Genomic DNA, 72089 nt, shown 5'->3' with positions numbered 1-72089 from the left:
AATAAAGGAAAAGAAATCAGCAATGTCTCCAATCCTAATCAATTGGATCCCAGAAACAATAATATACAAAGACCTCAAAAGATTCAGAGAATTGAGATACCATACTTCACCTTTGGAAACAAGCAAGAACCTGGTTCAACCTCCAATGGAGAACAAGCCAACAATCAAGGATTCTATACTCCATCTGCTAAGGGTTTTCAAAGAAACAATCAGGAAATCAGCAACCAAGGATCTGGGGAAAATACAATGGCTTCTAAAGGGCCATTTTTTATGTATGATGAAGAAGTTCTGGGGGAAGACATAAAACAATGTACAAACAGCATAATAGGTAAACTCCTTACAACTAAACAGATCTCTAAGCAAGTTCTTTACAACTCTCTAATGGGAATCTGGTGTAACCCTAATGGATTCAAGATCACAGAACTTGAGAATAATTTGTATCAATTATCTTTTGAAAGAGAGTCTGACATTAAAAGGATACTTAAAGGGGAGCCATGGATTATTATAAATGTCTGGCTAAAGTTACATCTATGGAATAGAAGCACTAATATTCAAAAGCTAGATTTCATACATGTCCCACTTTGGATACAAATTTGGGGTCTACCACTACATTGCAAAACTGTAGCTATGGGTTAGCAATTGGGTGCTCAGATTGGACAGGTAGAGGAATCAGCAATACATGAATACCCCAATAATGCTAAGATCATTAAAGTCAAAGTGCAGTTCAACATCTCTAATCCAATACTAGCAAGAATGTATATTGAAAATGTCAATGATGATATTAATTGAGTGGATTTTAGATTTGAAAATCTACCACTATTCTGTTTTCAATGTAGGCTGATTGGACATAGTTTTGAAAATTGTGAGGATGAATATAAAAAATTACCAGAGGGTGCTGTGAATCCCAGGGGACCTTAGCTTAGGTCTAGTATCTATGGTAAACGTGTGCATGAAAAAAGGGAGCATCAATTTCATAGTAACCCTATGAAATCTGTCATACAGTCCAATACCTAAGGCTATGATGGACATGATGGCAAACCTCAAAATTAAAAAGGACCAAGCTAATCAAGGGAAAAAAGATGGAACACCAACTTACTCAGCTTCCATGCAAGGAAAGAATGTTCAAATCATGCAGCCTCAAAACCCTTTGAAAAGAAAGTCTATACCAGAGTCTCAAACCATTCAAACTCAAAGTACATAATCACAAGATACCAAAATGGCAAGCCTTGAAAACAAGGCTAGCCAGGCACCATGAAAATCCTAGCTTGGAACTGCAGAGAGTTGGGCAAACCCTCTGCAGGTAGAGCTCTTAGGCAGCTCCTAAATGTCCACAAACCTGATATGGTGTTCCTCAGTGAGACGGGTGTATTGGTTTAGGATTTTAAAAGACAATTTTTGTTTAAAAAAGTCTTGAAGATTTTAAAAGACTTTGCAAGATTTTGATGACTTTGATGATTTTAAAAGACTATTAAGGATTTCAATGGATTTAATTCATAAGATTTTAAAGGATTTGAAATGATTTTATGGATTTCAAGAGATTTCAACAGATTTTATGAATTTTAAGAAATAATTGAAAAAAATATCACAACACACTCTCTTTCACAAAATCTCAATAAAGACTCTTTTATTTATTTTATTTTATTTTTTACGGGAGAGTTAGAGCTAGAGAGAGAGAGTGAAGGAATCAGAGAGAGAGAGAGGTTTTTTACGGGAGAGCTAGAGAGAGAGAGAGAGAGAGAGAGAGAGAGAGATAGAGAGAGAGAGAGAAAAGAAGGGGAGAGAGAGAGAAGGAAGGGGAGAGAGAGAAGAGGAAAAGAGAGAGTAAGAGAGAAGGTGTAACGCCCTCTCTAATTATTTGATTATTTTAAATGAGTTTAGAATATACTTATATGATTTGTGTGATTTATATGATTTATTTTGATAAGTGATATTTTGTTATGATATATGTTATATATTTATTAATATAATATATATGTTATTTGATTTAAGAAATATATATATATATATGTTATTTGATTTAGAAATATATATATATATATATGCTATTTGATTTAGAAATATAATATATGTTATTTGGTTCAGAAATATACATGATTTGTTATAGAAATAAATGTTATTTATCATAGAAATATGTATGATTTGTTGTAGAAATATATGCCATTTGTTATAAAAATATATACATGATTTGTTGTAGAAATATATGTCATTTGCTATGGAAATATATGTCATTTGCTATGGAAATATAAATGATTTGTTATGGAAATATATATATGTTATAGAGATATATTTGTTATTTATTATTGTTATAGAAATATTTTATATATATGTATATATTAGAATAGAATATTAATATTTGAATTTAAGAGAAAAATAAGTAGGTTAAAGATTTATATAAATAGGAGAGACCTAGTTTAGAAAAACATAACGTACGTACGACCAGTTTTGGAAAAAGGGAGAAAAAGTCAAGAGAAGAGGGAGAAGACCTAGAGGCTGCGATTTTCTTCACTTTAAGGTAAGGGTGAGACTAACTGTGCAATTCTATTAAGTATGTGAATCAATGGTTAGGTTTAACAAGATGTAGGATGAGTTTTTGAGGAATTGAAAAGTAGGTTAAAATTGCAGAATTAATGAATAAACGGTGGAAACTTGTTAAAAAGATGTAGAAATTGTCCTTAGACCTTAGATAATGATTATGGTGAATTCTGGAATTGAAATTAGGCTTAGAACCTTGTTAGTTGATGGATTTTTGAGAAAACCCGTATTCTACCCGAGCCTATATTCATCGCTTGCCACGGCGAGCTATGATCTTCGCCTCGCGAGCCCTTTCCTTTTGCCTCGCGAGTGTTTCTGGTATCGCTCGCCACGGCGAACAACCCTTCCTCGCCTCGCGAGCTTAGGCAGAGAGCATGTTAGATTTTGTAATTTCGACTTTTTAGTTGGATCTTGAGTGCCTGAACATACCTAGTAATGATTAGGGATGAATGTAGGGCAAGATTGAACCTAGAAAAACCTTAGTTGGGAATCTGGCTTGTACTCGCCATGGCGAGCAGATGCTCTCGCCTCGCGAGCACTTCCAGAATTGAGTGTTTTAGTGCATTGTGAGACTTGAGTTGCTTGGATTGGTTAGAAATGAACTTTAGGTACATAGTGTGACCTATTAAAGATAATGATTGTGAATTGTGAAGCTATATTGAAATGCTAAGTGTTTATAATGTGATTTATTGATTGATTGCATTACTTGAATTATTATTGAATGATCAGGAAGTTGTTGAAAATGAATTGGTATTAAGCTGTTGATATAATCTGATTATGCTGCTATTGTTATTTAACTAAGTTACATGAGTTGTTGTTGATTATCATTTGATATTGTTATATCCTGAGATGTTTATGTGTCGCCTATGTTGCTGTTGTTGGTTATGTGAAATATTTATATGTTTTATGTGGAAGATGTTTGATGTTTTAGTTGTTGATGCTTCACATTAATATTGTTATGTTGTGAATTGCAATTGATATATTGATATCTCTCTATTGTTGTGTGATTTGACTGTGCTACTGCTGTTATTTAACTAAGTGCATGATGTCTATATATATATATATATATATTGAAATGATGACGTTTAGCTCCAAATTATTGGATGCATGATGATATGTTGATTACGATGATTACGGTGTTTTGTTGTTAAGAGTCCATGCATAGCATTTCATTGAGCTTTGTCCTCACCACGATTAGGAGCTTTGTCCTCCGCACGTTTTAGGAGCTTTGTCCTCCGCACGATAAAAGTATATTAATACTTATGATGACGATTGGTACCACATGCATATAAGTGTCTAAGTTGCATTGTCGCATATGTCGAGTCAAGGTCGTTGTGGATGAATTATCATCCATGAGTTGTTAAGTTGTCGATGAATTATCATCTATGAGTTGTCGAGTCTTCTTCTACCTATGTGTTGTTAAAGAAGTACCTACGAAGATTATACGATGTTTATGATGTGAATTATATGATGTTGACTAAGATGATGCTATGTTGTTTAACATATTGATTATGATATTGTTATGTTGCTAGGTTGTTTAACATATTGATTATGATATTGTTATATTGCTATGTTGTTTAAGATATTGATTATGATATTGTTATATTGCTATGTTGTGTAAGATATTGATTATGATATTGTTAAGTTGTTATGATGTTGTATATAATTGTTACTATTAAGTGATGATTATGTTGTTCTATATATAATTAATTATTATTAAGTGAATATTATATTATGTTATTGATGATGATCGAATGTTGTGATTACTTGGTAATTGTTTATCAAAGATTTATGATGTTGACTATGGTGTTAGTATGTGTTGATTATATTTATATAAGATGATGAATACGTTGTTGCTATATTTTATAAGATGATGAATACGTTGTTGGTATATCTTATAAGATGATGAATACATTGTTGTTATATTAATATAAGAAGATGAATATGTTGTTGTTATATTATTATATTATGACGAGATGATGTATATATAATTATTATTATTGTTAAGTGAATATTATGTTATGTTGTTGTTATATTATTATAAAATGATGACTATGTTGTTGTTATACTACTATAAGAAGATGTTTATGTTAAGATATATATAATTATTATTATTATTAAGTGATGATTATATTGTGTAGTTTAAGTTATTAGTGATGATGATTATATGAAGATATTTATGAGTTGTTAGGTGTACTTGATGATGGTTATGTTAAAGTTGATAAGTTGTCTTTTATTCATGAATTAATAATGAGATGTTTGACGAATAATTATTATTATGAATTAATGATTTTGTTATGTCTTATATGAATTAGGATTAAGATTTTGTTATGTCTTATATGAATTAGGATTAAGATGTTGTTATGTTGTATATGAATTATGATTAAGATGTTGTTATGTTGTATATGAATTATGATTTAAGATGTTGTTATGTTTATGAATTATGATTAAGATGTTATGTTGAATATGAACTATGAGTATGATGTGATGATCTATGTTGTTATGATTTGGTTAATACGTGTTATATGATTATGTTATAATGTGGTGAATATGAAGTAAATGATATTTAGAAGTTGGTTGGACTATTAAGGATTATACATGAAGAATTATTATTATTAATAGATGAAGTTACTTGTGTTGTTAAATATAATTATTGAATTATATGCTTGATATTATTGTTTTGTGAAATCTCACCCCTTCTGCTTGAAAATGTTGCTATTCGTATGAGTAACTTGCAGGTATTAATGATTAGTAGGAGTGGTGGCTCAAGTGTCTTTAGGTGCTCTGATACGTAACGGGATGGAAATTTGTTATTGCTTTCTATTCCTTACGTATTGTTTCTGAAGAGTTATGACTATGTTTTTAGAATGGATTTTTATGACATAATTGTAAAGAGACTTTAGTGCCAAAGACTGTTTTGATTATTGAATAATTTCCGCTGCGAAGTATTAAAGACTTTTTAGTTATTGAATTTTAAATGATAAATAGTTATTTATACAGTTTATGATTTTAAGAAAAGAATGTGACATTCCGTTTAGGTGGATTACTCTGATTAAATAAATGAAATTTTCACGTTGGGAAAACGGGGTGTTACAGAAGGCAGGAGAGAGAACGAGAGATAGTAAAATCTTAAAAGAAAAAAACAATCCTAAGAAATCTCATGTTTCCATGAAAGACTTTTTCTTGCTAAAATTTCACTAGAAAATCCCACAAAATCCATCAAAATCTGATTTATTAAACAATCCTTCGAAATTTGAATGATTTTGAATACCACTAAATTTTTTTTAAGTGATTAAGAGTCTTGATTGAATACCACAAGACTTTTTTTAAATGACAAAGAATCTTGATTGAATAACACAAAACTTTTTTTAAATTGGAAAGAGTCTTGATTGAATACCACAAGACTTTTTCATGATAAAAAAAATCTTTTAAAATCCCTTAGAATCATGATCCAATACACCCTCCTAAACTCCGTGAGTTAGATTTGAATTTTAAATCTAAATTGTGTCTTGATATTTTTCCAAATTACTTTCTTGTGAATTGCACAAAATACAAAGGTAAAAAAGTCAGGTGGTCTTGTAATGCTCTGGAATAATGATGTAATTCTAAATATTCATAATCATAATACAAGATACATTGATTGTTATATTGTCTGTCCTTTTACTCATTTTGAATGGTATGCTACTGGTTTCTATGGCTTTTCAATTCATAGTGAAAAACATAAGTCATGTGATCTTATTAATACTATTAAGAATAGGCACCATAATGATAATTGGCTCATTTTTGGTGATTTTAACATGATCCTAAATGATACAGAGAAAATTGGTGGTAATCCTATTGATTTAAGGATATCTGATATGTTTCACAATACTATAAACACTTGCAATCTTAATGATATGGGCTACATAGGGGATCATTTCACCTGGGCTAATAATCAGGCTGAGTCATCACATCCAAGAGAGACTTGATAGATTTTTTAGCCACCAGTAGTTGGATTACAAATTACCAAAATCATTTTCATAATCAGTTGCTTAGATATGCTTCAGATCATATTCCTATGCTTTTAGACTTCTGGGCTAATACTGAATGCAGGGAGAGCAAAAAGAAGCATATTCCTATATTTGAGCAGTTATGGTTACAACATGAAGACAACTCACAAATTGTCAAAACTACCTGAAAATGTAGCAAGGGATAGCTTACTAATAAACTTAAGGAAACTCTTAATTATCTACATATATGGGGAACAGAAAAATTTGGAGAGGTTCCTAGGAGAATTAACAAAATTCAACAAGAGCTCAAAGTACTCAAGAAGTCTATCCCTGATGTATATACTCTCCAAAAGATTAAAGAAAAAGAGAAGCTTCTTGATGATACTACGAAAGAGGATGAACTTTGGTGGGCTCAGAGAGCAAAATCTCACTGGCTTCAAGCACGAGATAAAAATTCCAGATACTTTCACAAAAAAGCTACTCAGAGAAATAAGAGAAATACTATCAAGAGTATTCAGGATGTTGATGGGAGATGTTGGAGTGACATCAATCATATTAACAGTATTTTTATAGATTATTTCACTAATATTTTTGCTACTTCAAACCCCACTAACATGCAGGATACTATTGAAGTTGTTAAAAATATAATCAAGCCTGATATGCATGAGTACCTCTAGCAAGATTTCACTGCTACTGAGGTTTTTGAGGCTATTAGACAGATGAAAAGTTCAGCTGCCCCTGGACCAGATGGTTTACCTGCCCTGTTCTATCAATCCTATTGGGCAGAAATTGGTACTGAGATTATTGAGTATGCCCTTAATGTTCTTAATAACAATGGAGATCCTGGTAATATCAATCACACTTTTCTTTGTCTTATTCCTAAGGTTAAAAAATCTACTTTACCTTCTGACTTCAGACCAATTGCCCTTTGTAATGTAATTCTTATAATCATTATAAAGACAATTGCAAATAGAATCAAAAAGGTCATACCCTTTATTATTAGTCCACAACAGAGTGCATTTTTACCAAACATGCTTATTTCTGATAACACCATTCTAGCTTATGAAGTCTTTCATTTTTAAAAAAAACATAAAAACAAAAAATCTGGTGTGGTTGGAATTAAGCTTGATATGGAAAAAGCATATCATAGAGTGGAATGGGATTTCCTAGAAAGCACTCTTCTCACTATGGGCTTCCCTATTAAAATTGTTAAAACTATAATGCTGTGTGTCAGAAGTGTGTCTTTTTCCATTCTTATAAATGGATCCCCATCTACTATGTTTAAACCTAAAAGGGGAATTAGACAAGGAGATCCTCTCTCCCCTTATCTTTTCATAATTTGTGCTGAAGTCCTCTCTGGCCTTATCACTAAGTACCATGAACAAGATAAAACTCATGGCATCTTTATAGCCAGAAACACCCCTGTTATTTCACATCTTTTTTTTACTGATGATAGCATGATGTTCTGCAGAACTCATAAAAATGAAGCTAAACACTTAATGGAGATTTTTGCTGAATACCAAAGGATATCATGCCAAAAGATCAATCTCAACAAATCTGAAATGATGTTCACCCCATGCATTGTAACTGAAGTCCATTGTGACATGTTTAATCAATAAAAAGTGCTAGGCTTTATTCAAAAAAAAAAAAAAAAAAAAGTACATTACACGCTATGTATATTACATAATACATACATCCATTATATATTATAATGGTCAATTTAGTAAAATTGTATTAATTTATTTAGATAAAATAGTATATAAGACAACTAGTTGTTTGGAACTAAAACATTTATCCAGTGTTATCTTACACTAGTCCTGTCAAAGAAAATAAAATGTCATAGAAATATAACTTAAATAACATTAATATTTACCATGACATGCCAAAAAAATAATAGGTTTAAAAGAAATATAATATTTTCAACTTACTATTAAAGGCATATACATTTATCTTCCAGGCACCATGGTGTTGCAGGGAAAATACATCGATTAATTGCACACTCAATGATAGTAGTACAATTAGTGCCTACGATGTAAAAAAGAATAAAATAATTTCATTGAAAGATGATAAATCATTGTGTATAAGATAAAAAATAAATTAAATTCATAAATGATGACAAAGTGGGATCACCGTAGGCTTCAATTAAACTGAGAAATAGAGAATGGACAAAAATAAAAAAATAAACTAAGTTGAAAATTTTAATCATATTTTTTTAATTTGCATGTAACAAACAAATAGATGTTTTATCAATCTATATAATATACAAAACTCCTTGCTCTATATATTTATTTCATTCATTTAAATACCTTTTAGCACTTATGAAATTCCAATAAACACTTTATAAAATTAAAATCATGATTAAGCAACTCTTAAGTACATTAACAAGTTGTGTTTGTCCTTTACCTCATTCTATTGATCACTTGATCTTATAAAGGATGTCATATAAAAATATTACTGGTGGTTCAATGTCATTCATTTTTTTCATTAATATTTTATATTATTTCTCTATTTTTTTGTCAAGTTTATTATTATTTCTCTTTTATCCTTTCAAAACAGATAAAGACAATCTCAAAAGTAATAATTAGGTTGAAAATATAAAAGTTAGTTTTAGGAAAAATATACCATGGGGTGACACTGCAAAGATCGGGCACGTGGAAAAAAATACATAAAATCAGTGGGCTAACCAATTCAAAATACTTTGATTGGAATATTTTTTTACTAAACTTGGATTATTATTAGGTTTGATAGTCAATGATGTTTTTTTGGCTTAACATAATTTCAACAGATTCATAAAATTTTTGCAAGTTGATTGAAGTTCGTTTTCTCTTTCACTCATCAAAGAATGGTGGATTTAGATCAATTTTTGATTTAGAATCATCCATATGCATTTTTTTTTCCTTCCATTTCTTTAGATTTAAATAAGTGATTTTCACATATAATAAGTTTTTTCTTGTGTTTTTTTTCTTCGTGATTTCATCGTTTGAATGTGGCGTTGTGTTGTTCGTCGTCTTTTGCGGCGTTGTTTGATTTTGCGTCTTATTGCGGTGTTTGTTTGGTTCATATTGAAAAATCATCTTTAGTCAATTAATGATTTGGACGTCAATATTGCAGATTCATAAGCATGAGTATTCTAGTGATTTAGATTTTATCATATTTATTTTACCGTTGTATGTTATTAACATGGGTGTATGAGTTTGTTTGCATATTTACCTTTTATGTTTTTAGTGACGTTGATCATGTTATTGTATATGTATTATATCAAATTTGAATAAATGAAGATATTGTGTTTTGTAAAAAAAAAAATGCAAGTGGATCATTTCCTTTAGTTTGAATCAGCTACCTATATGACATGGTTCATTATTCATGATTCTTTCCACGCGATAAGGGAGCCTTAGGTAAGAAATAACAAGGTTTTTTTTTTTTTTTGAAGGAAGGTAAGAAATAACAATGTATAGTTACTATATGGGAGCAAATAATACAAGCAACATAAATGAATGTGATGGGTATTTAGATTTGTTTTTTTTTTTTTGGTATCTGTATTTATGTATATTTTCATTGATGAAAGGAGTATAATTAAATAAAGATAGAATTTGTTTTATATGCTAATATATATTATTACAAAAAATAGGAAAATCAGAAGGCAATTTCTATGGTACACTCGATAATTTTGAATGTACCGATACACCCGTGTATTTAAATGAATAGTTTAATGATTTATTTTTTTTAGAAAAAAAATATTTTCTATCATTTATAATTATAATAATTATATTTTATTTTTCAAAAGTGTCGGCAAAGCAAAATTCAAATTTTTTTAATTTTTATTACTCATAATAGTGAATATTGATTATTTTTTTCAATAAAATGTTAAAAAATTTGGTATAATTCTTATAAAAAATGAAATGATGTTTTTTCTTATGGGATAATATTTTCTAAAATATAAAAGTCGATAAATATCTGTTTATCACATAAAAATTATCGTTAACTTGTAGATTTATGAAATATGTGTACTGGTACACCTTAATTGAAGGGTGTACCGTAGAAACTCCCAAATCAGAAACCTAAGAGGCATAAACCGAACTCATTGAAAATGAAAATTACATACTATTATAAAGATCTCCCTTGGATTAGATATTATGAACAATTGTGTTCTCTGATTTTTCTTGGAAATATTTTTTGAACTTGAAGAGAACTTGAATAAAACCTTGGCTATGATGCTATATTTGTTGTTATGAGATAGTTGATTCAAATGAGTTGAACCCAAAAAACTAGTTAATAGAATTTTTAAAACCTTGGCTCCTCTGTGTTTGGGTTGTGTGGAATGAGCGCAATAGTCGCTTGTTTAAAAATGTAATCACTCCCATTCCTTATTTGTTTGATAAGGTGTTGTCTTTAGGATGACTGAAAGCTAAAAAAACCATTTTTACTTATGGAACTCAACAATGGTGGTCAAACCCTTTAACTTGTTTGGGCATAGGCCAATGTTGTTTTGTTTAGTTCCTTGTGTCACTGTTAATTCAGTGTATTTCTGGTAGTCTCTAAGACACACCTTGTGTTGTGTTGACTGCTTTGTTGGTTTGATAATATATCATTTTAGCTTATTAAAAAAAAAAAAAAATTTAAAGCTCTCTGCAAAAGAGAAACTCAAATTATAATTTCAATCACGATTTGCTGCACCGTCGAAGTTTGTGACTTCATCTCATCTATTTCAACATCAATGTCTTCATATTGCAAGATATCAACATTTAAAATCTCCTCATAAACAATGGTTTTTAATTTAGTATAGGACACAAATTTCAAATGAGGATTATTATTAGGTTTAATAACAGTTTTGGTCTTTTAGGTATCAGAAAGTTGTGATTTTAGTCCTCTAACAAAATAAAATACAATTCAGCCCCTTAAGTATTGTTCTTAGGTCAATTTTGATCAATTCAAAGTTGATGTGGATGCCACTTGTGTAATTAATTTTTTTAATTTATTTTTTAATTAAAACATTTCACACGTGGCATTTTAAATATTTTTTTTAAAACTACACACGTCAACGTTAAATTGGTCAAAATTAGTCATAGAGGTCAAAACCGCAAAATGGACAATTTTTAAGAGGCTGAATTATATTTTATTTTATTTTATCAGGGGATCAAAATCGAAACGTCCTAATATTTAGGGGGTCATACCCGCTGTTAAGCCTTATTATTATCAACACACATTTTAGGATAATATTAACCAACAACAACTGCTCTCACACAAACAAAATTCTCCTATATCTAAGCTCTCAAAAGCTTCAAAAGTGTGCTAAGTAAGGAATGTACTAAGTATGAATTTGGCACTGGGAATAGAAAAATTGTGCTTAGAATAAACTTGGACTAAGAAATTTTTCCAATATTCAGTAGGTCCCACTTAGAAGATTTATTCAACATCGTTCAACATCGTGGTGGTGCATGATCCATTCAATTGTCCTCTAAAAAAAATGATCCATTAAATTCTTTTTTCCAATCTCTACACTAGATTATAAAGTGGAAATTAAAATGAACAATATGGATCGTATTACTTGTCAAAAAAAAATATGGATCGTATTAACTTTACATAATTAGTTTCATATCGTGACAATGGTCAATTATTGCTTTGCTAATTTTTCAGAGGCAGGTTTGGTTAGCTTTTTGATGTATTTTTGTAGGATGTAATGGTTTCTTCTATTTTTTTAATGCACGTCTTGTGTGTTGATTGTTATTATTATATATTAATCAATTTTTGGTTTAAAAAAACATACTTTTGGTGTTTAGAATGAATATTTCTTGTATTTCATTCAACATCCCTAATTCATATGAATAAAACTGTTTGATGAATTAAAAAAAAAAAATTAGTATACTACTTTTTCTTGATAGAAAATATAATACTACTATATTGCTAATAGCACCTTAAATTAAAAGAAGCAATCTAAAGAGGTATATGGATATGAAACATGGAAATTAAATAAAGTTAATTTTTATGTTTAGCTAATATCTTGGTAAAAGAAAATGTTTAACCATTTTTTTTATTAGGGAATGTTTAACCATTATGTTAGGCTTTCTTTGACATAAAGTTAGGCTAAATATCATTTAAGGTACAAGTAAGTTTAGAGAAGTTAAGGTTAAATAATCTAAAGAGGATGAATTGACGTGATGATTGAATCTGTAAATATTTAATCGTTAATAAGATTTAACGATGACCGTTTCTGTAAGTATAGTGCAAAGACAATGCATTATTATATAACTTTGAATTTTTTATTTTTTATTTATTTATAGGTATAGTTGGTCTTGTCATTGAAGTCAAGTCAACTTCCATGTTGCCAATGATGTCCACAATGCTCCCATCACATGCCAATGCCATCCTTATTGTCAAGCATCTTTCCTTTTAAAGAAGTCCTTTGACAGTTGACTTATATTCTCTCTCAAAATAGCCCTATTCCAAACGACCCACTTTCTGTTAAAGGAATATCTAAAAAATATATAAACTCTAAAACAAGGACCACCCTTACTATTTCTGTGTACATTCTTCTTCTTCTTTTTATTTTTTATTTTTTTATTTCTATCTGCATTCAATTCAATTGCACTATTTTCTTGCTTAATTGCTTTGCATATATTTTCTCTATAAAGGTAATCATTGATCGAGTTAAATATGGTTGGTGTTCTTTCAATCGAAATTTAAATTTTGATTTGTCAAATTATAAAAAAAAAATAGTCAATTTTGTTAGATTAACTTTATGTTATATGTAACAAAATTATTTATTTATGAAAAGTATTTACCTAAGTAGTATATTTTTGTGTTACTCACAAACTTCATTAGTTTTAGTATATATTTTTTTTCCATTACATAAAAATTGCATGTGATTGTAGCTTAGAGTGATATTATACTCCTTCCTGATCCTTTTCATAAGAAATAAAATGATTTTTTTTTCTTTTTTATAAGAAATGTTTGATCGATTTTCAAATGTATAAGACCATCCACAAGAGAGCACCCAAATTGGATGCTTAAATGGATCTCATGTGTCCACATCATTAATTTTACGCTAATACTTAATAAACACCCATTTTCTCCAACCCAACACCTCAAAAGAAATAATTATTAAATAGGTTCCACAAATAATTTTATATCATTACATTTCAACAAAATTTATTTAATTTATTAAGATTTATTAAATAGGACCCACGAAAAATGAAGACAGAGGGGGTGCTTCCATAGTCACTATTCTCCATAGACACCCATATATTTTACTCCACAATGGGGGTGCCTATTTAATGTGGTGCTAAATATGTTAAACACTCATCATTGTGAATGGTCTTAGATGTTAAATTTCGTTTGTGTTCTTATTTATTATGAGAAAGAATATTAAAAGTAAGTAAGTTAGAAGAATTCAATTAAGCGTAATTAGTTTAGGGGTATTCATGAAATATATTTAAATTTATAGAAGTAATAAAAAGGAGGGGAGTATATTAGAGTATAGTGAGAAGGTAATTTGGAGTAACTAACTCCCTAACTAACTTTCTACTATATTACTTGCTCTCCAAGTTATCTAGATTGCTTGCACTCCAAGTTACCTTCTCACTATACTCTAATAGAGTATGTGTTAAAAAGGAGGGGAGTATTTTGCTACGGATAATGGAATACAATAAACTATGATATCCTCAGTTAAGATTATCTCAATTTTTTAAAATCAATTGAAAGCTTCGGAACTATATTTTGGCATATAAAGTCACATAAATGTCCTCGTGAGCTTAACTCAGTCGATAGAAACAATGCATAATATATATAAGATCCGAGATTCAAATCCTGATAAAAAAAATAGTCACATAAATACCTAAAGTATGTCATGACTAATGTTATAGAAATATGAGTTTTTTTTACACATGAAACTATATTAATTAACCTCTTCATTTCCTTTAAGTATTTAAGATCATAATCTCTCCTTGATAAAAAGACCATATATATGTTTGAATTCATAATGATAATACGATCAAATAGCTTCTACGCATTTGTCAAACCTTTAGTCACTTTGAGGAACCAAACTGAAAAAAATTCTTAATGTTACACACATACATGATACATGCTAGCATTTCTTGTCACGAAGTCAATTATAATTTATCTACAATAAAAATTAGTGTTATGAGTCCCATAAGTCCTAGCTCAATTGGTAAAAATGCCGAAATTATTAGGCCGGACATCATAATCGGGATTCAAACTCCGATACCTTCATTTTATGTTTGTGAGTTTACGATGACTTTGTCATTTCATTTATGTAAAAAAAACTAGTGTTATGATGATTGCCTAACGCAACCCAACCCAAAGTTTTAATTGCACTCTTTTTTTTTTTTTTTTTAATAAAGTTGATGTGACCTCAATTGTAACCGAATAGAAAAAAAAAAATCTCCATGTAACAGTCCAAATTTTCAAATTTGAGTTCTACAAAAGAAATCCTTGGTTGCTCACAATCCTAAATGAGAAGTAATATATTTAGGCACACGTATAAAATTACTTATAATTGAGTAATTGTAAAAATAAAATAAAAAAACACAATATTTAATTTATTATTCTTCTACCTTTTCACTTTTTTGAGTAGATTAAAACTACTTATAATTGACTATATGTTGTGTCCAAATCTTGTGACCACATATTAAAACTATCATATATAACAATTAGTCAAGTACATCAATCATGTACTCCATAACTATATATAAAATAAAACTATATGTAGAGAGGATATTCTAAATAGTGAACAACATATCATATAAGCAAAGCCCTTAAGAAAAACATATCATATTAGCAATACACACATGATTTATTGATTCAAGAAGTTCTTGATATGAGACACCATTTCTTGTGTTCTAGCATGAGAAAGTTGATAGTTATGCAACACTTGAAACGCATGTCCAACACCTTTATACACATAAGTTTCAACTTTTTTACCTGCTTTAACCAAACAATTTGAAAACTCCAAGTTTCTATCTCTAAGTATATCCAATTCCGAAACACACATCATAATAGAAGGAACCCTCAAATCTCTTAGCTTAGCAATTCCATTTGCAAGAGGATTACAATAAGGATGATTGCGCGTAACGGAAACTCCAATGGGAAGAGATAATCGCCAATAAGTATCGGACACCGATAAACTTAGCGCGGAATTTTGTTGTTGACGAAAAAGTTTTTCGGAATTTGTTCTTTCTTCTCCTCCAAAAAAAGGTTGAATCAATATAACACCTTTTAAAGATAACGGATTCAAATTCAAACACGATGAAGCGTTTGAATTTGATCCTAAGCGCGTAGCGACAATATTGTAAGCTATATTAGCTCCGGCGCTATCACCACATAGAAAAAGAGAAGAAATGTTGCAATGCTTCAACCACCAACTTTGGTTTTTATTATATAAAGCTTCATGTTTGATCCACATGAGAGCATTGAAAGCATCGTCGTAAGCAGAAGGAAGACGATTTTCGGGTGCTAAACGGTAATTAAACGAGACAACGACACAATTTGCTTTCAAAGAAAGGTTGTTTAAGAATTCATGGTAACAAATCCATGAAACTGAACCAACACAAAATCCACCACCATGGAAATAAACAAGCAAAGGAAGCTTGTTAAGGTTATTATGAGAGGTTAATGTTGATGTTGGGAGATAGACACGTGCCCATAAATTTGTTTCTTTGTTGATAGTAATGTCTCTTGAAGTTACACCATTTTCTGATTGAAGTTTGCATGAGACATTGGGAACAATTTGTGGTCTTTCTACATGTCCATCTTTGTGAACTTTTATAAGTCCTTCAATTTCTTCAATGATGATGAATCCCTTTTGGTGATGAATGTTGTTTGGTTGGTGGTTGAATGAAATTGTAGTCATGATGAAACTTGTGGAAAAGGAGTGAAAATGATCAAAATGAAAATTGAAATGAAAGTGTTGTTTGTGATGGCATAATGGTGTAATGGTTTTGGTCCTTTTTATAGAGGTTGGAGAAAGAGAAGCTTATGTAAAACTAGTGGCAATGTGCTCAATATCTCATAAAGATTCTTGTTTGAATTTTGGAAATCTTTATATTTTGACTATTATTTGGATAACAACCATTTTATTTTCCTATTATGTCTAATCTTTTTGTTACCGTCCAAGGCCACACAAGAATAAATCCAGTATTAAATTGAACAAGGAATCTAAATTGAATAAGGGGAATGTTTATTTGGATAAACTAACATTATTCTTATCTGATCATGGAGGTGAAAGGAGAATTTCTTGTGTGTTACTTTTTGTGTTAGGAGATTAAGCATGCATGCGCAACAACTTGCACATGCTATTATGACATTTAAATTCCATGGCTTTAATTTGGTTCTTTACGCATACAAAAGAGGAAAATATACACATGACCTAGCTATCTGATCAATGGACTATACATAAGAATGTACTATATTTGAAATTTGAAATGTAAGGATAAATCCTTCTAATTCCAGGTACATGCAAATTGAGAGTAAAGTTAATGCATGCATGCATGCACATAGATAATTCAGAATTTGATAATAATATAATATAAGTATATTTTAGAAGACTGGTTTAATAATACTTCTTTCGTTTCATATTAATAGTTAAATTACATTTTTGTTCCTTTAAGTATGTTTTCTTTCATTTCGGTCAGTTAAGTTACAAGTATCATACAACTTGGTCCTAAGTTTTTTTTGTTTAATTTTGGTTTCTTGAGTTATGAACACTTTGATCCCTTAAATTATAAATATTAAGACATTTTCATCTCTAATAGATATGATTAGAATGTCTAAATTTCATAACTTAAATGATAAGTTAAGTGATCAAAATAAAATGAAAAAAACTTTTTTTTTTTACAATAATAAAATGAAAAAAACTTAAGAAACCAAGTTATGTAGCATTTGTAATTTAAGTGGCTAAAATAAAATGAAAAAAACTCGGGGTCTAGTGGTTTTTCACTAACACTTATAGGAATATTTACTTTTGTGTCAATCTTTCAATAATTTGTTCTCCTTTTGGGCTTTTCTCATCCTTCATATAACAACAAAATACGTGAAGGAAAGTACAGTGAAAGAATTAAACTTGGGGCAAAAATATTCAAATTTCCCTTTCATTGATATATATATTACATGTTCTTTGACTATATTGAAAATGAAAATGGTTTTGTTTGTTTTGGAAACAAAGGCTGTTTCAAAATAGAATATGCAAAAGTATAGGCAGGCACGTATGGTACGCGGAGTATTTTTTTTCTTCTTATGACAATCAATTTTTATGTGTAGTTTCATTGTAACAACAAAGATTCTTATCATTGCTATCAAAGATAAACTCTTCATGTCTTCAAAAGTTGGTCAAAGAAGCAAATGACTGCTTGTATTTTTGGATGAGCATGTCAAAATTACGGTGATACTATAATTTTGGAGAGTCAACAAAACATAGTTTTTGTCGAAATTACAGTGGTTCACTATAATTTTAATTGTCCAATTGTCAATTCAAACATGTTATAACTAGATTATGGAGATAAAATATAATCCTTCTTGTATATTTTCATTTTCATAAATATACAAAAGAGTGAAATAAAATATAATGCAAAAGGATTCGGATTGAGTGACTTTATGGAGGAAAAGTTACCATAAATTTGTCTCTATGTGTCATCTTAACTATCATTTCTCTTTCATCTTATCTTAACTATCATTTCTCTTTTATCTTTCTCTATTATAAAATATTGAAAAATACACTAAAATCAATATAATTTCCCTCCATAAAGTCAATCTCAATCCAATGTAGAGTCATGATCCTAAAATCAAATTTTTCTAACAATTGTCATTGGGTAGTTTGAGTTTGGGTTGTGACTAACTCAACCTCTACAAAATTGATTGTAAAGTGAACAGTTGTATAAATTCATTTTAGATCTTATTTCTTTTCTACATGGGGCTTGAGTTTTTTCCTTCTATGCGTCAACTTGATGCATGAATAGAAATGGTGGGCAATCAGATTGATACGCTTTGTTACCATATATTTTAATATTAGATTCAACTCATCTTTACGACTTGTAAGGCGGTGATTATCTAGAATATAAGTTGTCCAAAATTCAACTATATCCATTAACCCATCCGAACCAGTAATCATTGGGTATGACGGAGAACAAAAAGATGATGTAAATCATTGAATTCAAGCGGGACGATTTAAACGAATGAGTGTTTTGAACTACTCTTGATGAAGGAAATTTTTTACCGTACAAATGTAAGATCGACAAAGTTAATTGGAAGAGAGTGTGTGAGTATGGTAAAGAACAAACACAAGAATAACATAAGTATTCCAAAGACAAGGATGTTGCGTTAGATGAACGAAAGACTAGACATGATAAGTTTAGAAATGACAATATTAGAGATATGGGAGAGGAGGAGAGATATATAAAGATAGATAGATAGATAGGGAGAGGTTTAAAATACACACATATTTCACTAAATAAAAGAGAATGTGCTAAAACTTGAGATGTGCGTTGTTAGTGGGTGTATTTTAGCATTATTCGTGTTTGATGCTAATTCAGATGAATTTTTTCTTATTGTAAGTAGAAAAAATACACCAATTTTATTGCAGAAAAAAAAATACACCGATTTTGTTTCATATGGATTCGATAAACATGTGTTGAGGAGAAGAATCAAATTCTCTTTCCTGTTTTAGGATAATTCATGTCATGTCATATGATCATGTTGACTAACGTATTCAGGACATTAATTAAAAAATAATAATCATCTATAATAACAATTAAAAAAATAATTATTATTTATAGTAACAAATTTTTTTCTTTCAAAAAATTAAATATAACATTTTTTATCATTTTTTAATGCAATATTTTTATATTAATTTTTTTAATAAGTACCCCAAGATAAATTATTTAGCATTTCCCTTTAATATAAACAAATTTATGCCAAAAAGATGAATCTCAACTATCAATGTGATCAAAACAATTCGTGTGTCATTTTAACAAAGCGAAAATTCATTGAGATAAGTAAAGGGGTGCCCAAAACCTATTATAAAATTATAGTATCAAACTCCTTGAATACAAGAAAGTGAAATTTGTGTTTTAAATTTAAAAAAAAAAAAAAAGAATACAAGAAAGTGGATTATTCCACCAAGAAAAAAACACTAATTTTTTATTTTTATTTTCCCTTTTTTATTGATAAACCAAGACAATGATAACCTATTCAAAATAATTAGTGTAAATTACCTGTTTATATTTTACATAGGTTTTTTTTATCTAAAAGTTGCTAACCAAGAGTTTACATTTATAGGCTATTCAGATAAAAATTCGAACCAGTCTTAAATAGTTTCTTAACCGAAAGTAACTACCTAAATAAAAAAATATAACTACCTAAATAATACTTTCTTTTTATAGCTTTATTAGTACATGAAATTGAAAAGTAAGGAATGTACCAAGTATGAATTTGGCACAGGAAAAAGTGTGCTAAGAACAAAATTGGAGTATAAAAAAGTTTTCAAATATTCAATAGCCCCTATTTAGAAGATTTTATTCCAAGAATCAAAATATCATGCAATTGTTTAACATCGTGGTGGTACATGATCCACCTAATTGAGGCACGGGGAACTACTCTTAGAAAAATTCCAATCTCTACACTAAATTCTGAAGTGGGGATCACAATGAACCATATGGATCATATTAACTTTACATATAGTTTCATGTGGTGGCAATGGTCAATTATTCTTTTTTATCTACAAGTCCATATATGAGCTTGTTTTAATATGTGAAAGTGAAGGGGTTGTGTTGTGGCAATGCATGCATCTTCATTTTTAGGTTGATTATTATTCCCATCTTTCTTCTTCATCTTCTCCTTTTTGACCATCTCGATCCATGTGTGTAGCCAAAACCATGATAGACATTGAGCCGGTTAAAGGGACAAAGTTTTATCTCCAAGGCATACATAATTAAATTAAGCACTCCTTTCGTTCTTATTTTTTTTTTTTTGGTACAAACCTTTCGTTCTTATTTATAAGAGATATTTAGGTCAACAAAAATTGATATATTTGATCCAATTTTTTTAACTAGATACATCAGTTTTTGTTAACCTAAATTTCTTCTATAAAAAGGTACAAAGGGAGTGGTTAAGTTGGCAATGCATGCATCTTTCATTTTAAAGATAAATATGTTTTTGGTCCCTCTATTTTGTTAAAATTTCAATATATGAGAAAATATACAATGGTGTTATATAAACTTGAATTCTAAGATAGAATGGTATTATATGGACTTGAATTCTAAGAGCATCCACATTGGTAGGGTCTTTACCATTTGAGATCCGATATTTAATAGGTACCCCAATGTGGGAGAAAAAATTGGGGGTCTCTTAAGACCCAGGGTCTAACTTAAGACCCCAATCTTAAGTGGACCACACACAACTTTTCAATAAAATAATCATTGTTTGAATTGCTTTTGGTTAATAAATAGTTATTGGTGAGACTCATTTAGACCTTTTGATAGAGGATCTTCATTGGAGTGGTTAAGTACCTATTAGGTACTATTATTAAAAAATAATAAAAAAGTGATGTGTCCATGCGGAGCCCGTTTAAGATCTCAAATGTGAGGGTCTCCATTATGGATGCTCTAAGATACAATGAAAATCGCCTCACTATTTAAGTCAATCATGACATCCATTGGTCCACAAATAACACCACTAATTTTCAAAATGCTTTTGAAAATCTATGCTTGTGTTGTACAAAGTCTTGGTTCATCGATCCTTTGGATCTTGAAAGCCTTGATATTGACGAAGTTTGGGATGAAGTGATGTATACAAAAGTAGGATGAAAAAAAATAAACATAATTTGTGAGTACATATTTATTGATTAAATAACTGAATATCAGCGTATATTTTCTATAAATGTGTTTATACTTGGGTGAAGAAGGAACATAAGTATCCATTTTACAAAATAGAAAGTCTTGACCCTTTTAAACATAAGTTCTCCGTCTATCAAATGTAAATGAGTTTTACCACATGCAACACTTTTTTCAACTTTTGAAGGGGGTTCCTCTATACACGATACTTAAAGTCCTTGAAGGGGCGCTTAAATGGCTTGAAGTAGAATCAGTTTTGTGTGATGAAATGATAGGAATCACCAGGGCTTTGCCCCCTACCTCTCACAAAAAAAAGATATATGATAGGAATCACCTCATGTTATAGAGGAATTCTTGAAATCAAGAACTATGGTTTTGCTGCTCCCTATCGATGAGGTGAAGAGAGACATTATTCTCCCCCCTAATCAGTTAATAATTTTATATTGGAGAAAATAAAAATGGATGGAAGTCACCTTGTCAAAAATATTTTGTATGGTAGAGAAAACAATGTGACAATTTATCGTCATGGAACCATAATGTGATGATGGATATAAAATGATTGATGACAGTTATAACTTTATCACACAAATCTTTAAGAACAAAGTGAGGATTCAGGGGGAGAGAAAATTGTGTGGTAGTTATCGGTGGGTAGGAGTAGTTATGGTTGTTGAAACAAAATTGAATTTGTACAATGCCTCTGAAGTTTTGATGATAACAAAGTAATGAAGAACGATTGAATATGTTAGTATATGTTTAAGTGTGCAGGAACATAAATTAAAATTTATCAAGGTTTGAACATATACGAGAACATCAGAAACACGAGAGAAGCTAAAAAATTTGGTAGAAGATCTGAAGAAAGATCAACCATAAGTCAACTTTTGGATCATAAGAAGAGTTGCACTCAGAGGCTGCTGAAAATCAAAATATGAAGCATTAATGTCTGAAGGTCAATAAACTCTGCAGCTTGCAGGTTACGAGACTCTGAAGGACACATTAGAATTTGTCTTCTTCTTTTAATGATGTTTGTATTGGACTTAGATATTACAGATCGTCTTCTTTTATGTTTTATAGCATGTAATAAATAAAAAAATTTAGCTTACAATAAACAACAACATAGTATTTTAATTTTTAGCTTACAATAAACAACAAACGAGAATTAATGTTCTTAACTGACTTTAAATAAAAAGTAATATCAATTGCTGAACAACTCGAGATTGTACGTTCTTTGAGAATTAAAAACACTATTTGAGAAAAACATATAAATGATAAAAATATTTTTAAGGTAACAATAGTTATGCAATTTCAAAAACAATTATAATTTTTCCCCGTTGTACACTAAACTTGAGATGATAAAAACTTATGACTCACGACGACGACTGACAGGTAAATTTGCAAGGAATATGAAATCACCCAAGACACTTTTTAATAAATGAAGTTGGGGAAAAAATCTTATTGTGAAAACAAGTGAATGTCTCATACAAAAATTCTTATAGTAATTGATGAAGCAATTAAAACTAAGTCCTTGTAAACAAAAGATATTTTCTTTTTCAGTGTCTATTACTACAAGCAAATACCTGTAAAAAGAACAATAATGAGACAAGATAAATTTCATAAAAGTAAAAAGAAAAAGAACCATTGTGGTAAACTAATAGTTTTGACAAATAGAGATGATGCATCCTCATGACATTAGCTCATTTGATAGAGACAATGCATAATATATGTAAAATTTGGGTTCAAATTTCAAACTCCGACCACAAATAAATCAGAATTACTTTGATATAATCAGAATTACTGATGCAAAAAGAAATAAATCAGAATTACTTTGATATAATCAGAATTACTCACGAAATCCTGATACCCTTATCAAATACCAATATATAAGCATATGATTTTAACATAATTAATTATTAGCTCTATATATAACCTTTTTTTTTTTGTTGAGGGGAGCTCTATATACAACTTAGAATGTAATCAAATTTATATATTTTAGAGTCCCTTCCCTTGCAAACGAAGAGGGTTACCAATACCTTTCACTAAAGTCTATTTCAATTTATTTTTTTTAATGAATTTCATATATGATTATACAATTTTAATACAATCAAATTCATATAATATTTGTGTATTTCACAATTAAAATATATGAGCATATCAATTAACTGCCAATACGATTAGTTAAGACACAACAATAGCATTATAAATATCTTTCTTTGTTAGTATTATTTTGTATGCCAATATTGTTATAAGTTTCTATAATGTTTTAAATTTATTTATTTCAAAGAAATTTTGAAATATATTTAGTATTTTTGGGATGTTAAAAAGTAATTTGTGAAATTAGAAGAGCAAAATCTAAGGTCACGCAAAGCCCAAAAGACATCAGAGTCCATCAAAACGACACTCTTCCCCGTCGTTTCGCAAAACCACAAAACCAAACCCTTAGAAAACCCGCTTTCTCTTCTTCATTTCCACTTCATTCTTCTCACTTCGATTCTTGAACTTTCTTCATTCATTTTCGTTCAAAATGTCTCTGAGAGTGTTGAACCCTAACGCCGAAGTTCTGAACAAATCGGCGGCGTTACATATGAATATCAATGCTGCTAAGGGTTTACAAGATGTTCTTAAATCAAATCTCGGTCCTAAAGGAACTATCAAAATGTATTATTATTATTATACTTTCTTTGTTTCTGATTTTCATTTTCATTTTCATTTTGATTATTATTATTTTTTTTTTTTTGGATTTGTGTAACTTTTTTGTTTATGAATCAGGCTTGTTGGTGGTTCTGGTGATATTAAACTCACTAAAGATGGTAACACTCTCTTGAAAGAAATGGTTAGTGGTTTTAATTTAATTCCGTTGTATTTGTTTTGCTATGATCTACTATCTCTGTAGCATCGTCAGGGTATTGTATGAAATTATTAGCACTGTCAGGGTGTGTTCGATGTCTGTGTCATTTCTATTTTTTGATTTTATTAACTGGGTCAGTGCCGTGTTTAGTATCCGTGTCATTTCTATATTATTAAATGTGTTAGTGTTGTGTTCGGTGTCCGTGTCAATTGTTAACTGTGTCAATGAAATCAATCTCAAGAAAATAGGGAAAATGTAGGTCGAGTAAGAAGATATACAAGCACCTTTTATTTTTGTGCTATCTACGATATATGAAGCACCTTTCAGTCTATATATATATGTATATGTATGTATGTAGCAGAGATACTTAGATTGAAGATTGAAAGTGTGTACACATGTTGATTGTCATGAAGTTTTTTTATAACCACAAACAGTGTATTTTATGTTAACAATCATATAAAAAACACCTAAAAAAATGTAGATAAGTTATGTCCATTCTCAAGTTAACATGGTCAGTGGTGTCCAGTATGCATAATCGTTTCAGTACTTTAATATTATAAGATTATGTTTACTTGGAAACGGTGATAGTAAAACCGATACATCTAGTTACATTTAATTACTTCTATTTTCTCAATTTATAACCGGTGTCGATCTATTAGTGTGGTCTCTTGTATATGTGTCGGGACTTCCAAGTTCAAAGTGTAGGACATTTTTATGTTTATTTGGAAAAAGGTACAGTAAAACTGACTTATGTAGTTACATTCAATTCAGTTACTTCCTTTTTTATTGGATTAATAATAGTGTTGATGCGTGTGGTTAGTAGTTATATTCAATCACTTCCATTTTCTCAAATTATTACGGGGGTAGATGTATCAGTGTCATGTCTGGTATCCATATCCATGTCAGTTCTTTGTAGCTGAAGATTATGTTTACTTGGCAAAACGTTTATGGTAAAACCGACACATGTATTTACATGAAGACGAGAGTGAGGTACAACAAGGCCATTTCTGTCCACCGCCCTTCTCACGGAGCCATACGTGGACGTTACCGCCGGGGGTCAGAGCTAGTTGGGTTGTTCAATTACTTTCATTTTCTGAAAATTATTATAGGTTTCAATTCACGTAGTTACATTCAATTTCTCCCATTTTCTCAAATCATTATCAATGTCGACGTGTCAGTGTCGTGTTTGGTATATGTATCTTAGTCACTACTTTACAGTCTATGACTATGTTCACTTTAAATTGGTTATGTTAAAAATGCATTTTAAAAATTTTGTGGAATGATGATCTGGTTTTGTTTGTTGTTTTAACAGCAAATCCAGAATCCAACGGCTATTATTTTTACTTGTATTTTCTTAATTTATTATTGATTTCAATGTGTCACTTCTGTGTTAGGTTTCTGTGTCGGTGTCACTACTTCATAGTCTATGTTTATATTTGTGAGATAAGTATCTTTAGTTATTTTACTGTTATTTCTAGCTAGCTGTATTTAGGCACATATCAAAATAGATTGCAACATCAACATAACTGCCAGTGCAGGTTAAGTTGATGCTAGGTGCAGGGTAACATGCATATAATTCCACAGAATCTGTCTAAACAGATTAGAATTTGTAACACACATTTCAATATATGAAAATTCGAGCATGATTCTCTCAACTTTTGTTTCCTTTAATAATATTTACTTCAATACAGTTATTGTAAAACAAAATGCATTTCTGTGGTATTTTTCTTCTTTGTTGAAAATTTTGTGGAATGCTGAGCTGGTTTTGTTTGTTGTTGTTGTTACAGCAAATCCAGAATCCAACAGCTATTATGATTGCTAGGACAGCGGTTGCACAAGATGACATTAGTGGTGATGGCACTACTTCTACTGTCCTCTTCATTGGGGAACTTATGAAGCAATCTGAGCGTTACATAGATGAAGGTTAATAAATTTTTCTCTCTGTTATGTGTGTATTTGTCAAGCAATCTGAGCTGTAACTATTCTTACTAATAGATTTTCATGTGTAGAAATCAACCTATTCATTTTGACATTTTTAGCAGCTCCCTAACCTTTCCATGGGCACCCATAAAAATTTTGCAAGCTAGGAATTGAATACTTATTTCAGTTGAAAAAGATTACATAGCAAGGTGATCCAAATTAGGCCCTTACAGTTATTATGATTAATCATTGGAATAGATTTAGAGTATAGGAAAAATTTAATTTTGGGTGAAGATGAGAAATCCTCAGAGTTGGATGTAAAAATACATGTGCGCAAGACACAATAAATGTAGTTGCATCTGAAATAGGTTTATGGGAAACACATATAGACTTCTTAAACTGCGAGTGGATAACCATTTTGTTTTGTTTTGTGTCTTTTCTGTCATTTCTTTACATCAAATACTAAGAGCCTAAGATATATATGAACATTCTAGGTATGCATCCACGTGTATTGGTTGATGGATTTGAAATTGCAAAAAGAGCCACTCTTCAATTTCTTGAGAAGTTCAAGACTCCTGTAGTAATGGGTGCTGAGCCCGACAAAGAGATTCTCAAAATGGTAGCAAGAACAACCGTGAGGACAAAGGTGGATATTTTTTTTCATTTAATCCTTCTTTAAGATGGTCATTTGATCAATTTTTTATATTTATAGGTATAATGAACAAATAACTTCAACATAGTTATTCACTTTGTGTTTAAAATTATATTCTTATTATTTTTATTTCCTTCTTATTTGCAGCTGTATGAGTCACTTGCTGATCAATTGACTAATATAATTGTTGATGCGGTGAGTGCATATCAAGATATTTATTGAGTCCTTGTTAATATGAAAATTTAGTTTGTGGTCATTTGGCCTTGATTATGTAGATTATAATTTATTTTGATTTTTACAATCGGGTGTTTATTGAATTTGCCATAATAGGTTTTATGCATCCGAAAGCCCGAAGAAGCAATTGATCTGTTTATGGTCGAAATTATGCACATGCGGCACAAATTTGATGTTGACACACGCTTGGTATGTTGTTAGTCACTCTTCTGCTGAACATGTTTATTATTTTTGTTGGCAAATACTTATATTCACTGTGTACTTGGTTGCCTAGGTTGAGGGTCTCGTCCTTGATCATGGTTCCCGACACCCTGACATGAAGCGACGTGCTGAGAATTGCCACATCTTGACATGCAATGTATCTCTAGAGTATGAAAAGAGGTAATCAACTCAATCTGTTCTTTTCCCCCTATTACTATGAACAAATGTGGGGGCATTTCAAGAGTTATATATGATGGAAGTATTGAACATTATTACTTTTTAGATTAAGTAAACTCGTACAAGTTTGTGTAGGAGACTAACAATGGCAAAAAAAAAATTTCCAGTGAAATAAATTCAGGATTTTTCTACTCAAATGCTGAACAGAGAGAGGCTATGGTTATAGCTGAAAGGCGTCAGGTTGATGAAAAAGTTAGAAAAATCATTGAACTGAAAAGAAAGGTAGAATTTTTTTTTACCCTTGTATATATTGGTTCTCACATGTTCCTCAGTGGTCATGCTCTGGTCTTCTGCTATATTGCAAAAAATAGTAAGTTGATCTCACTGCTCTTGTCTAACTACCTTTATACTTATATTTATGCAGGTCTGTCCTGATAATGATAGCAATTTTGTCATCATCAACCAAAAAGGAATTGATCCCCCATCGTTGGACATGCTTGCGAGGGAAGGCGTAAGTAACATACGAACACTCACGTGACATGCTTGCTAAATCACTTTTAAACTCACCCACTTGTCTGTCTTTTTTAGTAAAATTATCTTATATACGCTGTAAACCAGAAAATAATATAACTGTTAGAACACTTGGTGCACCAATTGCCATGTACTATTTCATCTATTGATCGTTTTGTCCTTTTGTTTTAGATAATTGCCCTTCGCAGAGCAAAGAGGAGAAACATGGAGAGATTGGTTTTGGCCTGTGGAGGTGAGGCTGTAAACTCTGTTGACGACTTGACTCCTGAATGTCTGGGTTGGGCAGGATTAGTGTATGAACATGTCCTTGGTGAAGAGAAATATACATTTGTGGAAAATGTGAAGAATCCCTTTTCTTGCACAATCTTAATTAAAGGTATATTTCTGAACATATAGTGAAGTTGTCAAGCAGATCCTTCTGTTATTTTTTTGGCACGATGCTTGCCGTACATCTTTACATTAACCTCTGTTTCATTTTATTGACATTGTTGGATTTAAGCTGAGATTAATCTTCTATGCTTTCTTAATGATCCAGGTCCCAATGACCACACGATAGCTCAGATTAAAGATGCCGTCCGTGATGGTTTGAGGGCAGTGAAGAATACCATTGAAGATGAATCTGTTGTCTTGGTAAGATTTTATTTGACCAGTTAATCAATTATATTGATGTCTGCAGTATACATTTTTTACTTCTGGTCACATGCTTGTTCGTGTTATTCATTCATTCGATATTTGTGTTTATTTCCTCAATCAACTAAAGTTATGGCGGTTCTATAAACCTCTAGTGTACATTTTTCTTTAAACCTGGCGGTTATTTAAATCTGTAGTGTACATTTTAACCTGGATGTTATTATCCACTCTATAGGTTGTGTTAATTTCCTCAATCAGCTAAATTTTTAGTCTTTAAAATGTAGACTTAATACAAAATGCTTAATCTGGTTTTTGGGAAGGATGGCATATTTCGAATGTTAGATGTTTCAGGACATAAGAGTCAAATAGGAAGTCTTCTTTTTCTATGGATGGCTAAATAAGAATTTTTGGACCTAACTGTAATACAATGCTTTATAACTATTTCTCTCTATTTGAGAATCAAAATGAAGAAAAATTGATGTAAACTTAACATATTTTTGGCAAATTGTTGACAGTTATGTCATAAAATTTTTGCGATAAGGCACACATTACCTTCCTCCCTCCCTCATGCTTAAGTTGATGCAAAAATCTAATTGGGAGCGAAAAATGCTTTGCATATGTTTAGGTAATAAAACATTGAATCCATTTGTTTTAAGTTGTAAATAGTGGGAAAGCGGGCAACAAAACTACGAGGACAATGGATAGAAGCAATTATGCTACTAGCTTTTGATAATAGGGCTTTATTGAATTTATATATCCTTCTATATAGAACTTTGGTTTGCACCTTCTTTTATGTTGATTGTGATAGACATAATGTGAATTTCCTTGCCAATGTTTAGGGGGCTGGTGCATTTGAAGTTGCTGCTAGACAACATCTGATGAACGAAGTTAAGAAAACTGTTCAAGGGGTAATATAAGCGACTTATGTTTTCCAAATTTTATTTATTTGATTTGTCAGTTGCATATTTAAACAATGACGTTTGTAACTTTGAAACAGCGTGCACAACTTGGTGTTGAGGCTTTTGCTGATGCACTTCTTGTGGTGCCAAAGACACTTGCTGAAAACTCTGGACTTGACACTCAAGATGTGATTATTGCCCTTAAGGTATGCTTCTTTTAAATTTAGTATGTCTTAACTCCAATTTAGTATGTCTTAACCCTCTAATGTGATTGTATTACGTGTTCATATGAAGTAGACGATTGATTGGCATTAATAGTACGTTTGCTAAATGCTTTTTCAGGGAGAGCATGACAGAGGGAATATTGTTGGTTTGAGCCAAAACACTGGAGAGCCTATAGACCCTCAAATGGAGGGTATTTTTGACAACTACTCTGTGAAGCGTCAAATCATCAACTCAGGGTATGGTTTAACATTTTAACTATTTTTTGCTGGGTTATGGAACTGGGATCATGAAAATGCTAGTACAATTTCATTACCAAGGGTGGGTGGGCGTGGGTTGGATGCATTTTGTAGTTTTTTTCAGCCAACAAACATGATGAATTGGCAAATTTAAAATGCATAAAACAAATACACTAGAAAACAGCATATGAAAACCTTAAATTAAAAAAATACACCATGTCGCAAATGAAAGCAACATATTGCAGTACATGTGTATTATAGACATAACAAATGGAACCTTGCTTGAGAGATGATGCCTCTCTCCCCTTTTAAAAAGAACATACGCCAAAATATTATGTTGTACATATGTTCTTTTTGGTCACAATTATGTAGTCATGTTTCTTTCACTTTGAATGCTATACAGGCCAGTTATAGCATCTCAATTGCTATTGGTGGATGAAGTAATTCGTGCTGGGCGTAACATGCGGAAGCCAACTTAGACGTTCTTTCTTACCTGAAGCTTCTCTTTTGAATAGGGTGTGCCATTAGCTTTATTTCTTTTGACGCGTCGATTGGGATTGTTAAGAATTGTTTGATTACTATGAAAATGAAGCTTTGTATTTTATTTTGCGTTTTTTATTCGAAGGACATTGTAGTATGAAGTCTTCTATTATGACTGAATTTTGGTTCATTTTATAAATTTTGTAAGCATAATTCATGTAGTAGATCTAGTTGGAAATGTGATTCAGCTTTGAAAGTAGCAGTTTTGGCATGAGTAACTTTCATTCTCTTTATTTTCTACTCTAGCTACACTTAGGCATGGTTTGTTTTCAACTTTGTAATTTTCATATGAAAAGTCTGCACTCTGCACTGAATGGATTGCTCAATAGCAAGTTTTTTTTTTTTATTTGAAAAAATTATAGTAGACTTGTCACAGTTACCTAAGCATCTAAGCATGTTGTTCAAGTTCTTGTTAATTGTTTAAAATCAGCGTGTCTGTAATGAATGACTCATGCACTTTTAGTTAGTACATTTTTTCCGATGTGATTTTTTTTGATATTATACAATGTAGTTAATTTTAGTGGAAGTAAACAGGAAAATACTTCATCGTTATACCTTTTATGAAATGAAAAGAAAGGATGGAATGTTGTTTTGAACATGTTTTACAATATGAATAAATATTGCTTTTTCTATTCTTTTGATTTTTCTTTTTCGTAGGCCATAACTTTAACTAAGGATAGTTTTGTATAACAATTTATAATTTCCCTTTCTCATATAAATTAACTATAAATTTAGTTTATGAACAATTGTTTTTTCTTTTGAGGAAGATTTATGTGCAATTATTAAAATGTCACATCAGTAAAAAAAATTGTTATAAAATGATTTTTTTTTTTTTTTTAGAATAAATTTAGTTGTAACGATTGTTACTTTAATTTCCATTAGTTTCTCGAAAAAAACTTAATTCCCTATACATGTTTTTGAATGCCTGCATCCACTTTCATAGACCTCATTTAAAGCTAAAACATGGATTAGCTAAAGAAATTGACACATAAGAATTCGCACATCAAACCTTGAGATGAACATACTACGTTATTCTAACTTTACATCACCAGACCATCAATGCACTGCACGTGAGTTAAAATACATCAATGGTGAAGAGGGCAAAAGCGTCAAGCCGTCAAGTGAAATATGTTAGGTAAAATAAGTGGATGGTGGTCGTGGGCAGTCTCTATTGACTCACAACTATTGTCATTATTATGTAATAAAATCTAGTCTAGTGTTTAAACTTCAAAAGTGAAACTCTACAACTGTTTTAGTACTTGTTTTTCATCATCTTTCTGCAGAACATTTTCTATTACAATTGCAAATTGGATCTCATCATCATCATGGCAGTGTCTGAAGTGGGAAACAAGCAGGTTATATTCAAAGGATACATAGATGGAATTCCTAAAGAGACAGATATGGAACTCAATTTTTCAAATAATATTCAATTCAATCAACAACTTCCATCACAAGCTCTTCTTGTCAAAAATCTTTATCTCTCATGTGATCCATATATGCGTGGTCGTATGCGTGATTTTCATGGATCTTATATTCCTCCTTTTCTTCCTTCTAAGGTATATACCAACCTTTATCCCTTAATTTACTATATGTTAATTGGTGTTTGAACAATAGAAATATAATGAAATGGTATCTAAACATCTGTGAACACCGACACTTCTGATCTAAGACATGTCTAGTGTCTAACACGACACCCGACATGTGCCATTGTGTTAGGGTAAATGCTTGTTAGCTCTAAGAGTCTATTTGGATTGAATCATTTGAACTTACCGGTATAATATTTGTGAGACTGTTTAGAAGAACTTATGAAAATAGTTTATGACATGTTCATTAGCCTTTCAGGATAACTCACAAAAACAACTTATAACTAATACGAAAACAATTTGACTTTATTTTATCTTTTTTTTTTTTGTTCAATTGTAGTACTTATATTGAACATGTGTGTGTAATCTATTTTGATTTTGATGAATGAAGGCGCTTGAAGGATTTGGTGTATCTAAAGTAATACAATCTGATAATCCAAATTTCAAGGCTGGTCATTACATTTCTGGGTTTACTGGCTGGGAGGAATACAGCATCATCACTAAAACAGACCAGTTGCGAAAAATTGAGCCTGATGATCACATTCCTCTTTCCTTCCATCTCGGTCTTCTAGGTACCAAATACTTCTCTTCACATTAATTTGATAAATAATTAATCTGTTTTTTTATAGGGAAATGTTAGTATATTAGTTCTCATGTTAGTATTTTCTCTTTTACCAGAGTTTGAACCGTGGTCCTTTAACCTTTCGTTCAAATCAGTTGAGTTACTCAACCCTCATTAATTAATCCGTTTTAATTTATAGGAATGCCGGGATTTACGGCATATGCTGGATTTTATGAGGTGTGCTCTCCCAAAAGTGGAGAATATGTTTTTGTTTCAGCAGCATCAGGTGCTGTGGGTCAACTTGTTGGTCAACTTGCTAAATTGCATGGTTGCTATGTTGTTGGAAGTGCCGGCTCAAAAGAAAAGGTATGTTCATCTATTTTTTTAATTTTGTATAGTTACCAAAAGTAAGACTTAGCAACTGTGTCGAAGCTTTCATTTAGGCGAATGTATATGCTTATAAAAATCACTGATAATGTGTTCATATGCTGTTTCTCACAATAAATAACCTCCTAAAATAGTTTTTTTTCAAGCAAAAATTGTTGATTTACATAGTAGAAGTAAGGAGACCTATTGCAGAAGCTTCCCCGAAATCCGCTAACTTGTGAGCACAGTTATTTATTGACCATTATTCCATTTGTTTGTAATTTGCCAATGAACAACTTCGACTACTGGAGAAGAGTTACGCTCCAACCAGAACATATGCCACCCTTTCTTATAGCTTATGAACAAGTGTCTATTTAGCTCTTAGTTGCATTTTAAAGAATTTATTCCCAGTCTATTTAGCTTATCTTACAGCTTAAGGACTTGTATAAGTGTATGAGAGAACTTGCAAAAGAAGTTTATGAAATCATCCATATGATATTTTCAACTATTTTTAATAAACTTCCTTAGATAGCTTATGAATATATCTTACAACTTATATCAAAACAGTTTAATTACATTTTTCATTTTGTCATAAAATAACATATAGATAAGTGCTTATCTGATGAACACTTTTTCAATAAGCATTTGATTCATTTGTTTGCAGAAACATATAGATAATTAGACACACATGCATGCAGACACAAATACTTAAACCAGACATTTAGTTTAGTTTGCATTTTGACTCACCAAATCTATTACATTAGGTTGAACTTCTAAAGAGTAAACTTGGATTCGACGAAGCTTTTAACTATAAGGAAGAATTAGACTTGGATGCAGCTCTAAAAAGGTGAGTTTCACGTATAAGGCCATTGTCTCAGGAAATTTAAATGATTTAAGTAGTTTGTTTGAAAATTAAACTTCCTTATACAAGCACTTCTGAGTTCTAATCGGGACCTGTGTGGATAAGCTCTATTCATATAATCTATAAGCTGTTTTGAAGAGCTATCCTTCGTTCATCTAAAGTTTTTCCGTTGGCTCAATTGACAGGTATTTTCCCGAAGGCATTGACATTTATTTTGATAATGTGGGCGGTGACATGCTTGATGCGGCCCTCCTTAACATGAAGATTCATGGCAGAATTGCAGTTTGTGGGATGATTTCTCAGCAAAGCATTTCTGATCCTAAAGGGATTCACAATTTATCCTCTCTCATTTATAAGCGCATAAGAATGCAGGGTTTTTTGCAAAGCGATTACTTGAACTTGTACCCAAAATTCTTGGAACAGGTTTCAAGTTTCTACAAACAAGGAAAGATTGTGTATTTTGAAGACATGAATGAAGGCTTGGAAAGTGCTCCAGCTGCTTTTGTTGGACTTTTCCTCGGAAAAAACGTTGGTAAGCAAGTCATTCGTGTTGCACATGAATGATGTTCACCATATCAGATGTTCACCTTGTGTTGTAAAATGTATCATAGTTCCAAATCGACGTGGTCATGGTTGCAATTTTGCAAACTTTGATATTGGAAGAAAATGTAAACAAATACATCCGATGCGGCTACAGTTTTGCAGTTGTAGACCATAATTTAGAACTATAAAATAAAACATATGACACATTTCAATATCTTTGGACATATTTGAACTGCGGCATGGCCTTATCGTGTTATGTTTATTCTATGACAGAAAATGTTGATTTTTCAATATGTATTTAATTATTCTACCAGAGAAAAAGTATATGTATTTGCTTTGATTTCTTTGCATTTGGTTTTGCTCATTTGAGTCTCAAGTTAGATTATTTCACTAGCAGATAAACAGACTACTCCTCAACATAGAACTTCTGAGTTGTAACAGAGTGAAGTTTTAACAATTTTTTTTTTAAGGAACTTTTAACAAAATTATCTGTGATCAAAATTAATAGTTATTGTGATAAAAATGTGGCTTTTCAAAATCTATATTATATTTTATTCTAATAGATACAAACAAAGTTGACTTACAAAAGCATATCTTTGATATTTTGTTCTAATAATTGATTGAGTAAAGCATAACTCGAGACATGGTCTTATAACACAACACAAAGGTCACTAAAGAAACTCAAGAAATTGAAAAACACACACAAAAGTATAATACAAGATCACATATATCAAAGAAACACCTTAACCCTTAAGTAAGCATAATATTACTTATTTTCAAGTAGCATGAGGTATCTTTTCCATTTGATATTTAGGTTACGGCAAAATTATGTGTCACTTTTGAGAAGAAGAAAATGAGCTCAACATATGTTTCTTAAGATGAGTTGATGAGGTAAAGTTGGTGTTGAAGTTGTTGAAGAGAGAAAATCGATGGAGAGAAATACAATGAAGAAGAATGTGAAGATATATGTTTCATTTTTCTAGATTGGAAGAACCATACAATTTCTTTTAAATTTTTAATAAATATTAATTTAAAAAAATATAAATTATTGATTTGGATTGTTACCTCAACGGTTTTAAGCACACATCAATAATTTAACACATATAAACATTTTTTCAATTGAATTTCTTTGAAAGAATAAAACCTGACCAACTTATTAGATATATGAATCAAACTTAATGAACAACATACATAATTTATTTTTATTTTTTTTATAAATAACACTATATATAGTATAACAAATATACCTTTGTGAATAACGTTCAAACAACCCTACATAAAGTGGTGTTAATCAACAAGAGAAGTGTTATGGACACTCTTTTTTAATACTCTCTCTAACGCTTCCCTTTGGGTCTTTATTATAAAATGAAAAACAAAAAAAATATCAAAACCAATACAATCATTAATTGTTGTAATTTTTAAATATTTTTACAAACATACCCTTATAGACAGTTGTGGAACTTTGGTTACATCCATTAGTATTAAAAAAGACAACCATTAAAAAAAGTGTAGAAATGTCTTTTGAACAATAACTACACCTAAAAAATTGTGGCATTTTCTTATAAATATGACCAAATTTATTTTTGAAAGTTTTCTTATAATAAATAAATAATTCATATGAATATCACACATTAAAAATAAATCTTACATAAAATGGTGAGATCCACAACGTTTCATTCATTAATAACATTTCTCTGGTCAACAAACTTAAAACAATGTTGGTATAAAGTTTAAGGCTAGTGGTTGCAAGTTTTTAATGAGATGACGTGACTTTATATATCTCATTAAATCATTACAACGACTTTAGATCACTTCTACCACCAACACACTAACATAGTTCGGATTTGCTTAATTTATAAGTCAACTTTTTTTTTCTTTTTCTTTTTATAAGAAAAGTAACTTTTTTTAGGCATAAAAAAGTCAACTTATACACCAATGTAACAATATATACATCCTTTTTAGCAACAATATATACCATATAGAAGAAACATATGCCATTTCTTTTATTTTATTTTTTGGCTTTCGCACCGATTTTCGATCCATCAAATATGAACGACTAATCCGACTTATATGTAGAGACATGCACACTGATCAAACGTTTTTTCTTTTAATAATATATAATATCCCCCTCTTTATATAGCTTTCACCTAAGCTATTTTATTATTTATATAATATTATTTAAATTATCAATTAAAGAATCAGTTAAGTTTCATTAAAATAAAAACAATACACATTGATATAAATTCATTTTGAAACTTTTTTATATTTTTTTTTTTAAGATACACTTTTTTTTTCTTGTGGTGGCTGAAGGTTGGTCGCCAAACCTTATATATTTTTATACGGTCCATATCAACTGATCTAAGCTCACGAGGACTGAGCTCGAGTTAAGTGACATATCCACTAGTTTTGATTTATAGTGAGAGTGAACACACCACACTTACACTCTTTTGGAGAAATGATATGCTTACATTGAGTAAGAAAGCGATAACAACCATAACCACCACATTCACAAAACCTCATTCTCTCTCTTCCATGGCCGCCACCGAAGAAACCCTACGCAAAACCCTAGCGGAGAAACTCTCCGCCGTTGAAATCCAAGCCAACACCGTCCGTTCACTCAAATCATCCTCCGCATCTAAACCTGATATCGATGCTGCTGTTCAAGCGTTAAACAATCTCAAACTTGAGAAATCTTCCATCGAGAAATCGCTTCAATCGCTTCTCTCTGGTTCCGATTCGCGTGAAGCATTTCGTCAATCTGTTAACAATACGCTTGAACGCCGTTTGTTTTATATTCCTTCGTTTAAGATTTATCGTGGTGTTGCTGGTTTTTATGATTATGGTCCTCCTGGTTGTGCCGTTAAATCTAACGTCCTTGCCTTTTGGCGTCAGGTGAATTGAATTTCTATGCACTGACTGTGTAAAATGTGATGTTGTTATGTTGTTGCATTAGGAAATGTTTGGGTTGATTTATTTTAGCTTATTACTAGTTTAAGCATCTGTTAAACTATGGTCCGTTTGGATTGGCTTATTTGTTAGGTTATTAGGAGTTGTTTTGATCGGACTTATTTAAACTTATGGAAACAACTTATGACATGTCCATAAGCAGTTTTAAATTTATTTCTATAAGCTCTCTGAGATAGCTTGTTAAAATAGCTTATAGCTAGTGTGAAAACAATTTGACTATTTAATTGTGTTATAGAAATAGCTTATATATATGCACTTATATTATAAGTTTTTATGCTATAAGCTCCTGAGTTGTTTATTCAAACAAGGCCCAGATCCCAAAATACCTCTATAAATATCTAACAGTATTGTTTTTGTCATGTTCCCTGTAGCATTTTGTTTTGGAGGAAAACATGCTTGAGGTTGATTGTCCATCTGTGACGCCGGAGGTTGTTCTGAAGGCTTCCGGTCACGTGGAGAAATTCACTGATCTCATGGTGAAGGATGAGAAAACCGGCACTTGTTACCGTGCTGATCACTTGCTCAAGGACTATTGCAATGAGAAGCTTCAGAAGGATCTCACATTGTCATCAGACAAAGCTGCAGAGCTCAAGCACGTGCTTGCCATGCTGGACGATTTCTCATCTCAAGAACTTGGTGCTAAGATTAAGGAGTATGGTATCACAGCTCCTGAAACCAAGAATCCACTGTCTGATCCTTACCCTTTCAATTTGATGTTTCAAACTTCAATTGGTCCCTCTGGCTTAGCTCCTGGGTTCGTCACTTCTAGCCTCCTTTTCCTTCTTTGTTGTTTGTGTTTATCATGACTTATGGTTATTATTATTATCATTATTATTTTGGTTATAAACCCTCGAAACAAAATGACAGATTCCTTAGAAACACAACCAACGGGGATTGGTCATGTAAGACCACTAATAAATTGTCCTGATCCCAGTTTAGCAAAGAAGTCCACACACTAGTTACCCTCCAAAAAGATGTGATGCGGCTCAAAACGCCAATTCTTAGCCATGAGATTCCTCATTGGCTCTGTCTCATTTGTGTAAATATGATATGTGTGCTTTCTTTCCCTCACCAAACTGTGTAGGGAGTCTGAATGGCAAATCACATTTTTCAAATTGGGTGTATGACTGGGGGGGACTAGAATTCTAAAAAGGAAATTTATCAGTAGCACACCAAAGAATCTGCATGTCACAAGGAATTGAAATTTAATGGGTTGCTATATTTGATTTGCCGATTGAAATAAATTAGTATTATCATCTAGTAGGACTAAAGTCTAACAATCACACACATGCCAGATAGATCTATAGCTCGAGAACATCTGAATAAGCAATGCCATATAGCTTTATCGTGGTAAGAATATAACTCTTTTTTCAACTGAAACAGGTTTATGCGTCCAGAAACTGCTCAGGGCATATTCGTTAATTTCAAGGATTTGTACTATTACAATGGAAACAAGCTACCCTTTGCTGCTGCACAAATTGGGCAGGCTTTTAGAAATGAGGTTTGTTGGTTTTTATGTATGAATTTGCTCTCAGTATTGGTGTCTTTCTGGAATCGGGGGATTTAGTTTGGTTTCTTTATCTTTCTGCAGATTTCTCCCCGGCAAGGTCTTCTCAGAGTCCGTGAATTCACCTTGGCAGAAATTGAACACTTTGTTGACCCTGAAGATAAGTCTCATCCTAAGTATGCCGAAGTTGCTGACTTGGAGTTTTTCATGTTCCCAAGGGAAGAACAGATGACTGGTCAGTCTGCAAAGAGAATCCGCCTCGGTGATGCTGTTTCGAAGGTCAGTTTCAATAATAGTGCAGTAGACTAGTAGTCAATACCCTTTTCCCTCACAAAAATGTTGTTTGTTCTTTACTAAACCGCATGTTATGATTGTTTTGATTTTTGATCAGGGTATTGTCAACAATGAGACTCTTGGTTATTTCATTGGGAGAGTATATCTCTTCTTGACGCGTCTCGGTATAGACAAAGACCGTTTAAGATTCAGGCAGCATCTTGCCAATGAGATGGCTCATTATGCTGCTGACTGTTGGGATGCTGAGATTGAGTGTTCCTATGGTTGGATTGAGTGTGTTGGCATTGCTGATAGATCTGCATATGATTTGCGTGCTCACTCGGTAATTGCTCTTATTTACTCAATGCTTTGTGATAAACTTCAATAAACCAAAACAATGCAGTACTAATGGTTAAATTTTTTGTGAAGTATAATTTTAAATTGGTTTCCTTACGTCGGGATTCATGAACCTTGATGTGTCAATACTATTGCTATGAATCCATTAAATTGGTGTTGCATTACTGTTTTGTTTTGATTGAAAATGTTATTTTCAGCTAAATCAAACAAAAAAAATTAGGGCATGTGCATAGCAAAGTGACCTGATTTTTATTTACCACTTTACTTGCTTGAAGTTTGTTTTTCAGTTTCTGCAGCTTAACTTACATTCGGTTTAACTGAAAATACACATTAAACCGAATTATATGTTGGTTAAATAATAATAGAAAAATATAAGGGGAGGAAGTTGAGGAATGATTATATTTAAAGGGGAGTAAAATGTATTATATATATATATATATATATATATATAGGGATTGCTAGGATACACCCACTACTTTTTATTAAGGTGTGTTTTAGCAAAGATATAACTAAAAAGTTGTTAAATACACCTTAAGGTGAATGTTGCTAAAACACACCTTCTAAAAAGTAAGTGGGTGTATGTTAGCAACTCCTATAGGCATTTGCTAGGATACACCCACTTATTTTTTAGGTGTGTTTTAGCAAGTTATAACTAAAAAGTAGTTAAATACACCTTAAGGTGTAGCTTGCTAAAACACTCCCACATAAAAACTAGTGGGTGTGTTCTAGCAAATCCCATATATATATATATATATATATATATATAGTATAAAAGCAACTAAAGAAATTCATTTTTCTAATGTGTGGTGTACTGCATTCTCATAATACTTTTGTATTCTATACTACAGGAGAAAAGTGGTACTCTGCTGGTGGCTCAGGAAAAATTTTCAGAACCTAAGGAAGTGGAGGTACTGTTTAATGTTGATTTATTGGCAGCTTTTTACACAACTATAAGAAGTCTTTCATCATTAATTGACTTGATATGTGACTTATTTCAGAAATTGGTTATAAATCCCATAAAGAAAGAACTGGGCCTGGCATTCAAGGGTAATCAGAAGAAGGTGGTTGAAGCACTTGAGGTAATTTGTGTTGTAACTATTTTGGTATTTAGAACAGTGGCTCGCAAATTGCTACTTGCATTACTCTTGAGAGATGGAATCTTCTCTGGCAGGCAATGAATGAGAAAGAAGCATTGGATATGAAGGCTGCTCTGGACTCAAAAGGCGAGGTTGAGTTTGAAGTATGTACACTTGGGAAAACTGTAACTATTAATAAGAATATGGTGACCATTCACAAGGAGATAAAGAAAGAGCATCAGCGAGTTTTTACACCATCTGTGATTGAACCATCCTTTGGGATTGGACGGATAATATATTGCCTATATGAGCATACTTTCTATACAAGGTCGAGTAAAGCTGGGGATGAACAGTTAAATGTATTTCGCTTTCCTTCTCTTGTGGCTCCTATTAAATGCACAGTTTTCCCTCTGGTTCAAAATCAGAAGTATGAAGATGTTGCCAAATTGATTTCCAAGTCGTTGACTGCTGCTGGAATTTCGCATAAGATTGACATTACAGGTATGTTGTTAAAGTTGAAGTTCTCGTTAACATGTAGATATACCTGTCGATTATGTTAAATAAAACTTTAGAGGCTTAGGCTGGATGATTGCATGAATGACTGTTAAAGAAATTATTTTAAATCAAAAAAAGAAAATATTGTGGAAATTCAAGGTTAAGAAACCCTTCATACAGAAACAGGAAAAGTAAAACAACAAAGAAAAGGAATAAACACTAAACACCAATGGAGTAATTTTGGCAAATTCCTTTCAAGTCAGTTAAGGTAACTCCTGAACAGAACTTCTATATAGAAGCTAATTGCCTTTGAAAAGATGTTATACTCCGACCATATACTCCAAAATGTTACCCTTATAATTCTATTAAAACCTCTCAAGCCAGGCACCAAAATTTTGGCAATGAAGTATGTGGCACTCACCCAGCATTGGAAAAAATTGTTACATTGGTTTTTTTTTTCCAAATTACAAATGCACCCCATGGGAGCTGAGGATACTATCTTAAAGGCAGCACTACTAGTTGTAGTAATTGCTAGTTGGTGGTATTTCTTGTTAACATATGGCTCTTAAAGCTGTTACAGTTATGCTCCTCATAAATGAATAGTCTAAAAACTCAAGGGAATTTTCTTCATCGGTAGTAATGTCATAATTACCACGAGAATTTCTATTGTTTAGTTGTTAAAATGGGTGACATGAACCTTGATTTTCTACTCCTTGATCATTGGTCTCAGTTAGATAACTACATAGTTTTCTAGTACATGGGAACATTAACTTGTAAATCTCTGAAATGAAATGCTTTCATTGTGGATGATTTTCTTGTAAAATCACTTCCTGGTTAGGAAGATGTTGTGTATGGATATTTTTCTATGAAGTAGGCTTTGTTTTTGGCGAATGGCGAGTTTGGTCTTACTCTTTCAACCCTCGAGTGCTTTTTCTTTATGATATACGTAAATTAAAAGGCTTAAACCTGTTCTGAAGTTGTCAACATTTCTTTCATACATTATTTTGTTTTAGGAATTCATTTATGCTGATTTTGCCATGAGCAAGACTAACCTTACATTTTTATTTATATATCTTGTAAAAATGTTAACAGGTACATCAATAGGAAAACGGTATGCAAGAACAGATGAACTTGGTGTGCCCTTTGCTGTAACTGTAGATTCAACGACGTCGGTGACTATTCGGGAAAGGGACAGCAAGGATCAAGTGCGTGTTGATGTGGAAAAAGCTGCCTCTGTTATAAGGGAGGTATCAGAAGGCCACAGGACGTGGGAAGATGTGTGGTCTACTTTTCCTCACCACTCCTCTACAACAGCAGAAGATTGAATTGAACAAATTCATCAATCTTGGCTGACCTTTCAGGGTTTTCTGTTTCAAACTTTTGTGGTATTTTGAGCAATGACTAGAACTACATGGATGCTGCTAATTGTATCAACTATATACCCATTTTTGTTATAATGAAGTGTATGGCAACATAGTGTGGGAGAGCTTCATAGGTCTCCCCCACCGTGGGAGAGTAGCTTTAACGGATGGATGTTGATGTCCCATGAGTGTTTATGATGCACTTGATACACCTGAACCCCTCCCAATAATTCTAGATCATTCTCTATTGTCGGTTCACCTCCTCCATCATCTTAACCATACCGATCGGAAGTTTTTTCCATCACCGAGTCATTGACATGCTGAACAATATCCTTGCGAGAATTTTTTTTTTTCCAGCAAATTTAAAAAGTCTAATTCGCAAAACAAAACTGTTTTTCCATGTTCCTTTTCTCCACTTCTAGTTGCAACTTGTAATTGTCCATTCCAGAACCTTAAGCACTGAAAGGTAGAACTTGATGATCAAAACCAAGCAAACAAATTCTAATACCCCAATGACAATTTTTTTATGGTAAAGATGCTACGATAAAAATGGGTTTCTAAAATCATGTCAGAAAACATTAAATAATCCCAAATTGCTACGGAATTGGATGAATTTTGTCATCAACTTGCATTGGAACATGATTTGGTTCTTGGAATTGGTCCATTTTTTTTTAATAGGAATTGTTCCATATAATGGGGTTTCTGGAAGCCGGAGAGAAAGAACCTTGGATCTTTTACTGATTTATGTTACTAATCTTTTTTGGAATCCTTCAACCAGATTTGTTGATTGAGTTTTTTAAGCTTATGTAGATGCAGTTGAATGTGGCCATCAAACTAGTTCATTAAATTAGACAATTTCAGTGTAGTGCAGAGGCGACGAAGGTCGCAGGTGGCTGGCCGGCGTGCGTAGACAGCGTGAAAACAGTTTGTTGAATCTTAGAGTGAGAGAGAGATATGGTACATGCTAGAGATATGTCAATTGCTTCGGTATGGAGGAATTAGAAGTGCGCACTCTAGACGTATATTAGGATTGAGAGCCTTGGGAGACCAAGTCTATTTTGCTATATATTTGAGATTTAAAAAAATTGTAAGAATAATATAATACACGATCATATAATATTTCAATTGCAAGATTTTTTTAGATACATTTTATAATTTCTTTAATTTAAAAAAGCAAAATAGGTCCTTCTCTTCCCTCCAAAATCATACATAAAAATATACCCTATTTGATATTTTTGTGACTCAACGAAATTCCAAGATTAGATTGTTTTGTTTGTTCATAGTTATTATTGTGGATATTGGATTATGGGGCATAAAATAACCTAGAATGTTTTGCTTGGGTTGTGTCAAGAAGCTCAAGCTAGGCCACTGATTTTCATTAGTTTTTTCATAGAATTTTAAACATTGGAGGGATATTCGTATCTTGGTTGCGTTATTTATCCAAACACTTTTTTTTAGACTTGAAACTTGGAGATAAACTTTGTAGTGATACCACAACCTTTCATATTGTTTCAAATAAAAGTAGGAATGCCAAAATATCTCATAAAAAAAAAAAAAAATCATTTTCATTGGTGCTGGTTCCTCGTAGACATATCACATGTCTAATATAATAAATATTATTTCAAACAATGTATGGAAGTGGAAAATAACCCTTTAGCATGATCAACAAAGGTTGTTGTACATTTTTCTCTTTATCTTTTCATTAGGATTGGGATTTGGGACATGTTGGCCAACCAGCTGAAGTACTTCCGAACCGCAATAAATCCCCAATAAAGACTTGTCAATTGTTTACCTACTTTATAGTATTTGTTCTACGCATCTCTCCGCTTTGCTCAAAAGTCCCTTAATTTGTCGGTTTTAATTTTCGATCATATAAAATTTATCAAAAGATAAGATCCAATCAACATATCTTAGATTGGATTATATCTCTTGATCGACGTATTTTAGAGGTTGAACAATCCATAAGATGCATAGAATAACTGTCAAACATTATTTGTTCACATGACACATAATAGTCCATAATGATTTCATTTCCAATTAAAATAATAACAAAATTGAGAGGGGAGTAAACATCAAATGTGGATGAAAACTTTACAGAGAATTCAAGTAAGAAACAAACTGAAACAGAGGTGAAACACGATGAAGACGGATGAGAGAAGACACTATACACTCAAATTAAACTCTCCAAACCCTAGAAGACACTATATGATTGGAAATTCTTATCGCTAAGAAGGATAAAAAAAGGACAAAACTTATGTGCATATCCTTAGATATTATTCTTATGGTTCTTAATTAAAAAGACAAAATAATATATGAACAAAAATGTTGACAATTCAACAAATTCTTTTTTGGTATTTTGAGAGGTCTTTTACGAATTTTTTTTTTTTTGTTAAAGTGGTTGGACTCATACATTTTAAATGTAGAGAAGTAAAATGTTTAAGATTTAGGCCCCGTTTGGATAAACAGTTTATATAGATGCTTATAGCATTAGGGCTTATAACATTAGAGCTTACATCATAAGCTCTTATACTTGATAAGCTATTTATGTTTGGATGTGATATTACATAAGCAATTATCGAAATTTTAAATATTTTTAATTTAACAAAAAAATCAAAGAATCGAACCACAATTATCAAGATTTTTTTTGATAAAATTAATCAAGATGTAAAAAACAATATTATAATATATTAATTATAATTATATATATAGTATAATCAATATTCGTCCTTAAAAAAATATCAATATTCATATAAGACAAAATTAACATTCGAGGTGTAAATAAATATTCTAAACATCATTATACACAAGTATAATACTATATGATCAGCTTTCTTTTAAAAAAAAGTATAATAATATAACTATAAACTTGAGAAATTATGATTGTAAACTGACCATATATATAGATATTAATGTACAATTTGTTACCAAAAAAAGACAAGTTAAGTTTGTTTTTTTTATTCAGTTTCATTTTGTTACGTAACAAAAAAATAATAAAAATCATCCTTAAAAAAAAATCTTAGTTACGTGTGTTACTTTAGTAAGATAAGTATATAACAATTTTGTTACTCATGCACAACCAAAGATAACTAACATTATAATTAAAATATATGTTTTTTTTTCTAAAAATAAAAAAATAAAATAAAAATATATGTTTTGAAAAAGTGGATCCAGAGAGATTCGAAGGAGGTTACATAAATTCATAAGCTCCTTGTTAAGCCGGAGGATAAGCTGAAAATTTAGGCTTATTAAAATATGGCATAAGCAGCTTATGAAACTATGATAAACTATTTTTATTTATTTACCCAAACACCTTTAAAAAGGCTTATGGAAGTAGATAAGTCCACATGAGCTCAAAATAAGCCAATTCAAACAGGGCCTTAAACCACAACTTCTGCATATTAATGTCCTTCCAACTAACAAATGAGTTGTGTTTGCGAAACTATTTTACATCTAATTTGTAATGAACCATTCTTTATACTAAAGAACATTTTCTTAAAAATTATTATTGATTAATTACAAAAGAAATATGTAGGTTGACAAGGTATCTAGTTCAAATTATATATGTAGCACTTCTATTTACTGTGCATTAGATCATATCCTATGAAATCTACGTTTTTTTTCTTCAAATTTCTACCACAATCATTTTATCTTAAGGTTTCATATAGTTCAATTATCTTCTCGTTTTTTTGTGGGGACCATTGTCACGGATTTCATGCAGACATTCTTCCAACACTACATTTAAAAATCACACCCTACATACAGTACACATAAAAATTGACATTTCTAAGCTAATAATAATAATGATAATAAATATTAAGCTAAAGTTGTACAATGATATATCGTGACAAATTCTTACTCATCTTGAAATCTAACATTTCAAGATACAAAGTACTCAATATATGGCAGTCATCATATACTATAAACAAAAGCTGCTCTCTTTTTTCTATATATAAAAATGAAAGTCTGCCATGAAGAAATGTAACTTCTCCAAAATATATCATATGCATCATCCATGTAGTAGGTGATTTTATCAATAGATTAGAGGAACATTTATTCATGTTCATGTTCTTGAATAAAAGACCAGCTCCAAAATTTCTCTCAAAATTCCACCACATTGCTTTGGTCCTCCTCATTACGACATAGGTGAAACAAAAAATGTCTCATCATTTAATAACATAATAATCTTGTTATCCACTAGCATATTTAATTTGCTTCCTCCTTCATGATCCAACTCCAATTAACTTTAGCTGTGACAAGAAATTTTGCAATCATATCACATTATTAGAGCATGAAAAATGTGGACATGTCATAATAGAAAATAATGATTTAGAAAGAAAAAAAAAATCATATAATTATATAGTAAAAGACGTCAATGTTATAAAAATTGAACCGGCAAGATATATGGATCATGGTTCAACTGTTTTAAACCGCTCGAATAAACAAATTGTAGACAATGTTTGTTCAAGGTTTAACCGGTTCGATTTTCAAAACATTGGTAAAAATTAGTAAATAACTGCAAAGAGGGACATTAGAAATTACAATGTTGTTATGAGGATTTCCCCAATAAAATCCTTGAAGGAAAATTGGGAAAATGTTGCAAGCTGCTAGGACATAAATCATTAATGCATGCATGCCTATCCATTGGAAAATCGAAGTCATGCGACTGTATCCACATACATCAACCTGCAAGCAAGAGAAAATAATTTTATCAGCTAATTGATGATTTCCATGTTTGTGTAATTTTTTTAGTTAAGTACTTGTAGCGTAAGTGCTTATCATATAACTACTACAAAAACCATTTCTTTAACAAAGATAAAATACAATCTATAACTGTTTTCATGTAAGCTATCAGCTATTTACATAAGTGCACACTATCTTGAAGAATTTATTTACGGAAACAAACTGAAAACCGTTTATGAACATGTCATAAGCTATTTCTCACGCGTGTATGTTAATAGATAACCTATCTCGAACAAATCCAATGCAGAAGAGTTATTACTAACCATCAAGTATATTCCAGCAAAGAGAATGCCAGCAGCACCAGCAGTGAGACAAGTATAACTAAATGAGTAGAGAACTTTATTTACATGCATTCCTACATTACAACAAGAGCTTATGTTAATTAATTTATTACTAAAAAAATTAATACTAAAAAGAGTTAAGAGATAATGGTTACCAAATAAATCCAAGGCAATGCCAGATACCACAAGACAAGAGGTTGGAATCATCCAATGTAAGATTCTAATTCTATGGTTCTGCAAGTAGCAATAAGGAAATAACATTAATACTCATAATTAAACGATGAATGTAGTACCAAAACTTTATATTGAAAGCGTGTCCAGTGTTTAACACCGACACGATACATGTGATTACATTTGAATTCATTTTCTTAAATTATTGCTAATGTCGGCGTGTATGTCGTGTTCGGTGTATGTGCTTCCTAAAGAAAGTAATAAAAAAGAAAAATGTTGGGAATTACCTTAAAATGGAGAATAATATGACCATAATGCAAGCCAACCAAGCAGGTAACAATTGCCATCACTGAACTAAAATTCCATAACAGACACAAAATTAGAGACAACAGGAAAAGCTCACCTCACCATAAACCATGCTATATAAATTTCAATGAATTTGAATAGGCTTAATTGCACTTTTGGACCCCTATCTTTTCAAAAGTTGCGGTTATGGACCCCTAACTAATTTAAATACAAAACAGCCCCCTATGTTTTGATTCTTTGGCAGTTTTGGACCCCCAAGACAAATAAATAAATAAAAATTGACACGTGGCACCTCACTTAGGGTGCCACGTCAGCGTTGACCGAGTCAACAATGGACTGGAGGTCCAAAACTGCCAAAGAATCAAAACATAGGGGGCTGTTTTGTATTTAAATTAGTTAGGGGTCCATAACCGCAACTTTTGAAAAGATAGGGGTCCAAAAGTGTAATTAAGCCATTTGAATATTAGGGAAGAAAAATGCTAAGCAAATTAAGCTATATGTCTAAAATCATGTCACTTTCTTCCAATTTTCCACCATATTGAGAGTTGCATTCTAAAAACAAAGGATTGAAAGAGTGAAAGTCACCTTAAGAGTCCTTCAGGATCAAAAGGAGCTTGACACCAAGAAGGAGCATCAGGAGGCAATGGTCCATAGTCAGGAGAATTTATACTGCATTCCTATTGTAATACAAAAATGGTAAAGCAAACAAATTAGAATATAAAAAGTCGAACTTTTTTAATAATCCAACGACTAGAATTTGTTGACAATATAAAAAAATCTATAAACTGACAGTGTATAAGAACTAGAAAATATTGATCAGAACAACGAAGAGTATAGAGGATCATACAGGCATCCGTGCATATATTGGTCTCCGGTATAGATGTTGTAAACCCAATAAGCTACGATCGATCATTCCAACGACATTGCAGGCTGGTCCAGTGTCACCTCTTACTCCACATTTAACCTAACACATGTTTAGATAGATACTTAAATCACATTTTCAACCAATATATAAGAAGTTAACTTGTTTCGAAAAATGAATTTAAACTTCCAAATAGGTGTGAAAATGTAAAAGACATAAAACACTCACAGAAAATTTCATAGGTTCTGAAGAAGGTTCTGTTGGAACTTCATACTCCCAATCAGGAACGTACATCCCATACAGCAAGCAAAGATAAATGACAGAGAGAAACAAAGCCAAAGCCCTGATATATTCAGAAAATTAATCCATTTAAAAAAAACCATGACTTGAGACACAAGTTAAAGTGAAAAGCAACATCACATAACTAGGCATATTTCAATAAACAACTTAATCAAACACTTATAACATAAACATATCATAAAGTATTTATATATAGGTTATTTCTATATCATAAGATAAAACAAAGTCAAAATGCTTTATAAGTTATAACTCTAAAAGCAAAACTCTACATGAAAATTAAGCTTACCATTGATATCGATACTTTCTCAAAAGGGATGATCCAGAATTAACGATATCTTCACGCTTGAGCCAAATTTCACAGAGAGCTGTAATCAAATATGCTACTGCAATTCTCTGAAATCCAATGAAATAAATAAAGAATGATCAGTATTATACAGACATTTTTTATTATGTTCAACGAAGTTCTAACTTCATAGGGCGAAAAATTGTACCTGCAGTATTCCCATCAATCTTATCTGCTTCAAATCCACTCCGAACGTCAAATCACTAACGCGATGAACATAACCTCCTGCAAACGACAAAATGCAATACATTACATACATGGACATGATTTCAATTTTGTCAATCGTAGATCGTGGAAATTGACGGTTTGTTCAAATTCCGGTATGTTGCACTGCTAGACAAAACTTTGTACTATAAAGTGTATCACAAAACAACAGGGATTTGTTCAAATTCCGATATGCACGTTATAGCGCCACTATAGCTGTTATTTCACAACATATATAGGATTCATATTAAAAAATTTCAACACAAACATTTTATCTTAACACCATGACATTCATCAAAAAAAGAAATGCTAACAAAGCTTAAATTTTAGCTAAGAAATTTCCACAAAATTTAAGCAAAAGGTTCAGTTGGCACCTTGAAGAAAAATGCCTAATGCAAGAAGCTTAAGCGCTCGTAAAACCGCCTTTCTAGACGCATCAACTTTGCAAGATGGTTTCTGTTGAAGAAACAAATAAGGTAGATAAACAAATGAACAATTTATCAACAATGTTTCAATACAAATTCTAATTCTAGTCAAGTATTATTAAATTAATATAGATCAAAGAATTCAAAGGAAATTGCATTATCACTAAATAATATCATTACATTCTTTGTAATTATAGAAAAGTTTCAAGTAACATACCTTGTATGTGAATGCTAATGCAACACCAACAATAAAAAGGAAAAATGGCATAACAAAATCTGCTATTGTTAAACCATTCCATGGAGAATGATTGAGTGCTGGAATAAGTCCACCAGCATCATCCACCAATATCATAAGCTGCATTGAGTTTCATAAAATCAGTAAAAAGCAATGTAAGATGGAAACAAATTAAGATAATTTATGTATCTGAGATATAAATAACCCATTAATTAGTATCATAAGTTATTAATACACACATTTCATTTATTATTATTTGCCTAGGAGGCACCAAAGGAGTTTTAAGCATGAGGTTTGGAGTTCAAACTCTAAAAACCTATGCAATACCGAGACTTCAGGTTGAAAGTGTCTAGTGTCTGACACCAACTCGACACTAACGCATAAATGTCGAGTCGGTGTCAGACACTAGATACTTTCGAGTCTATTACATTCAATTCAATTACTTCCATTTATTAAATAAACTTTACCGTTGTCTAAGAATGAATAGCAATGCAACTTTTACTTCATCATATATATATTTCCTAACCAAATTACACCAGGCCAAAGTTTAAACCAGAACACAAATATTTCCTAACAAAATTTGTCGTTTTCAAACTATACAAAATATCAATCAACTCCAATTGGAAAATATAACATGATTGGATTATGTATCATGTGAATAGTTGAAGAAAGAAAAAGGAAAAATTGTACAATCCCATGTGAGAAGAAGCACCAAACATTCTATATGGCTAAAAGGACATTAGGCACACCAAACAATGTCTAGACCTAAAACATTTCCTCAAAAAATTATGATTACTTCCAATGGTAGAAGTTGCATGCAAAAGGACAAGTTGAAACCTATGAAGCACGAACACATATAAGGACAAGACACTGGACAACACGAAAACTGACACGTCGACACTAATAATAATTTGAGAAAATGACATACATAAAATATTGTATATTGCAAGGACTAAAAGATTTAATTGTTAATATGATAATATTACATATTTGGTGACAAAATATGATATTATGACATAGTAAAATGATATAATGAAGGTACTAAAGTAAGTCACACAATACAAGCATTGCGTTTCAATGTCATTTCCCATTGATAAAGCAACATAGTGAGTGGTGAGGAGTCGGTTTAGGCACATTACATCTAACCAACTGCACGTTATTATGACACCTTTTTTTGATAATGATGTATGTATTAGTAAGTAACCTTTTTATTATCATATAATAAACTTTGAACTTGATTTATTTAATAGGCCATTTTTTATTAACCTAATCCATTTACAATAGTTTTTGTGGGATTGTAAAGTTAGGGGTGCAAAAATTAAAACTACCTAACATAAAAATGTCTACTGCTGAAACTCACACATGAAGTGCGTAGAAGAGAAGTATTGTGGGTTTGAACCCGCACTAAACACATCAAATATTTTCTGTCTTTTATCATCTAAGTGCATTTACGAAACTATTTCATTTCTTTTTAATCAAAAAATGCGTTTTTTTAACCACAAAAAATTGCTCTTTAATCATAATAAGTAAATATATACTTTCAATTTTTGAAGAAAATGCAATGAATAGTAAAAATAAGACACGGTTCACAAATAGCCAAGTCCTTTATTGCTTAGAAATTGGGATATATTCTCTACTTTTCATATAAAATATCTAGATCTAACAAAAAAAATACATATGTAACCAAAAAAATATATAAAATATGTAGATATACGTTATTTATTCTTATGAGTCATATCAATGATTGAAAAATACTATTATTTTTTGAAAAATTGGGAAATTTTTTAATTAGAAACGTCAAAGAATTGACTTAATATATAATTAAAAAATAGAACAATATTTTTTTTGGTAAATTTCAAAATTATACAACAAAAACTAGGAATTGTCAAAACAAAATCTAAGGAAACATATTTATTATTGGTCAATTTGAAAATTATAAAATAATAAATAGGAAACATATTTATTATCAAAATAACAGTTCATAGAAAAAGTTATAATCAAAATAACATATATAGAATATAAATATATCATAAAAATCAGAGAATATTGTGAATTTTTTTCAATGGACACGTAGTCATATTCTGTTTTAGTGGACGGCTTTGCATATGACTGAAGAGTTGATACTAATATAGGTAAACGAACTCTACGAAAGAGGGAACAGAAAATATCTTACTAGAATTATAAATTTAACATAATAAATTAATTTGACCCATAATCATAAATCATAAATGGAAGTAAAAGGAATTTAAAAAAAAAAATACAGTAAAAAAAAATGACAACATGATTGAGAAAAATACATTAGATATGTCAACTAGATTTTCGGCGGAGATTAATCATCAATAAAATCCACGATATTTCGTAGCAATAACATTTTTTGGTTACTAGAAAAAAATATTAAAAAATATAGATATGTTATAATCATAGAATATTATAGCAATTTGATCACAAAGAGGCATGTAGCCGTAATGGTATGTAAATGGACGGCTCTCTAATTGAGTAACAAACTTTTTCTTATAAAAAAAAGAGACAAAAAACAATTTAATTTAACATTTTAACATGAAATACAATTCTTCTTTACTTTAAAGTAAAGCAATCTAACTTTAACACGTGCAACCTGCAAACTCTTTGGATTCTCTCATGAGTCAAGTAGTACCAACAATTTGGGTATAGCATCCAAATCTATATATCTCAACACTCTCAAGTCAATCTTCCCATTTAATTAATCATCACTAACCATCAAAATTTAGCAATAACTATATTAACCTAATTAATTCATTAACTAAATTTTTTTATAGAATAATTTTTTTTAGGTGAGTCGAGTACTAACGGGTCAATCAGATCTCAGAGCTCAACGAAAACTAACAGAAGTATAAAGTTATACTTGAGTCTGAAACAAGAGTTGAGCTAACGATCTTGTGAGATACGAGGCAACTTGACGGACATGAGTTGAAAGCATTAACTAAACCTTATTCATTGTGTTTTACTACTATTATTATTTTATTATTATTAATAAATAGTTTGGACCACCAACACCAAAATACAACCCAACCCAAAATCTAACCAAGGAAACAAGAAACAAACTAAATTACTTAACATACGACGTCGTTAGCTTCATCTTAAAAAAAATCATTACTAATAATAAAAAAATCCTAAAACAGAATTAACTAAATAATTAATTAACATAACTAAAAAAGAGCAAAATAAGGAAGGTAGAGAGAGAATACCGCAACAGTGAGACCACGAAAAACATCAAGTGAAAGCAATCGTTGAGAAGTTTGAGGTTGTTGTTGATGTTGTTGTTGTTCTTGTTTTCTTGATGAAGATGATGAAGAAGAAATCATTGTAGAACGTTCTTCATTATTAATAATCTTTGTAGCTGAATCATGGATCTGGTTTTCATGACCCATTTCTAAATCTTCATCATTCTCTTCAAAACTCTTTATTGCTTCGTATTTCTTCATCTTCTTATATCAATGTCTCTTGATATTTTCCACCATCTACTACTGTATAAATATATACACACACATTTATTTTTCCTCATCAAAATCTATAACAATAAATAATATTCATAAAAATAACAATAATAAACATAATAAAAATATTAATGATTATAAAGAAAAGAAAAGAAAAGAAAAGAACATTATTAATATCTTACTTGAAGAAACAATGCAATATGGTAGGGTTAGGAAGTATGAAGAAGAAGAAGAAGTAGAAGAAGATCTTTATGTTGTTCTTGTTTTTTCTTCTTTCTTCTCTTACTGTTTCTTGGCTTCTTTACCTTTGTTTTCACAGTTTTATAGGCGAATTGATTTATAGAGTGCACACAAATAACGAATAATAAATAATATTTTCTATTTTTTTATATATTTTATTTTATTTTATTTTATATTTTAGTTACATTTGTCCCCGCAAAAAGAGACTCCATCGGATAAATAGATAATATTATGTAACATATTTTTATTTTTTTTACGGAAATTGTATAACAACTTTTTTTTTTTTTTTGGCATTTAAATTTGATTTTATTTTTATGTAAAAATGAAAATAAAATAAAATAATATAAAGTAATCTAAATCTAAATTGATATTTGTGGATTTGTTGGCATTAACGAGGATAGCTCTTATCAATCATCATACGTTACCGCACTATTAGGTACCTCTGCCATTTAAATCGCTAAGCCCGTACAAAATAATAAATGGGTGTGGTTATCATGCATAAGACATCCTTTTGCATAAATCATATAAACCATTTCTGAATTTATGCAAGGTGTATAAAGATTTCCTTATGCACCATAACCGCAGTCATTAACCGGTATCCTAACATAATTGCTTCGTGCATAAGGAAATGACTTATGCATAATAATTTTTGCCACAATTATTAACATATAAGAAGATGAAGAAATATTGACAATGCATAGCTCAGTTGGTAGGATAGTGCATTATTATATGTAGGGGTTGGGGTTCGAACCCCAGACACCCCACTTATTCGCCTTATAAGATAAATTATAGTCACTAGTCTACCTAAAAAAAAAAAAAAAGACCCATATCCCCGCAAAAAATAAATATATTGACCCATATTCAAACACTAAATTCTTCATTTGTTTTAAAAAATTTACTTATTAGACTATTTGACCAATTTTTAAACATATCGACCAATATTCAAACTATAAATTATTTTTTTTAACAAGCCAAAATTCAATATATTAATTAACAAGAATGGTTCATCTCGCACAAGGTGTGCAAAAGAGAACCACTCAACAACAAAAATACAATCTTAAGTGTCTGATGCCATAGAAAAAACACTACGAAAGAAACAAAAAGAAAGCTACACTAACACTCATGCAACGTAAAAGGTGCCGCCACCGGTCATTATAACTGAAAGCGAATGTGAGCATATTGGCCTTTATCCATAAAAAAGACATACAATTGACATTGTCTGTCAGATGATCCAAATCCAAAGCTTTCTACTTAAAAATCATGTTGTTCCTTTACTTCCAAATAACCCAGACACAAGCATGCCAGGTTACTTTCAGAAAAGAATGTGTAAATCGTGGTAACCCCGCCATATGACCAAACTGATGAACATGATCGTGAAGCGAGTCTGGTGCAATAAAAAAAATGTCGATCCACTGATATAAACGGTGCCACACACTACAAAAGATGTCACATCGAAAAAGAAGATGAAGCGCGATCTCAAGGGAACCGCACCCTGCAATGAAAAAATTGTCATCATGATGAAGGACTCTCCGACGAAGAAGATTGTCTTTGGTTGGAAGTCTGTTGCGGAGAAGTCGTCAGGCAAACACTGAAACCTTTAACGAAACTTGCTTGTGTTGGAACAAAATGTGTTTCACAATGAACCTTATTAAGTTTTGATGATAACAAGGTATTAAAAATTGTCAATTGGTTATTACTAATAATTGTTCAAGTGTACAGGACCAAAGGCTACTCAAGTTATTTCAATAGGTCTTGGAAGAACAATGGAAAGAAAAAGAAATTCTGAGCATCTGAAGAAAACTGCTCCTGAAGCTAAACTGCTCCTGAAGAGATGACGTCATCAGAAGCAGAAAGTCATCAGAAGCAAAAGTTTTCATCAGAAGCAATATCTTCACCAGAAGCTACATTTGATCCTTTAATCAAACTGAAGATTCAAAGTAGCTGATTCTCAATTCAGTCTTATCAAAGAAGAACGAAGAATTGAAAGGGAGGTATCAACGGATATATGGATAGCACTGAGCTCTTGTCTCTCGTTAATAGAGTTGACAAAGTACAAGTGTACAACCACTACCTCCACTACTCTGTTTTCTGTCTACGCTACAAGACAAAACAACAGCCATGCCTGCAGAATTGTACACTCAAGATGGGAATGAATTTGAAGTTTATTCTTCAAAGGACTACACCCAAATCAGGCAAAGGATCACTGGTGGATAATCAAAGGATTTCAAACGACTCTTTAGACGTGCTGATTATCTCAACGTCTCTTTCACGCCTCTATATAAAGGAGTGAAGACTTGAAGATAAATGATAGAGATACATAAGTTTAAAAGCGCCAAAACTCTGTCAATTTGATTCTACAAAGCACACTGAATTTCTGCACTGATTTGATACATCTTAGAAATTCAAAGTCTAGAGTCTTTTCTGTATTGTATTGTGAACACCACTGATTGTATATCAAGTGTTCAATTCAAACTCAATTCTCTGTATTTTTGTTTGATTAGAAGTCTCTCGCCTGCATGCTTGAGCATTAGAAGTCTCTTGCTTAGTGCTTGAGCATTGGAAGACTCTTGCGTGTGTGCTTGAGCATAGTTTTGTGAAGTCTCATACTTAGAAAGTATTGAGCAGTTGTAATCTTGTGATTATAGTGAAATCTCCTTGGAAGTGCAAGGGGGACTGGACTACTTCCGTGTTGTGGAAGGAACCAGGATAACTGCCTGTGTCTTTGTCTTTCTTTTCTCTGCTCTGTTCTTTTCCGCTGCAATCTGACTCTGATCATTTCATCAGAAGCAATCAAACTGCTTCTGAAGTTTTATCAGAAGAAGTATTTTTTGTTAAGAGAAAAAGAAAACACAATTCAACCCCCCCCTTCTTGTGTTTTTCACCTTCAATTGGTATTAGAGCTTGCTCTGTTATCACAGCACTTAACCGTGTTACAGTTCAAGATCTATTAGAAAAACATGTCTGGAGATGAGGAATCAGTTACTACAAAATACACAAGTGTCAAGCATGACTATGATACTGCTGACAAGAAAACAGACTCTGGAAAAGCTCCAAAGTTTAATGGAGATCCAGAAGAGTTTTCATGGTGGAAAACTAATATGTACAGCTTTATTATGGGATTGGATGAAGAGCTATGGGATATACTGGAAGATGGAGTTGATGATCTGGATTTGGATGAAGAAGGAGCTGCTATAGACAGAAGAATACATACTCCTGCTCAGAAGAAGCTTTATAAGAAACACCACAAGATAAGAGGAATCATTGTGGCTTCTATACCTCGCACCGAATACATGAAAATGAGTGACAAATCTACTGCGAAAGCTATGTTTGCTTCTCTATGTGCAAACTTTGAAGGCAGCAAGAAAGTAAAAGAGGCTAAAGCTTTGATGCTAGTTCATCAGTATGAACTTTTCAGAATGAAGGATGATGAGAGTATAGAAGAAATGTACTCAAGATTTCAAACTTTAGTTTCTGGATTGCAAATACTGAATAAAGCTATGTTTCTTCTGATCATGTTAGTAAGATTTTGAGAAGCTTACCTTCAAGATGGAGACCCAAAGTAACTGCTATTGAGGAAGCTAAGGATCTAAATACTCTAAGTGTTGAAGATCTTGTTAGCTCACTCAAAGTGCATGAAATGAGTCTAAATGAGCATGAAACCTCTAAGAAGAGTAAATCCGTTGCTTTACCATCTAAAGGAAAGACCTCAAAGTCTTCCAAAGCCTACAAAGCCAGTGAATCTGAAGAAGAATCACCTGATGGAGATTCTGATGAAGATCAATCTGTAAAGATGGCTATGCTGTCCAACAAGCTTGAGTATCTGGCAAGGAAGCAGAAGAAATTTTTGAGCAAGAGAGGTAGCTACAAGAACTTCAAGAAAGAAGATCAGAAGGGATGCTTCAATTGTAAGAAGCCTGGTCATTTCATTGCTGATTGCCCTGATCTTCAGAAGGAGAAGTTTAAAGGCAAATCCAAGAAATCAAGCTTCAACTCCAGTAAATTCAGAAAGCAAATCAAAAAGAGCTTGATGGCGACCTGGGAAGATTTGGATAGTGAATCTGGTTCTGATAAAGAAGAAGCTGATGATGATGCTAAGGCAGCCGTTGGGTTAGTGGCAACAGTATCATCAGAAGCAGTATCAGAAGCTGAATCAGATTCAGAAGATGAAAATGAGGTATATTCCAAAATCCCTAGACAAGAACTTGTTGATTCTCTAAAAGAACTTTTATCACTGTTTGAACACAGAACCAATGAGTTGACAGATTTAAAAGAAAAATATGTTGATTTGATGAAACAACAAAAGTCAACTCTATTGGAACTAAAAGCTTCTGAAGAAGAACTCAAAGGGTTTAACCTCATATCAACAACATATGAAGATAGACTCAAGAGTCTTTGTCAGAAGCTACAAGAAAAATGTGATAAAGGTTCAGGCAATAAACATGAGATTGCCTTGGATGATTTTATTATGGCTGGAATAGACAGAAGCAAAGTTGCTTCTATGATCTACAGCACATACAAGAACAAAGGCAAAGGGATTGGATATTCTGAGGAGAAATCCAAAGAATACAGTCTCAAGAGCTACTGTGATTGTATCAAGGATGGATTGAAATCCACCTTTGTGCCTGAAGGTACAAATGCTAAAACTGCTGTTCAGTCAAAACCTGAAGCTTCTGGTTCACAGGCTAAGATTACATCAAAGCCAGAAAACCTTAAGATCAAGGTAATGACAAAATCTGATCCTAAGAGTCAAAAGATTAAAATTCTGAAAAGATCAGAACCTGTTTATCAGAATCTGATTAAATCAGAATCTAAAATCCCAAAACAAAAGGATCAGAAGAACAAAGCAGTTACTGCTTCTAAGAAAACAATACCAAAAGGTGTCAAACCTAAAGTATTGAATGATCAGAAGCCACTCAGCATTTACCCTAAGGTACAAGGGAGGAAAAGTAAAACCTCCAAAACTAACCCAAAAGGACCCATGAAGATATGGGTACCTAAATCTGAATTGGCCAAAAATGCAGGTGTGCTTAAGGGCAAGAGAGAAACAAAGGTCATGGTACCTAGACAGCGGATGTTCAAGGCACATGACTGGAGAGAAAGCTTTGTTCCTTACCCTTACAATGAAAGATGGAGGAGAAGTGAAGTTTGGTGGCAACCAAACTGGAAAGATCATTGGTACAGGTACTATTGGTAATTCCTCCATCTCAATTAATAATGTGTGGCTAGTAGATGGTCTGAAGCATAACCTATTGAGCATTAGTCAATTTTGTGACAATGGGTATGATGTAACGTTCAGTAAGACCAACTGCACACTAGTCAACAAAGATGACAAATCCATTACATTCAAGGGAAAGAGAGTTGAGAATGTCTATAAAATAAATTTCTCTGATCTGGCTGATCAGAAGGTAGTTTGCCTTCTGTCAATGAATGATAAAAAATGGGTATGGCATAAAAGGTTGGGACATGCTAATTGGAGATTAATTTCTAAAATTAGCAAGTTACAACTGGTCAAAGGATTGCCTAACATTGATTATCATTCAGATGCACTTTGTGGTGCATGTCAGAAAGGGAAAATTGTGAAAAGTTCTTTCAAATCTAAAGACATTGTATCAACCTCCAGACCCTTAGAATTACTCCATATTGATCTTTTTGGTCCAGTTAACACTGCATCCTTATATGGAAGTAAATATGGATTAGTCATTGTTGATGATTACAGCAGATGGACTTGGGTAAAATTCATTAAAAGTAAAGACTATGCATGTGAAGTGTTTAGCAGCTTCTGCACTCAAATACAATCTGAAAAAGAATTGAAAATTTTGAAAGTCAGAAGTGATCATGGTGGAGAATTTGAAAATGAGCCATTTGAACTTTTTTGTGAAAAACATGGGATTCTCCATGAGTTTTCTTCTCCTAGAACTCCACAACAAAATGGGGTTGTAGAAAGAAAGAACAGAACCTTACAAGAAATGGCCAGAACCATGATCCATGAAAACAACTTAGCTAAACATTTTTGGGCAGAAGCAGTCAATACTTCATGTTATATTCAAAATAGGATCTATATCAGACCTATGTTGGAAAAAACAGCATATGAACTCTTTAAAGGAAGAAGACCCAATATCTCTTACTTTCATCAGTTTGGATGTACTTGTTACATCTTAAACACTAAAGACTATCTGAAGAAATTTGATGCCAAGGCTCAAAGAGGAATCTTTTTAGGTTACTCTGAAAGGTCAAAGGCATACAGAGTGTATAATTCAGAAACACAATGTGTTGAAGAATCTATGCATGTAAAATTTGATGATAGAGAGCCTGGAAGTAAAACTTCAGAGCAAAGTGAAAGTAATGCAGGTACAACTGATTCTGAAGATGCATCAGAATCTGATCAACCTTCTGATTCTGAAAAGTATACAGAAGTTGAATCTAGTCCAGAAACTGAAATCACTCCAGAAGCTGAGTCTAATTCAGAAGCAGAACCTAGCTCAAAAGTACAGAATGAAATTGCTTCTGAGGACTTTCAAGATAACACTCAGCAGGTTATTCAACCTAAATTCAAGCACAAATCTTCACATCCTGAGGAGCTAATCATTGGAAGCAAAGATAGTCCTAGAAGAACAAGATCACATTTTAGACAAGAAGAGTCATTAATAGGACTGCTTTCAGTAATTGAGCCTAAAACTGTTGAAGAAGCTCTCACAGATGATGGATGGATATTAGCTATGCAAGAAGAGCTAAATCAATTCCAAAGGACTGATGTGTGGGATCTGGTACCCAAACCTTTTCAGAAGAACATTATTGGAACAAAATGGGTATTCAGAAACAAGCTGAATGAACAAGGAGAAGTAACCAGAAACAAAGCCAGACTTGTTGCTCAAGGCTACAGTCAACAAGAAGGCATTGATTACACTGAAACATTTGCTCCAGTTGCAAGATTGGAAGCAATCAGGTTACTTCTATCCTACGCAATTAATCATGGCATAATATTATATCAAATGGATGTCAAAAGTGCCTTTCTTAATGGTGTCATTGAAGAAGAAGTGTATGTTAAACAACCTCCTGGGTTTGAGGATCTTAAGCATCCTGACCATGTTTATAAACTTAAGAAATCACTATATGGCTTGAAACAAGCTCCCAGAGCTTGGTATGATAGACTAAGTAATTTCTTAATTAAAAATGATTTTGAAAGAGGACAAGTTGACACAACACTCTTCAGAAGGACTCTTAAGAAAGATATTTTGATTGTGCAAATATATGTTGATGATATAATATTTGGTTCTACTAATGCATCTCTTTGCAAAGAATTTTCTAAGTTAATGCAGGATGAATTTGAAATGAGTATGATGGGAGAATTGAAATTCTTTCTGGGAATTCAAATCAACCAAAGTAAAGAAGGAGTATATGTTCATCAAACAAAATATACAAAGGAGCTTCTGAAGAAGTTCAAGCTAGAAGATTGTAAAGTGATGAACACTCCAATGCATCCAACCTGCACCTTAAGCAAAGAAGATACTGGAACAGTAGTAGACCAGAAGCTATACAGAGGTATGATTGGTTCTCTGTTATACCTCACTGCATCTAGACCTGATATTTTATTCAGTGTATGCTTGTGTGCAAGATTTCAATCAGATCCTAGAGAATCTCATTTAACTGCAGTTAAGAGAATCTTCAGGTATCTGAAAGGAACAACTAATCTTGGACTCCTGTATAGGAAATCCCTAGATTATAAGTTGATTGGATTCTGTGATGCTGATTATGCTGGTGATAGGATTGAAAGAAAATCAACCAGTGGAAATTGTCAATTCCTGGGAGAGAATCTGATATCCTGGGCAAGCAAAAGACAAGCAACTATTGCTATGTCTACAGCAGAAGCAGAGTACATTTCAGCTGCAAGTTGTTGCACACAACTACTTTGGATGAAACATCAGTTGGAAGACTATCAGATCAATGCTAACAGTATTCCCATTTATTGTGATAATACTGCTGCTATTTGTTTGTCAAAGAATCCAATTCTACATTCAAGAGCCAAGCATATTGAAATCAAACACCATTTTATCAGAGACTATGTTCAAAAAGGAATTTTAGATATACAATTCATTGATACTGAACATCAATGGGCTGATATATTTACAAAACCTTTGTCTGTTGAAAGATTTGATTTTATTAAGAAAAATTTGAACATGCATTTTGTGTCTGATTGAAAAATTGCTTGCCTCTGAATAAGAAGTTTGGTTCTGAAGTTTATTCAGGAGCATTTTGGTTCATCAGAAGCTCTTAACTGAGGTTCTGAGGAAAATGTGCTTCTGAAGATGACGTCAGCACTAAAACTTCAGAAGAGTTATTCTTTGCTTCTGAATAGCTTGGTTAGTGGGAACGTTGGTAGTTACTTTATGTAACAGCTGTCCCATTACCCAAAAAGTAGTTTTCTGAAGAGTCTCTGACGTGGTCTATTTGTATTGGAGTATAACAAAAAGGGCAATGATGTTTTTATTCGCTTTTTAACATACTTTCACGCGCCCCCAATTTGTCATTAATGCTGTGTTTGTTTGTCCCTTCTGAATTACAAACGTTTTAATAAAAACACTAAGTCATTTCACACACTTCTCACTTCACAACAAACACTTTCTAATTTCTTCTCAACCCTCTGTGTAAGTAAGCACATTCTCTCAACCTCTCAAAACACCTTAGAACCCTAATTCTACTTCAAATCAATGGCATCTTCAAGTTCTGCCGGTGGTTCTTCATCGAATATGGATATAGATACTCCTGCTTATGAAATCAAAGGAAGAACTATGTCTATTGAGGAATGGGAGCTAATCATTCAAGCGGAAAATCCTGTGGATTTCACTTCTCTAACTCACCATGGGTGCGACTTGGTAAGATTCTACAAGAAGCAGAAGCTAATGAGTTACTTCAGTCTTCTCAACGGTCCTACTTATGAAGTGCTTGTCAGACAATTCTGGGTAAGAGCTTCAGTGTTTGACAAAGTTGCTGCTAAACAGGAAGAAGCTCAGATGATTCTGGTTGATCCTACTTTGGAGGGAAAAACCAGAGAAGAAATGGGTCTACTCGCCTTCACTGGGACTGAGATTAGATCAAACGTCATGGGGATTCCTGTAACAATCAATGAGCAAGTGATTGCTCAAGCTATGAGGAGAGATGCTTCTGGGACATACGATGGAGAAGAGATTCCTAACCCCAGAACAAGCCCTTGGAAGGAAATAGTAAACAACACTATCTACGGATCAAAGGATGCTAAGCCTTACAGCACCTTAAGCATGGAAAAGAAAATGCTGCTGAAGATCCAGAATGAAAACATTTTTCCCAAAGGTGGAGGAAGTGATCAACCTTCACTTGGTCACAAAGTCTTTCTGCATCACACCATCTCTCAGGAAACAACAATGAACGTTCCTAAGTATATGTTTAAATACATGATCAAGGAACTCAAGAAGAGTCAGATGGAGAACAGGAAGTACGTTCCTTATGGAAGGCTGCTCTCCATAATCTTTCAAGAAGGAGGACTCCTAAGTGCCCTGAAAGACGTGGGTATTTATGATAATCAGAAGCTGGGAGCAGTCACAGGAAAAATAATCAATGGGGCAACTCTAGTCAAGATGAGGCTGATTTCAACATGCAGGAAACTAGATACAGATATGCATGAATCTGATGTCATATCTGATCTAGTCACTCATCACATCCCCATCTGCAAGAAAGATCCCCTGGATGTGCAGAGGGCCTACATCTTGGACTACTACAAGAGCTACAACAAGAAAATCAGCCTGAAAGATATCCCAGAAGAAATGTATGGTGGTGATCTGCCTGTGGCCAAAGGCAGAAAATCTAAAAAGAAGCAGATCACCAAGGAAGAATACCTTGCTGAAGATGCTACTGAGGTGGATGCTCAGAAGCATAAGAAAGCCAAGAAGGAAAAATCTGCTATGTCCACCATTCTTGAGGAAGTGGAGGATTTGGATGATGTCCCTCTTATCAGTAAAAGGACAAGGAGTACTCAAGAAACAGCAGAACAGCCTGCTTCTGAACAAACTGGTTCTGAACAAGCTGCTTCTGATCAAGCTGCTTCTGAAAAGCCTTCAAGTCCCAAAAATAAAAGAGAAGCTGCTCTTCAGACCATCAAAAGGAAGAGGTCTAATTTAACAAGAAATCTGAAGACAGCTGAAGGAAGAAGGGAAGAAATGTTGAAAGAACTGGAAGAGAACTGGGATGAAGACTCAAGCCCCAAGAAGGCAAAAAGGACTGCAACTTCTGAGCCCATAGTCATGCCCAGTTTCGAAATGACTGAAGAAATGAGGCAGTATGCTAGGGAGGTTTCTGCATCCAAGATAGCAGAAAAGAAAAGGATGAAGATTTTGTATGAAAAAGAAAGGGATGAGCGTCTCAAGGCTGCAGGGTATGTGCCTACTCCTGTCATTGCTGCTTTAGCTTCTGAGTTAGAGCAAGAAACAGTTCAGTATGGAGCAACTCTGCTTTCTCAAGCCTTGAAGAATAAGCAAGCTTCAGGAGCAACTTCATCAGAACCAGTTTCAAAAGCTCCAGAAGCAATTCATCCAGAAGCTCAGTCCTCAGGTAATTCATCTAAAGCTCCAACTAATACTCAGTCTCTATCTCTACCCTCTTCACCCTCTTCATTATCCACAGAATCAGATGACCAACCCCTTAGCCAACATATAGACAAGCTTCTAAAAACCAAACCTACCAAACTAACAGAATTTGGAACACTTGACTATGAGAGTACTCAAATAGAATTTTCAAAAAATAGGATAAAACTTTGTGAGAAATTCAATTTGCCTACTACTCATCCACTATATCCAGATACTCCAGAACCTGTTAGTATACAACAACCTGAACCTACCCAAACAAACTCACCAAATAACCAATCTCCACAAAAAGCCTCTGAAGTAGCTTCAGATGCAACTACTTCAGAAACCCCCCAACACCAAGAATCCTCAACCCTTCACAACTTAGAAAAACATCTAGGTGGTGAAATGCAACCAACACCCACTAAGGCCTCTAAGACAGTTTCTGAAAAGACTGTCTTGGAAACCCAAACAGAAACCCAAACCATCCCTGAGCAAACTGTTCAGGAGCAAACTGCTTCTGAACAAGTTGCTCCTGACCAAACAACTTCTGACCAACATATACCTTCTGACCAAACAACAGAACAACAACAACAACCAGATTCACCCACTATAATAGACTTAACCTCTGACCAACCTTCCACATCAAATACAACTCAAACTGAACCTTCACCCATCCCTGACCATATCCTGGAGTCTGAGTATATAGAGGAACAACTGATCAGACTTAGTGATGAGATTCAGGCACTGATTCTTCGCAGAACAGTTCCTGTACCTCCTATTCACTATTATGATCAGTTGATGGATCTACAGAAGAGCTTTGATGAGCTGCTGGATCAGCTTAGAACTAAATGTGTGTCATCTCACTCTGCTATGCTAAAGAAGCTTTTGGATGATATGCATGAAGCAGCTAAGGAGAAAGAGCTGAATTTTGTGCCTCTGCTGGACATCACTCCTTTCTATCCAGAAGAAGAGTACATCACTAGGGCTGCTAGAATTCAGGCTGGATATAAAAGAAGAATGAGGGAAAAGGATGAGCTACTTCAGAAGAAGGATGATCAGATCAAGTATCTCTTAGAACAGTTGTATAAGCAAGCCCAACCTTAGTTGCACACCCAACTCTAGCTTGTTTTTTACTTTTGTTCTTAGTAGCTGTGTCTTTGTATCTTAATCTTTCTTTATATATATTATCATTGTTTCTGGATCTTGTGCTTTTTCACCTTCAATATGTTTTACAAGCTTTAACTCTGATGATATTTACTGTTTTTAATGCTGCTTGCTCTGATACTCTTTCTTTTGTTTCTATTCTTTTTGTTGATGACAAAAGGGGGAGTAAATGTATAGTATTTTTTAAGGCACTGAGCCCTACTATAACCACTTCTAAATTTCTTTTAAATACTTCTGATTTGATTTTATAAGTATTTTATTGAAATTTAATTAATAAGAATAGAACTTAGGGGGAGCTTACAAACTTCACCTTAAAGATCTATTAGACTCAGGGGGAGCTTACAAACCTCTGTCCCAGTAGTCAACTTATTAATTAGATCAACAACAATTGAACATTTTAAATACTATTGTTTGTCATCATCAAAAAGGGGGAGATTGTTGGAACAAAATGTGTTTCACAATGAACCTTATTAAGTTTTGATGATAACAAGGTATTAAAAATTGTCAATTGGTTATTACTAATAATTGTTCAAGTGTACAGGACCAAAGGCTACTCAAGTTATTTCAATAGGTCTTGGAAGAACAATGGAAAGAAAAAGAAATTCTGAGCATCTGAAGAAAACTGCTCCTGAAGCTAAACTGCTCCTGAAGAGATGACGTCATCAGAAGCAAAAGTTTTCATCAGAAGCAATATCTTCACCAGAAGCTACATTTGATCCTTTAATCAAACTGAAGATTCAAAGTAGCTGATTCTCAATTCAGTCTTATCAAAGAAGAACGAAGAATTGAAAGGGAGGTATCAACGGATATATGGATAGCACTGAGCTCTTGTCTCTCGTTAATAGAGTTGACAAAGTACAAGTGTACAACCACTACCTCCACTACTCTGTTTTCTGTCTACGCTACAAGACAAAACAACAGCCATGCCTGCAGAATTGTACACTCAAGATGGGAATGAATTTGAAGTTTATTCTTCAAAGGACTACACCCAAATCAGGCAAAGGATCACTGGTGGATAATCAAAGGATTTCAAACGACTCTTTAGACGTGCTGATTATCTCAACGTCTCTTTCACGCCTCTATATAAAGGAGTGAAGACTTGAAGATAAATGATAGAGATACATAAGTTTAAAAGCGCCAAAACTCTGTCAATTTGATTCTACAAAGCACACTGAATTTCTGCACTGATTTGATACATCTTAGAAATTCAAAGTCTAGAGTCTTTTCTGTATTGTATTGTGAACACCACTGATTGTATATCAAGTGTTCAATTCAAACTCAATTCTCTGTATTTTTGTTTGATTAGAAGTCTCTCGCCTGCGTGCTTGAGCATTAGAAGTCTCTTGCTTAGTGCTTGAGCATTGGAAGACTCTTGCGTGTGTGCTTGAGCATAGTTTTGTGAAGTCTCATACTTAGAAAGTATTGAGCAGTTGTAATCTTGTGATTATAGTGAAATCTCCTTGGAAGTGCAAGGGGGACTGGACTACTTCCGTGTTGTGGAAGGAACCAGGATAACTGCCTGTGTCTTTGTCTTTCTTTTCTCTGCTCTGTTCTTTTCCGCTGCAATCTGACTCTGATCATTTCATCAGAAGCAATCAAACTGCTTCTGAAGTTTTATCAGAAGAAGTATTTTTTGTTAAGAGAAAAAGAAAACACAATTCAACCCCCCCCCCCCCCCCCCTTCTTGTGTTTTTCACCTTCAGCTTGTGCCACACTGCATCGAACAAACCACGCTCAAGAGGTGCGTCGACCGTCGTAAGATACTGATAAGTCCCCTTAACATAGTAACCGTAAACAGGGTCAAGGATCCACCGCCACCTGTCAATAGTATGTTCCTGCAAAACAATATTACACAGCAAAGACGAACACTCCGTAACAGTCTCCTCTTCCCAAGCTAAGAGGCGCCTCCTCCACACCCAGACACCACCTCCAACCTCCCACCCTCTCCTCTCCATCTCATGCACAGACACCCATTTGTTTTTAGCCAGATCAAAAAGGCGAGGAAATTGCACCGTAATGGCACTTCCCCTACCCAATTATCCATCCAAAAGTATGAGTTACTTCCTCCACCAACCACCCTACGCACATTATCCTCAAACCAACTCCCCACCCCCAGCCCAACACCACTACGAATGCCAGACAATATCCTCCACCACACCGAGCTATCCTCCCCTTCCTTCAACCGCCCCCTCCTCTCCGTACCTAGCCTTTAAGACTCGATACCATAAACCCTCCTTATCAACCAACATACGCCAACACCACTTCCCCAACAAAGCTACATTAAATTCCCTCGACTTCTTGACGCCTAACCCACCCTTCTCCTTCGGCAAACAAACAGAGTCTCAATCACCCAAGCAATTTTCCTAAAATCCTCACTACCACCCCCCAAAAAAATTAAATAAAGATTCGATAGAAGAAATTAAACTTGTGGGGACCTTGAAGAAGAAAAGAAAGTAAACCGGAAGAGATGACATGATAGATTTCCGTCATTATAAAGATTCTTCACTTATTTTAATTTTTTTTGTCATTAGACCATTTGACCAGATTTGAAACATATTGACCGATATTCAAACACTAAATTCTCCATTTATTTTAATTTTTTAGTCATTAGACCTTTTAATCAAATTTTAAATTTTTTAGTCATTAGACCACTAGAAAAAAAAATGTGACACTTTTATATAGTTCTTAACATGGTTTTAAAATTATTTGTGACATGATTTAAACGGATACATACATCTGTAAAAACAAAAATTACACTACTGATATCTACAAATTAAATTTAGTATTATAATTAATATTACTACTAATATTGTTAAAAAAAAAAATTAACAACCATGGATGCAAATGAGAAGAGAGATAAAACAATCTTATCGAATTGGTTCATCAATGGTTTTTGTCACGCAATGATAGACTTTGGGTTATCTCATGTTTCAATAGAAGGATACATGTTCATGTGGTACAACAGTTTAGGTGCACCACACGCTGTTGAAGAAAGATTAGTTAGAGTTTAGGCAAACTCTACTTGATTTCATGCTTTTTATGTGCTAAATTCAAAAATTTTGAGGCTCTATGTTTAGCTTAATTTGTAAGGACAATGTATAATATATGTTTTTTACGCTGTTTGATACTCTTAGGTTTGAGCAGGTGTTATTGAAAATAATTAGATTTCACCACCATATCATAAATTTACGCCTCCATGTTTTTGGCAATTAGATCATGGAAGATCACACGCATGACTCTTTGATGTGTGTGCCTTAAATTCTTAAGTTTGAAATGCATGATTGGGACTCATATATTCCAAGTTCATTAGGACACCTAAAAGCAATTTACCCCTCCATGATTGTGAGAACTCCATGGATAGCCGCAACATCAACTAACATGTCTTCCATTCTCATTCCATGTTCATCTTTTGAGGTAGCAAATTTAGGTTTCAAAAGTCAATACAAACCCTGACTTTGACATTTTTCTTAATCACAAGTACTATGCTAAACAACCATTCAACTTATCTAGCTTTGCTTTGCCTAATCTCTAGTCAAACCAGGCACCACCTTGTAGTTCAATATGAAGAAATCTATTTAATGCCTCTAGATTTATTTAGTAACTGATGGTTGATTTTAGTGAATTGCCTTTCATCATCCAGAATATATTTGTATCAAATATTCCTTCATATGATACAAAAATATATTTACCTTCATAAATATACTTTTATCTACAATCTTCAGAAAGCACATACATTTATTTTAGACAAATCAATTATATTTTTTTGCCACAATCTTCTAGAAGCAAAATATATTTTTCACAAATATATTTCCATCAAATATTTCTTTCATAAATATATTTGCTACAAAAATATATTTGATGCCCATAAATATATTTTCAGCAACAATCTACTTGAAACATAAAAATATATTTGAAACAAATCTTTTATATTTTCTGCAACAATTTTTTCAAAATATATTTTTACCAAATCTATTTTGGAAATACAATACAAATATATGACAACCTTAAACCGACAACGGAAGCTTCTAGAAACACATGTTTCTTGGAGCACAAGTCACATGAATCGTATCTTTAAGCAAATCTTAATGATCTCACGTGAAAACCAAATCTTCCAAGAAAGAGAAACAAGGCACGTTGTGATGTCATACCAACATGTCAAGATATCTTATCTGACATCTTGCTAGAACACTTGTTTTAACAAAATGTGGCCAATTACAATCTACAAACCTAACAACTTATTTTTTCCTGAATGCACCAAGCACATTAAGATTGATTGTCAGTTCATTCGTCATCATCTTCAACATGAAACATTACTCTACCATTTGTTTCCTCCTCCTTGCTGATTGTTAATTTGTTCACAAAGATGCATTATGTTTTTGGTTATTGATTGATAAACTCTTGATGTTCTCTGTTATTGTCTCCCAATTTGTGACAACAAAAGTGGAACTCAAAAATTACCCACAACTTGTTCTTTCATGAATTCACCAAGCATATTGTGATTGATTTCCACTTTACTTGTCATCATCTTCAGCATGAAACAATCGCTCTACTGTTAGCTTCATCTTACTTGCAAATTGTTGATTGGCTCACAAAGACACATTTTATTTTCGTTTCTTGATTGCAAAAATTGTCGATGCTCTCTATTAATGCATCATGAGTTTGAGGAAAAATGTTATATAATGTTATTATATAGTTTTATTGTATCTTAATAATCGTAGTTTGGTCTTTTCTAATATTTAGTATATATTCCTTCCGTCCCTTATTATAAGAATGCTTTACAAAAAATACAAGCGTTAAAAAAAGTTGTCGGAGTAATAAATATATCTGAAATGTATGCGTCTGTTACTAAATTATCATTTGTGTATAAATATATTTAATGTTATTTTTCATATTTCAAGATAAATTAATAGTACCCTTTGATCCTTATTATAAGAAACAATTGACTTTTTATGTTCATTGTGTAAGTGATGTATCTAGTCTATATTTATATCGAAATACATTGATTATTCAATTAACTTAAAAAGTTAATTGTTTCTTATAATAAGGACCGGGGGAGTATTAATAAGGGCTATTTTTGGAAAAAAGAATAATAAATGCATCTAGTAATTTGTACTGAGTTTTATATTTAAAGATAACCATTTTCATATAATTGGTCTTATAGTTAAGGATAGACGAAGTTTACTCTATTGTAACCTTAGTCTCTAGTGTTTGCTCATTCTATTGAAACCCTGAGCTAAAAAGTGTTCTTCTTCCTCCTCTATGTTTCTATGTGTTCACCATTGTTGACATGAATGTATTAAGAAAAACCTATATTTCACATAAATAAAGACAGTCTGAAATGAATATATAACGATGAGTTATATCCCATATACACGATATAAATATAATTAAGCAAAATATGTTAGAAAGAAGATGCATGCAATGTTGACATTAGAGAAGTTATTTCATTTTCATGAATTATTTGCTAGCTTTTGCTTACATTTGATTACAGTTCTGTATAAAATAACGGCTTAAATGCTCTTTTGATCCCTTAAGTATTTAATTGGTACCGCTTTGGTCCCTTAACTAAAAAAAAGATTATTTGAATACTTTTAAGTTTTTTTTAGTCTCGTTTTGGTCCCTTCTGTTAGGTTTCTGTTAGAGTTTAAAAAAAAGTTAACTCTTGGACACGTGTCACATTGTCATTGGCTCTGAGTTATTTTTTTTACAAAAAAAATATTTTTAATTTTTTTTAATATATATATTTTTTTTTTTGTAAAAAATTCCCATAAGCAATGACAAGGTGACACGTGTCACTTTGTCATTGGCTTTGGGATTTTTTTTATAAAAAATACATATATTTTAAAATATATATTTTTTTTTTTTGTAAAAAAAAAAACTCAAGGTCAATGACACGTGTCCAGGAGTTAACTTTTTTTTTAAACCCTAACGAAAACCTAACATAAGGGACCAAAACGAGACTAAAAAAAAAACTGAAAGTACTCAAACAATCTTTTTTTTAGTTAAGGGACTAAAGTGATACCAATTAAATATTTAAGGAATCAAAACAGCATTTAAGCTTAAAATAAATTCAATTTGCTGACTTTCAAATAGAGTAAAAAGGTCCTTTTAATTTGCACCACTTAACTTTGGGTCCAACTTGGACCATTTAACTTAGACCATTGATTTATTAATAAAATATTGCAACAATCAAGATTGAATATTTGAATAGTATTCCATGCTTACGTGAACTTGGTGTACTGAATAATTTTCTTTTTGGCAGCTTTTACATAAAAATTAGGCATGCTGAAAAAAAAATTAGGGAAAAAATAGTGGGCTTAATGTATGTTTTTTTTTCCCTTTAGTTACCGACATTG

At 32.3% G+C, this 72089-nt stretch overlaps 5 protein-coding genes and 1 long non-coding RNA gene across 8 annotated transcripts; 3 read left to right on the top strand and 3 right to left on the bottom strand.

Annotated features, from left to right (window-relative positions):
* Positions 1–8152: 8152 nt before the first annotated feature.
* Positions 8153–8790, bottom strand: LOC112416399 (uncharacterized). Its single transcript, XR_003006828.2, has 3 exons — positions 8652–8790; positions 8450–8546; positions 8153–8338 (listed from the first exon to the last, which is right to left on the bottom strand). It is a non-coding gene; the product is annotated as an uncharacterized lncRNA (long non-coding RNA).
* Positions 8791–15055: 6265 nt separating this feature from the next.
* Positions 15056–16534, bottom strand: LOC25499810 (probable carboxylesterase 17). The gene has a single exon (XM_013592356.3). It carries the CDS (start codon positions 16384–16386, stop codon positions 15331–15333), a length of 1056 nt encoding a protein of 351 aa, XP_013447810.1. The 5' UTR covers positions 16387–16534; the 3' UTR covers positions 15056–15330.
* A 7244-nt stretch (positions 16535–23778) lies between these two features.
* LOC25499809 (T-complex protein 1 subunit zeta 1) lies at positions 23779–30663 on the top strand. The gene is made up of 15 exons (XM_013592354.3): positions 23779–24010; positions 24122–24185; positions 25988–26123; positions 26615–26766; positions 26920–26967; positions 27103–27195; positions 27281–27387; positions 27552–27666; positions 27809–27895; positions 28087–28291; positions 28451–28545; positions 29385–29453; positions 29543–29650; positions 29787–29905; positions 30309–30663. The coding sequence occupies exons 1-15, from the start codon at positions 23877–23879 to the stop codon at positions 30382–30384; spliced, it is 1608 nt and encodes a 535-aa protein (XP_013447808.1). The 5' UTR covers positions 23779–23876; the 3' UTR covers positions 30385–30663.
* A 769-nt stretch (positions 30664–31432) lies between these two features.
* Positions 31433–34652, top strand: LOC25499808 (2-alkenal reductase (NADP(+)-dependent)). 2 transcript variants are annotated; one of them, XM_039828140.1, is made up of 6 exons: positions 31433–31580; positions 31729–32001; positions 32420–32600; positions 32790–32956; positions 33721–33803; positions 34004–34652. In XM_039828140.1, the coding sequence occupies exons 2-6, from the start codon at positions 31771–31773 to the stop codon at positions 34380–34382; spliced, it is 1041 nt and encodes a 346-aa protein (XP_039684074.1). In that variant the 5' UTR covers positions 31433–31580; positions 31729–31770; the 3' UTR covers positions 34383–34652. The 2 variants fall into 2 exon arrangements, with proteins under 2 accessions (XP_039684074.1, XP_013447807.1); XM_013592353.3 differs by lacking the exon at positions 31433–31580 and having other exon boundaries at positions 31622–32001.
* A 2140-nt stretch (positions 34653–36792) lies between these two features.
* On the top strand, positions 36793–42632 carry LOC25499807 (glycine--tRNA ligase, mitochondrial 1). The gene is made up of 9 exons (XM_013592352.3): positions 36793–37253; positions 37700–38082; positions 38712–38829; positions 38920–39114; positions 39227–39451; positions 40314–40373; positions 40464–40544; positions 40637–41042; positions 42129–42632. The coding sequence occupies exons 1-9, from the start codon at positions 36822–36824 to the stop codon at positions 42359–42361; spliced, it is 2133 nt and encodes a 710-aa protein (XP_013447806.2). The 5' UTR covers positions 36793–36821; the 3' UTR covers positions 42362–42632.
* Positions 42633–46186: 3554 nt separating this feature from the next.
* LOC25499806 (heparan-alpha-glucosaminide N-acetyltransferase) lies at positions 46187–54079 on the bottom strand. Of its 2 annotated transcripts, none has more exons than XM_024771582.2 (14): positions 53920–54079; positions 53489–53767; positions 50247–50384; positions 49979–50060; positions 49549–49625; positions 49344–49450; positions 48986–49100; positions 48743–48859; positions 48481–48572; positions 47877–47943; positions 47574–47652; positions 47401–47492; positions 46937–47080; positions 46187–46644 (listed from the first exon to the last, which is right to left on the bottom strand). In XM_024771582.2, exons 2-14 carry the CDS (start codon positions 53723–53725, stop codon positions 46618–46620), a joined length of 1374 nt encoding a protein of 457 aa, XP_024627350.1. In that variant the 5' UTR covers positions 53726–53767; positions 53920–54079; the 3' UTR covers positions 46187–46617. The 2 variants fall into 2 exon arrangements, with proteins under 2 accessions (XP_024627350.1, XP_024627351.1); XM_024771583.2 differs by having other exon boundaries at positions 53489–53764; positions 53920–54059.
* Between the last annotated feature and the right edge of the window lie 18010 nt (positions 54080–72089).

Source organism: Medicago truncatula, chromosome 7 (assembly GCF_003473485.1).
Source record: "Medicago truncatula cultivar Jemalong A17 chromosome 7, MtrunA17r5.0-ANR, whole genome shotgun sequence".
Taxonomy (NCBI): domain Eukaryota; kingdom Viridiplantae; phylum Streptophyta; class Magnoliopsida; order Fabales; family Fabaceae; genus Medicago; species Medicago truncatula.
This window is presented reverse-complemented; position numbering and strand designations above follow the sequence as displayed.

What these genes read in the sequence shown, in the direction of transcription:
- LOC25499810 (XM_013592356.3), bottom strand. Translation starts at nt 16,386, where the DNA reads ATGACTACAATTTCATTCAACCACCAACCAAACAACATTCATCACCAA.
- LOC25499809 (XM_013592354.3), top strand. Translation starts at nt 23,877, where the DNA reads ATGTCTCTGAGAGTGTTGAACCCTAACGCCGAAGTTCTGAACAAATCG. An exon ending in TTGATGTTGACACACGCTTG is followed by an intron (nt 27,196 to 27,280) that starts GTATGTTGTTAG and finishes TTGGTTGCCTAG; the next exon opens with GTTGAGGGTCTCGTCCTTGA. An exon ending in TCTCTAGAGTATGAAAAGAG is followed by an intron (nt 27,388 to 27,551) that starts GTAATCAACTCA and finishes AAAAATTTCCAG; the next exon opens with TGAAATAAATTCAGGATTTT.
- LOC25499808 (XM_039828140.1), top strand. Translation starts at nt 31,771, where the DNA reads ATGGCAGTGTCTGAAGTGGGAAACAAGCAGGTTATATTCAAAGGATAC. An exon ending in CTCCTTTTCTTCCTTCTAAG is followed by an intron (nt 32,002 to 32,419) that starts GTATATACCAAC and finishes TGATGAATGAAG; the next exon opens with GCGCTTGAAGGATTTGGTGT. An exon ending in CTTCCATCTCGGTCTTCTAG is followed by an intron (nt 32,601 to 32,789) that starts GTACCAAATACT and finishes TTTAATTTATAG; the next exon opens with GAATGCCGGGATTTACGGCA.
- LOC25499807 (XM_013592352.3), top strand. Translation starts at nt 36,822, where the DNA reads ATGCTTACATTGAGTAAGAAAGCGATAACAACCATAACCACCACATTC. An exon ending in TCCTTGCCTTTTGGCGTCAG is followed by an intron (nt 37,254 to 37,699) that starts GTGAATTGAATT and finishes TGTTCCCTGTAG; the next exon opens with CATTTTGTTTTGGAGGAAAA. An exon ending in CCCTCTGGCTTAGCTCCTGG is followed by an intron (nt 38,083 to 38,711) that starts GTTCGTCACTTC and finishes CAACTGAAACAG; the next exon opens with GTTTATGCGTCCAGAAACTG.
- LOC25499806 (XM_024771582.2), bottom strand. Translation starts at nt 53,725, where the DNA reads ATGAAGAAATACGAAGCAATAAAGAGTTTTGAAGAGAATGATGAAGAT. An exon ending in CAGAACCTATGAAATTTTCT is followed by an intron (nt 48,860 to 48,985) that starts GTGAGTGTTTTA and finishes AACATGTGTTAG; the next exon opens with GTTAAATGTGGAGTAAGAGG. An exon ending in TTGCTGGAATATACTTGATG is followed by an intron (nt 47,081 to 47,400) that starts GTTAGTAATAAC and finishes TCTTGCTTGCAG; the next exon opens with GTTGATGTATGTGGATACAG.